The following is a 72089-nucleotide window of genomic DNA, read 5'->3' on the forward strand; positions in this document are numbered from 1 at the left end:
AACAAACAATTAAGGCCCCAACAACATAAAAGGTACAGTTGCATAAAGAAATCTCGTGCCAGTCTCGCTCAAGCCACAAGGTCTTGCTTAGGCGAGATTGTCATTACGGAACCCTACGAGGCCCGCGGATTCTCGCTTAAGCGAGCCGCTACTCGCCTGGGTGAGCATGTCCCTCGCCCAAAAGAAAGGCTTCCTCGCCTGAGCTACGCCTACAACATAAACATCAAACCCCCACTCGTCCTCGCTTAGGCGAGCCTCTCTGGCCTGAGCGAGATGGTGTCTCGCTCAAACGAAAGCTCTCCGCAGGAGCGAGAGCTCGAGCACGAGTCTGGGTCTGTCTCTGCAAGTCTCGCTTGGGCGAGGCCCGGTCGCCTGGGCGAGACAGACAGGTCTCGTCATTGATCACCCTGCATAGTCATCCAACCAAACCCCAAACAGCAGTATACATGCATTTAACATTTCACAAAGGCACCATACTCATACAAAACATAAAATAGTGACAACCCATACAAGAAACAGACTTGAACGAAAATCCCTAGCTTCCCTTAGCTGGAATGAGCTAGTTTTAAAACCTTGACACCGAACAGCGAAACACCACAACCTTAGGAGAAGATTACGGAGCTGTAAAAACGAACAAAGGGTGTTTAATATCGAAGCTATAACACTACACACGAAAACAGGACCAAAGATCGAACAATGTAGGTTGGGAGTACTTACGTGAGCCAAAACGGTCAAGTTGAACGTGAGACTAGGCACACTATGGAACCCTAGCAAAGACGGCAGCAGCAACTCAAAGAAAAGTGAGGGATCTATTTTTATGAAAAGTGAGCACAAGTTAGGGTTTGGGCACTTTAGGTCAGAAATCAAATTTGGTCAAACCCCCTTAGGCCCATAAGATTGGACAACCTATAAAATAATGGGGCAGAAACAATTGGGCCTTACAGTTTCTATATATTTTTAGTTTTTAGACAATGATAATTTTACTAATATTTCATTATCTTATTTTTTTTATTATATTATATTTCAATTATGAAGCTCAAAAAATTTATCAAAACAATTTAAAAAGATACTTTTTCTTTATTTTGAATTTAAAATACTTTGAAAATGCTTCTGTATTTTTTACTTTTTTCTCATTTTTTAATATAATTCTTGATAACGCTGTCGTTGACGCGATCAAATTAATACTACTTATCTTTAACAACTTCAGTATTGTTAAGAAAGTAGTCAACAAAATAGAAAGGGTAAAGTAACCCAAAGTCGTCTCCCAACGAACACGAAATTGATTTTTAACAAATTAGTTCTTATAAAACTATACAAAAGAGTTAGTTAAAAAATAAAAAATATAGGGGATTAAGATAAAAATATAAAATAAGATATAAACAATAGTAAAGTAAATAGATTGATTCCATTGCTTTTTCAAAATAGATTCATCATCGGTTATCTAAAGATTATTGCTCAATTAATTATTGTTGTAGATTTGCAAATTAATCAATGTAAAGTCTCAATTAATTTTTTGGCATTCTCACTTTTAACCAAAGTACAGTTTCAATTAAAAGTTAGAACTTTTAGATTATCCACAATAAATTCAACCAAAGTACAGTCTCAATCAAATTTACTATGCTTAATCATGTCTATTCTTTTATCTCCTCACCAAATAAAAAGCTTAATTAATCAAAGTAAAGTCTCAATTAATTATAGTTAGAGTAAATACCTTTAACCAAAGTAAAGTCTCAATTATTGGTAAAAACTCATTAAATCATATGAAAGTTTCTAAATAAAATCAAAGTAAAGTCTTAATTCAATTTAAAAACCCTTGACTCATATGATCAACATGCATATAGATTTAAAATCATTACTTTTTACGTTATTCAAAGATAAAAGACATAGATGAATTAAAACCTCAACAATAATAAAAAGAACAAAGAAATTAATTGATCTAACCTCAGAATCCAATTAAGAAATTACAATGGAATCAACCCAAGAAGTTTAGAAATCCATGGAATACAAAAGAAGAATAGAGAGAAGAAAAGAGAGAGAAAGAAATTAGGCCCCGCTAAGGGTTCCTAAACTCCGAAGTGTCGAACTTGTTCTTCTCTACTTCCCCCTTGGTCTCTTTATATAGAAATTGGACCGGGCTTTTCTTTGTTGCTAAAATCTCTCAAATATCTTTTAAAATAAAAATAAATATAAATATTCAAAGATATTTGGAGAGATATAGACTATTTAACAAATATAGTTGGTTAATAATTTATGATATAATTAAATAAATTAATTATTTAAAGATATCTTATAAATTATCACCAAATAATATTTGTATTAATTTTCTAAATAGCCAATTTTCAATTCTGTAGTCCAATTTTGTAGAGACATCCAAAAATATCAATATTTGCAGTTAAACCCCTCTCTTTTGACCAGTCTTTGACCAGAGTTGACTGTTTGACCAGCTTTGACCAACTTTGACCATTTCAGTGTTCATTGGGAGAATGACACGTGGCAGCTCCTTCTCTCTCCCAAATTAGGGTTTCTGAAGATGCAACGAAAGCTTGAGCTGCCGCAATGGCGGCTACCGTAATGGAAACGACGTTGCTCCGAACTGTGGTGGTGCGATGCAGCTGTTGTAATGGAGGCGCGCCAGTTTGCTTCGCGGAGGTGTGGCAGTTTGCTTCACGGAGGTGTGGCAGTTTCCATGGCTGCTGCTGCGGTATGAACGTGGTAAGGACAACGAACGATGGTTCTGCGTCAATGGTGGCAGCGTTCCGCAATGGTGGCCGGGACTGGTTGCAGGTGCGAACTGCTGCAATTGGTGCGTCGTTCACGGTGCAGGCGCTGCCATTGATGAACGTGGTGGCCGCGCCGCTTCTGGTGTAGTGAAGGCGTTGACGGCGTAGTGTAGGGACGGTGGTGGCGGAGCAGTGGCTGCCATGGTGGTCGTGAGTGTTGGCTGCTAGGGTTTGAGGGAAGAAGATGATGATGACGTGGCACTACTTAATTGGTTCACATGCATGTGCAAGGATTAATGCCACGTGGAATGTTTTAATTGGACAAATTTAAAAGTTGGGGATTGCCACATGGCCTGATCTGAGTGAGTTGGGTTTAAGTGGTAGGAGGGGTGCAACTTAGTAGAAACTGGGGTGCAAAACAGATTTTTGGTGAGACCCATTTAGAAAGAGGGGAGTGTATAAGTAAAAACTGGGGGTGCAAAAGTGATTTTTCCAGAACTTGTTAATTTCAACCTTATTTAAAAATGGTTTGTAATTTCAATCAATTTATTTTCCCACCTTGAATGAGCTTAATCTTAACTTTAGCTGCATCAACAAACGTTAAAATATCCAAAAATAATTTATGCAACTAAAAATCACTTTTTAGGACATTTTTATCACACAAGCTCAAACAGCCTAATTATCAGAATTATCAATTAAATCACTCTTTAAGCACATAAATTCAATTAAATACCCAGAATTAAACACTGAATGAGGGCAAAAATACACACTCATCATACCCACACACTTATCCTTTTGCACTCCTGGGCAAAATTAAGTAATTCCAAAACTTGTTCTGAGGTATTTTATTTCATATCAACACTGGATCAAAGGAATGAACATCATTGGAGATAAATCAATCTTCTAGAAATCAAATTATCATGTATATACAAACGGAAAGGTTCTATTTTTCACACATGAGTTAATCTTTCGAATTCACAAGACAATCAATTATGAAAGAAAGCACTCAAGTTAAATGTGTATTTTCTCACCAAAATTCACTCAAGTGTTTTTGGCTTGTGTTTTCACTCAAAATACTCATGCAAGTAAACACTCGTAATACTTAACAAGACTCTAATATTCACAAACTTTCAGAAAATATGCATTCAAAAATCATGAGGACTTTTCACAGGTTATAACAGGGCCAAGGTAAAGATAGGAAAATTTTGAGGACTCTTTGGGTTTTTGAAATAGTAATGTAGGAAGAATAATGTAGCATAATTTCAAAAACAACTCTTTTTCGTTTATTGCTTTGTTGCTCTCTCTTTTTTTTAGAAAACAATTATTTCAACACTTTTTCATCAACAATTTTTCCTTTTGCCATTTTTATTAATTTGTGGGTGAGGTACTCACCCACACACTTTATTCCTCAACCATTCTTGAACACAATCCATTAGCTCCTTCTTTCTTCCTAAGGTAGAATATGGTCTTTTTCTTTTCAAGATTATGAAATAGGCTTAAAACAAGAAAAAGAGGTTTAAAAGCTCAAAGGGGATACCAATGGATTAATATCAAGGTGGGTTTATTTGGCCAAGTAGCTAAAAACAAGAAGTGCCTCAGTCATATCAAATCATGCATATTCACCTAAGTTGCAAAACAAAAGAATCAAGCTAAATATTTGAGTATAAACAAACATGAGCAAGTCACTCAAGAAAAAATAGGAATGGCACATGGCGGTCCATCCTTTGCATTAAGGCTCAAGACTCACAAGGTCAAACTCTTTCACAAAAGATTTAATCAAGAAATTCTCAAATCAACTCAATTAGCAATTCATAGAAACAAACCACTCATATCAACATGACTTTTATTTTTCCAAAATTATGATCATCCCAATTATTGAATCAAATCCTAAAAATCCAATGTCAATATGTTTTATTGAAAGCAGGGAAATATTTTTGGTGGATTTCTTATGAGACATATTGTTTAAAAGTTTCACTTAGTAAAAAGTTAACTTTCACAATTTTCTCAAAAAGAAATCACAATTTTTTTTCTTTTTAAATGAAAACAAAAACAAAAAATTGAAAAACACAAAAAAGAAAAATCCTACCTACAGTTTGTCTCTCCTACACTTATTTCAAAAAATAAATGGCCTTGATGGACTTATTTTGGGGAGGAAACGAAAAAAAATTTCATTTCTGGCTCAATCTGGCCATATGTCAAAATTTATTTTCTTTAATTTTATAAAGTACAAGTCAGCTTGTACCATTTTTTTAATTTTTAGTTTTTGAAGTTTATGAAAACTAAAAACAAAAAAACATATTTTTGAAATTTTTTTATATTTTTTATTAAAATCAAAAACAAAAAACAAATATGCATGCAATTTAAATTTTTTATCAACAATGCTTTCAAAAGAATTTGAATCTAACCTGTTTTCTTGTTGCAGCAACCTTTCTTCTTTTTCTGCAGCCATGTCAACAAAGATAACCACTGAAAACTTATTTGCATCATTCACATCAACAAACTTGATGTGTGGAGTGTGTGGCTTCAACTCAACTTGAGCATCATCAGGTGCATTCAGAATGTTAACAGGATCATCAGTAATCCTCATAATCTCACCTTGTGAGCAAAAATCTGCACTTGAAGTAGTTGAATTTGCTGCTTCATCATTAACCAAGTCAGTTGCAATAGTAGATGCACTTGAAGTAGTTGAATTTGCTGCTTCATCTTTTTTCTCATTTTTTAATATAATTCTATTATAAGATTTTTAAATTTTCTATTTTTTTAATATTTCTCCCTTAAGATTTTTAGAAAACTTGATGTTATTAATATTTTTTCTTATCTTCTTTCTATATCACAAGATTTCAATTTAAACAATTTAAATTTTTATCCAATAAAATAAAAAAGCAACTTTTTTATTTTTATTTTTTAGTTTAAAATATTTATCTATTTTTAAATATTATTTAATTCTATTTTTTAAATTTTAGAAAATGATACTTTAGAAATATTTTATTAATTTTTTTTTCTATAGTTTAGAAAATGATACTTTAGAAATATTCTATACTTTAGAAAATGATACTTTAGAAAATGATACTCTATCATATTTTCTTAATTATCAATAAAATTACAAATTATTTTCAAGTAATAAAAAATAAAAATTTAAATGAAATTATACACCACTTTGTTCTTCTTTTTTAACAATTGAAAAGAATGTGTTATAATCTAACTTACCACAATTGAAGTACAATTAGGTTAAAAAATTATTGACGTAGCCTAATAATGAACAAATCAAATATAGCATTTTAAAAACTAATATATACGCTTAACCACCTCTACAGTAATTTCTTTTAAATAATTGGTCACTCATAAGTAATTAGGACTTTCTTGTAGTACAATATTTCAATTAGAAAACTTAAAATGTTATCAAATTTAATAAAAAATAATAACCTTTTCTATTTTTAATTTAAAATGCTTTTTTAAATATGTATTTATGGTTGAATATTTCTCAATGTTTCTATATATTTATATTTTTTATTTTTAGGCAATGATAATTTTACTAATATTTCATTATCTTATTTTTTTTATTATATTATATTTCAATTATGAAACTAAAAACATTTATCAAAACAATTAAAAAAGATACTTTTTCTTTATTTTGAATTTAAAATACTTTGAAAATGCTTCTGTATTTTTTAATTTTTTCTCATTTTTTAATATAATTCTATTATTAGATTTTTAAATTTTCTATTTTTTTAATATTTTTCCCTAAAGATTTTTATAAAACTTGATGTTATTAATATTTTTTCTTATCTTCTTTCTATATCACAAGATTTAAATTAAAACAATGTAAATTTTTATCAAATTGTGTTTTTAAGATAAAAGATTTTCTTTTTCTTTCAAGATATAACAAGTTATTCTTTTAAATATGTAAAAAGATAAAAGATATAACTAGAACATAAAATTCAATCAATGTAATGCAATAACGTCAAGTAATAAACATTGAAAAATTAAATTAAATGATACATCCAATTTGATATTTTTTATTTTATTTTATGAATAAGTTTTATATATTATTATTACCACAACCATTATTATAATAATATTTTATTCTATAATATTTTCTTAATTATCAATAAAATTACAAATTATTTTCAAGTAATAAAAAATAAAAATTTAAATGAAATGATACACCACTTTGTTCTTCTTTTTTAACAATTGAAAAGAATGTGTTATAATCTAACTTACCACAATTGAAGTACATTCTATTACATATTAATTCTATTACATATTAAGAAAAGAAGATACCACCAATTACTACATTACCCATTTTCTTTTATTGACAAGTGTCATAAAATTTAGTTTTTTCGTCATTTTAAAACTGTGTAAGAAAAGAATCCTGGTTCAAATCCTAAAAAACCAATTTGTTTTCTTTTTTCATTTATTTATGATTTCAAATATAAGTAATATTATTATTTGTAATATTTTTATAAGTATTATTATTTGTAAATTATTTATAATATTATTATTGTAAATATTAATTGTAGTGATAGTAATAAAATTATAACCAATATTAATATAATAATAATAATAATAATAATAATTATTATTATTATTATTATTATATGTTACTATTATATATTATTATTGGTATTATTAACATTATTATTATATATTATTATTAATAAAAAAGTAATTAGAAAAATTATTAACTATAATATACGAAAATTAATACTTAAATTAGTAGTGAAATTATTATTATTACTATTAGTATTATTATTATATTTTGTTATTATAAAAATTATTAACATTATTAGTAATAGTAAAATTATTGTTGTTATTATTATTATTGTTATTATTATTATTAGTATTATCAACAATATTAACATATAATATATTAATATTATGATTATATATGATTGTTGTTATTATTAAATTTATTGATAATATTAGTAGTAGTAAAAATATTAGCATAGTATTACTTATAATATCAATATATAATATATTAATCATTTTATATATTATGAAAAAAAACTAGAAAAATTTATTATTACTAATAATATTATTATTATGAGTTTTAATGATATTATTATTAATAAAATTATTATTATTATTATTACTATTATTATTATTACTTACGGTTATTAGTACTATACTTATCATAAATAATATCATTATTATTACTATTATTTCAATTTTGACACAAGATTATACTTTAATTACTTACATTTTTATTATTTGGATTGTAGTATTTAGATACACATTTTACTTTTATATACTACAAGATTATATTTTAATTACTTGCATTTTTATTTGCTTTGTTGTTGGTTTGTCTTTACATCTGACTAATTAGTTGAATCCAAAAAAGTAGTTACTAAAATTAGTAAAATAATAAAACTAAAATGTAGTTTTTTAATTATAAATAATCATTTAAATTTAAAAAATAATAATTAGTATTAGTATTAATATTAATATAATAATAATAATTATTATTATTATTTGTAATTTTATTTTAAATAATATTAGTGTTATTATGATTATATTAATATCAATCTTAGTGTTATTATTTGAATCGTAGTATTTAGATACACATTTTACTTTTATCTACTACGGATTATATATTAATTACTTGCATTTTTATTTGTTTTGTTGTTGATTTATCTTTACATCAGAGTAATAAACTGAATTAAAAAAAGTAATTACTAAAATTAGTAAAATAATAGAACTAAAGAGTAATTTTTAATTATCAATAATCATTTAAATGTAAAAAATAATAATTAAGAGGATATAATTGTAAAAACAAAATAGGAGACCTTTTATCTCTATATTTGTAGTTGTGTATTATTATTATTATTATTATTATTATTATTATTATTATCAATAGAGGATATTATTATAATTAGACACTCATTTTATTTATATTTACTACATGGTCATGTTCCAATTACTTGCACTTTTTTGTTTTTTTTTGTTATTGATTTATCATTACATCGGAATAATTAATTCAAAAAAATAGTTACTGTAACATCCCATTTAATAGTCTTTTCAGCTACTAAACAAAATATCATATTATGATAGAGCAAAGCAGATAGTCAGAAAAGCCATACAAGAGTTTAATATAGTCATCCCAAGTAACTTGATTTTAAACCTTTGTACTACTCCCAAAGGCAACTTAAAGAAAGATATAACTTATACATCCCAAAATGCTCTATTCTAAAAGCACGAGTCCAAAAACAAAATGAACACCAGGAGCCACAGATCAGATCTGGTTCGAGGGAGGAGTACCATCACCTGGATTCTTCTCTGCTCACACCAAGTCGTAGGTGGTCATCGCAAAAGAAGACATTCAAGGAAAAACATGCTAGGCAAGAAGGGTAAGCTAAAAATTCATACAATGAGAGGGAAGTCATGAATAAAATAGATAAACAATTTCACACACATCACAATTTAATTCAAGTCATCTCTACAAGACACATCAGTACCCGACGCTAACTCAATATTCGGATTATGTAAGCACATTGGATCTCTTGGTAGCTTGCACCTGTGAAGGTTCCTAAACTCTGCAGAGTTTAGGCTTAAGGGGTTATCACCCAACCACTCCCAAGGTAAGTCCCCTTCGCGTCTATGACTGATCGGGTCCATAGACTAGGACCTCCTGCTACTCCTCACGACATAACCCATCACACTCTACATGAGTCTTAATGGATTATTGGAGCGTCAGGATGCCAACCAAATCTGAGTCCTTAAATGCTTACACACACTAAGTACTTTTCCTAGGATTTCCCATGAAATCCTAGTTCATCTCATCCCTTACAGTGGGCAACTCGAACACCTGAGCGAGTTCTCGCTCAGGCTAGGCTGGTTCGCTTAGACGAGAAGATATCTCGCTCAGGCGACCCCAGCTCGCCTAGGCGAGACTTCTCGCAACAATCAGAGGAAAATCCCTGATACTTTCGCTTAGGCGAGAGCCACTCGCCTGGGCGAAATTATCAGGTTTTCCACACTGTTCTTCACATGCAGAGTTACGAAATTCATACCACAGGTAGTTCAAAAAGGAAATTAAGCTAAGAATCATCCCATCCAAACATACAAGGATCCTAATTACTCGAAAATTAAGTGAAGGTTAGCTTCCCTTACCTCTTTTGCTAAGATTTGAGCTTGGTGAAGTTGGAAATGGGTACCAAGGAGGCAAAGATCTCAAATTAACCTAGGAGTTCATCATCAAGACATAAAGAAGAGGAAAACTCATAATTAAACCCAGAATTCAGAGACAACCAGAGGGACTCTAGCTGGAATTGAACTACAACGGAAAGTGGAACCTACCGAGGAGGAAGGGAGCTAAGGGATGAAGCACCAGAGGATTCCGTTGAGTCTGATCTTCTAGAATCTGGTCACGGAATGCAAGGAATTTTGGTGAGGGAATTGATCAAATAAGAGAACCAGAACAGGAGAACTTGAGAGCAGATAGGGAGGGTGGAAGTTGTTGTGTTACTGGATGTTTATAGTGAGAGAGAAAAGATGGTTTAATTAAGGGGTTTCACAATTACTACTATTATTATATATATTATTATTATTATTATTATTATGAGTAAAGAAGTAATTAGAAAAAATAATAACTATAATATACGAAAATTAATACTTAAATTAGTAGTGAAATTATTAATATTACTATTATATTTTGTTATTATAAAAATTATTAACATTATTAGTAATAGTAAAATTATTGTTGTTATTATTATTGTTATTATTATTAGTAGTATTATTAACAATATTAAAATATAATATATTAATATTATGATTATATATGATTGTTGTTATTATTACCTTTTTGATAATATTAGTATTAGTAAAAATATTAGTATAGTATTACTTATAATATCAATATATAATTTATTAATCTTTTTATATATTATGAAAAAAAAAACTAGAAAAATTTATTATTACTAATAATATTATTATTATTAGTTTTAATGATATTATTATTAATAAAATTATTATTATTACTATTATTATTATTTACGGTTATTAGTATTATACTTATCATAAATAATATCAGTATTATTACTATTATTTCAATTTTGACACAAGATTATACTTTAATTACTTATAATTTTATTATTTGGATTGTAGTATTTAGATACACATTTAACTTTTATATACTACGAGATTATATTTTATTTACTTGCATTTTTATTTGCTTTATTGTTGGTTTGTCTTTACATCTGAGTAATTAGTTGAATCCAAAAAAGTAGTTACTAAAATTAGTAAAATAATAAAACTAAAATATAGTTTTTTTATTATAAATAATCATTTAAATTTAAAAATAATAATTAGTATTAGTATTAATATTAATATAATAATAATTATTATTATTATTTTTTGTATTTTTATTTTAAATAATATTAGTGTTATTATTATCATATTAATATCAATCTTAGTGTTATTATTTGAATTGTAGTATTTAGATACACATTTTACTTTTATCTAAGGAGGGTTTTGGCCAAGGAGGTTTTAACGAGGCACCCCCATTTGAATAAATAAAAATAATGGTTCCCTACTTTATGACTCTATCCCTCTAACTTGGTTAATTCGTTTAAGTTCCCCACCCTTACCCCAAGTAAGCGGCCTGGGTCGAACACCCTTTACTCTCGGTTAATTCGTTTAAGTTCCCCACCCTTACCCCAAGTAAGCGGCCTGGGTCGAACACCCTTTACTCTTGGTTAATTCGTTTAAGTTCCCCACCCTTACCCCAAGTAAGCGGCCTGGGTCGAACACCCTTTACTCTTGGTTAATTCGTTTTAAGTTCCCTACCCTTACCCCAAGTAAGTGGCCTGGGTCGAACACCTAACACATACATCAAAACACCCACTCATAATTATACCATACCGCTAACGCACCACTATCACACAAGTTATCGGCATCCAATAAAAAACATAGCATACACAAAGCATTGATCATATTAAAAGTAAAGTAAAAAAGTGTACGAATTATTACAGACATAGTGTACGGATTATTACAGACGTAGAATTCCAGTTTCAAATTATAAAAAAGAAAGGTCATACGTCGCCTTGTTATCATCACCCTCCACGGCAGCTTCCGCATCCTTCTCCTCCTCTGTCGCCTTCTCCCCCACCTCTTCCGCACCCTCTTCATCCTCCCTCATCAACTTCCCGCCAACTACATCTTTATCCACGTCAAATCTTGAATCCAAGGCATCCACATCCTGATAGAAGAAGGCCGCCTGCCGCAACCCCTTCTCGAAACCATTTATATGCTCTTGGATAACGTTGTTCTTCAAATCATCCAACTCCCCAACAGCCCCGTCGTACTTGTCCTTCAAATCCTCGTAATCTTCTTCCAGCTCCCCTATACGTTTGTTCAGTTTTTCCTCAGAGTCCAAACAACGCACTCTCCGTGATGCCAGCCTCTTCCTCTCCGCTTCCCACCCTTCTTTCTCCTTTTCTAGAGCCGCCTTCTCCTCCTCAAGCTTGTCCACCTTACCCTGCAACTCCCCCACCTCTTTCACTTCCCTTCTGTAAAGGGACCCTACACGTCGACCCAAGACTAAAGCCTTGCTTCCAAACTCCACCATTGTTCTCACGATATGATCAACCTCCATGTTATCAATAGAGTTAACAACAATGTCTGGAAGGTTGATCGAGATGTCCTTCCTCACGGATATCTCCGGCAACTCAATCAGCCCGGCCTCCGGCAACCTCTCTCCACTAGCCGATCCTGCCCTGCTAGCCGACCCAAGAATAGCCGCCCTTATTTTCTTCACGTCTTTACCCTTCCCAGGTCGAGGCGGGAGCTCGGCTTTCCTCTTCGTTCCGCCGTGTACATGTACTTCCACAACCGATTCCTGCAAATTAGGAACATCAGCTTTCCCAGCCGCCTTGGCCTTGGCGGCCATCTCCTTCCTCAGCGATTGAAAGAGCGCCAAATTCTTCTTACCAGATTACGCCATATGCCCTGCAATAACATATCACAACTCGGATCAAAACAACTTAGCATCATTAACACAACTTAAGTAATAAACATATACCTTCAATATCTATTATCGGATGCACCGAATTATAAACCCTAACTAGGCCCTTAGTGGGCAACTTATCCACAAATCTCAACAACATCCCCACCACCTCCTTGTCACCAGCCGACAACTCCTCCACTCCCATGTCTTTATAACGAGAAGGATTGTTGGTCCAGCTAAAGGGAAACTTGGTACTCCCATCCGCATTCAGAAAATGCGGCTCACCTCCCTCCTTCACTACGACCTTGAAGTACCCGTCTTTGAAGTGCTTGAAAGATTGGGAGAATGCATCCAACCTGCTGATGCTAGGACGGCTGATTAAAGAAAGCCAAGTAGCCGGCCTTCGGGGTCTGGTGTCATAAAAATACAAGAATGCATAGGGAGTAGGCTCCAAGTACAAAGACTCGCACAGAATGCGGAAGGCCTGTAAGTAAGCCCAGCTATTAGGATGTAGCTGAGTAGGCGCCACATTCAACGCCCGCAGCACACCCATAGTGAAGTCGTCAAAGGGTAGTCGTACGTGAAGCTGAGAAAAATGGCACATATACATGTAAAAGAATTTCTCAGTAGCCCCTTCCTGCCCGTGGCATACCCGGTCGATGGCACTCACCCTCTCCAGCGAAACGATATCTCCGTTGACACCCCTAGACATGACGGGTGTACAGTTTAGCCAAGAGTTTAACAGACGAGACCACCTAAATAATGATGATTGGTCACGAACGTCAGCAGCGACCCATCCATAGCCGACTTTGGCCGGCCAGTTACTCTCCTCCAACTCCTCAGGAGGATCCTCTCGAACTTCCCTCACCACCTCCATCGGCATCCCGCTTGTAACAACTCTGGAACTTGTACCCTTGATGAGTTCAAATTTTTGCCCTCATTTAATATTTAAATTTGGGGATTTAATTGAATTTTCTATGCTTCAAGATTGATTTAATTAGGATTTGTGATTATTGGATTTATTGAGTAAGTTTGGTAAAAGTGGCGTAAAAATTGATTTTAGTTGCATAAAATATTATTGGATATTCTAACGTTTGTTAATGCAGCTGGAATTTATTTTTGGTCAATTAATAGTGTGATTTTGAAATATTCAAAGTTACAAAATAAGTCCAAAATCAAGAAATTCTGAAAAAGAATAAATCAGGAGCTAAATGCACCCCCAGTTTTTATTTGCACACTCCTTGCTCAAGTGGACCACAAAAACCTGTTCTGCACCCCCAGTTTTCACTAAGTTGCACCCCTCCTACCACTTAAACTCCACTCAACCAGATCATGCCATGTGGCAATCCCCACCTTTTAAGATTAGCCAACCATAAGCCGCCACGTGTCATAATCCCCACCTCACCAAATTAACCAATCAGATTCTGCCACGTCATCATCTTCATCTCCCAAAACCCTAACCCTAATTTTCTCCTCTCCTTCCATCACCATGGCAGCCGCCGCCGCCACCCTAGCCACCAATCTCGCCGCCGGCCACCGCGACGCATCATCTGCAGCGCGCATCCACCACGACCACCACGCCGCTGCAACAGATCCGCCACTCGCCGCGCCACCACCATCTTCCTCCATTCGCGGCCGTCACAGAACCTCGCGCTCACCACGAATTGCGCAGCCACCTTCACCTGCAACAACGTCACGCCGCCACCGCAGACCTGCCACAACTTCGCAGCTCCGCAACGCCACCTCCATTCTTCATCGCAGATCTGAAACTCCGGCGAACTCGAGCCAACGAAGCTTCCTTGTGACGCACCTGCAACCATCCGTGAACCCAGATTCCGCGAGCAGCGCCGCCTCCATCTTCTCTGCGCAGCCGTGAGCGAGAACGGCCATAACAGTAGCGGAAACCACAACCATTGCGACGCAGCAGCGAACACATCCAGAAGCAACACCACGCTCGCCGGAGAAGAAGCCGGAGCAGCCGCCGTCAGCCGCGCAGCCAGGGAGAGGAGTGTGAGAGTGAAACCCTAATTCTGGAGAGAGAGTACTCTGCGCCACGTGTCAGCATCTGATAGGCAGTCAACTGGTCAAACTCTGGTCAATTCTGTAAAAATGCTTAAATGCGAGGGGCAGAATTGGAAATTGGACAGAAATTAAGTTGCTAATTAATTAAATAAAAATAAAAGATTTTAGCAACTGACAGATAAAGCCCAAAGTCCAGTTGAAGCCTATATAAAGAGACTTAAGGGAGCAGAGGAACTGACAATTTACAGATGACAGCTTAGACACTTAGAACTCTCTGGTTTTGGCAGATACCGTCTCCACCACATCTCTCATTCTTTCTTTTATTTTCTTTTCATCATATTATCATGTATTCCATCAAAGTCATGGAGGGCTAAGCTTTAAGGGTTGATTCCACTGTAATTTCTTAAATGGATTCTGAGGTTAGATGAATTTATATGTTTTGTTATTTTGATTATTGTTGTGGTTTTTGTTTATCTATGTCCTTTGCTTCTTAATCGAATAGAAAATAATGATTTTAAATCTACATACATGCTAATCATATGAGTTAAAAGGTTTTTAAATTAAATTGAGACTTTACTTTGATTTTGTTTAGAAACTTTCATTTGATTAAATAAGTTTTTGCCAATAATTGAGACTTTAATTTGATTAGAGGTAATTACTTTAACTAAAATTAGTCAAGACTTTACTTTGATTAATTAAGTTTTCTATTTGGTAAAGAAACAAAGGAATAGACATGATTAGGCATAGTAAAATTAATTGAGACTGTACTTTGATTGAATTTACTATGGATAATCTAAAAGTTCTCACTTTTAATTGAGACTGTACTTTGGTTAAAAGTGAGAACGCCAACAAATTAATTGAGTCTTTACATTGATTGATTTGTAAATCAACAACAATAATTAATTTAACAATAATCTCTAGATAACCAATGAAGAATCTTATTTAGAAAAAGCAGTGGAATTGACCTATTTACTATTACTGTGTTTACAATCTTTCGTGTCATTTTCTTTGCATATCAAAACCCCCCTATTTTTATAGTTGCTAGTTTTAAATTGCATTTTTGAGAATCAAATATTTGAGATCAATTCCGTATTCGTTGTGAGACGACTCAGGGTTATCTTAACCCTAACTATTTTCTTCACTACAAACTGGCAATACTGAAGTTGCTAAAGTAGTGGTAATTTGATCGCCTAACGACAGCGATATCAAATTTGGCGCCATTGCCGGGGAATACGGTTAGTAGTTCTTTTATTTTGATTCTGTTTTTATTTATTTATTTATTTATTTTATTTTTATTCTTATTTCATTTTTATTTTTATTTTTTTTATTTATTTTACGCATATACGTTTGATATAGTTTGTTATTTTGTAGTATCTAGTTTTCTGTTAATATATTCCAAGCAAAGTTCTATTTTTGTTTTGATTAAGAATTTCTTTTAAGAAATTTTTGAGAGTAGTTTGGAAAACTCTGTCTAGGAAAGACTTGGTATTTAAGTTGTCCATTGTGACGCACCTCTCTTTCCTGGGAGTAGACCCAACGACATCTTAACTCATTTCTTTCTTGAAATCTTTCTCCAAAACAAGAATAGGAAGAAAAAAAAGAACACACAGGGAAACACTTTCAGGTGGACTTGCATAGTGCATGACTCGGGCCAATCTGGGTCAATTTTATCAACTTGATTCAGAACTTGAAAGGAACTTGCGTAAATCACGTAGGAGACTTGAACTCAGGTGTTCTACTGAAGGAGCACCATCATCATCTGAACCTACCACTGAAAGTGTACCGCTAGAATCACCTCCGGTGATTAACATATCTTCTGATCCATCACCTGAACCAGAAATTCAAGAAGATAGAATGGAAGAAAGAACAATAAGAGAATTGGCTTCACCAGATGCAGCAATTACACAAAACATGTGCATCCAATATCCAGATGGAGAATGTGAGCTTAAGTCTGGGTTAATCCATCTTTTACCCAAATTCCATGGATTAGCAGGAGAAGACCCGTACCATCATCTGAAGGAATTTCATGTTGTTTGTTCATCCATGAGACCTACAACAGTGACAGAGGAACATATCAAGCTTAAGGCTTTTCCATTCTCATTGCAAGATGCCGCTAAGAATTGGTTATACTGCCTTCCGCCAGGATCCATCAATACTTGGGAGACTCTGAAAAGATTATTTCTGGAAAAGTTTTTTCCAGCATCTAGAGTTGCTGCTATTCGCAAAGATATTTATGGGATAAGGCAACAAGAAAGAGAAAGTCTTCACGAGTATTGGGAGAGATTCAAAAAGTTGTGTGCTTCCTGTCCTCATCACCAAATAAACGAGCATCTCCTCATTCAATACTTTTATGAGGGATTGAGTATCATGGATAGACAAATGATAGATGCTGCAAGTGGAGGGTCATTGGTGGACAAAACGCCAACAAATGCAAGACAATTGATTGAAACTATGGCATCGAACCATCAACAATTTTCCACAAGGAGTAATTCTATAACTCTATTGAAGGGAACCCATGGAGTAGAAGCTTCATATGTTGCAGATCACAAGAAATTAGAAGGGAAGTTGGATGACTTAGCAGCCATGGTGAGGACCTTGACAGACTTACAGAAAAAGCCTATCTCTTCTACTTTATGTGGAATATGTGCTTCTACTAATCATCCTACAGAGGCTTGTTCTATGTTAAAAGAGACAGGGACGTTAGATAATGAACAACCTCAGGCATATGCTGCAAACATCTATGGCAATAATAGACCACCTCGGCAGCAATACAACCATGATCTGTCCTCCAACAAGTACAACCCAGATTGGAAGGAATATCCCAGCCAGAAATGGGGAAATCAACAGCCTCAACACCAACAAGTCTATGTTCCACCTCAACAGAGGCAACAACCACAACCAGCGGCAACCTTTGGTGATTCAAACATGGAGGCAATGATGAAAATGATGGCTGACATGATGAAGGGACAAATCAATGAGTTGAAACAGACGATGGAAGCAACCAATCAAAATTTGCAAAATCAGATTGGACAAATGGCAAATGAGTTAAATCAGATGAAGTCTCAACAAGGCTCAAGCAATTTGCCTGCACAAACTGTAATCAACCCGAGAAATGTAAGTGCTATTACTTTAAGATCGGGTAAGCAAATACAAGGTCTTGGGGATGCCCAAGAAGATGAAGATAAGGACAATGAAGTTGTACCTAATGATGAAAGAGGAAGATCAGATGAAGCAACACAAGCAACATCTGAGATGCCTGCACCCAGTGATAACTCCAGGTTGGTATCCCCTAATACTTCCTCTGAAAATCCTTCTCCTTATTCTCCTCCTCCTCCCTATCCAAACCGTTTGAAACCAAAAACTAAAAAGATGGAGGAGTTAGACAAAGAAATCCTGAATACCTTCAAGAAAGTGGAGATAAACATTCCTTTGTTGGATGCTGTGAGACAAATTCCTAAATACGCCAAGTTTCTCAAAGAATTATGTACACATAAAAGGCGTATTATGGACAAAGAGGTAGTGAACATGGGAAGAAACGTCTCTAGCTTAATTAAGAAGCCTGCAGTCAGAATGCCGCAAAAGTGTAAGGATCCAGGTATGTTTTCTGTTCCCTGCATTATAGGTAGTACTAAGTTTGACAATGCTATGTTAGATTTAGGAGCTTCCATTAATGTAATGCCTTTATCTGTTTTTACTTCACTTCATCTTGGACCTCTTAAGTCTACTGGTGTGGTCATTCAATTGGCCAACCATAGCACAGTTAACCCTGCAGGTGTGCTAGAAGATGTGCTTGTCCGTTTGGACAAATTAATTTTTCCTGCAGATTTCTATATCTTGGATATGAAGGATGATGAAGGAATGAGTTCAACCACAATCATCTTGGGAAGACCATTCATGATGACAGCACGTACCAAGATAGACGTGCATGCAGGATCCTTGACTATGGAGATAGGAGATGAGAAGGTGCAGTTCAACGTGCTAGAAGCCATGAAGCACCCAATTGAAGACCATTCTTTGTTTTGTATTGATTTATTGAGTAATGTAGTGAACAATTATGCTTTTGGACGTTTTATCTGGTTTTTCTTCTTCTTTGAATTTTTCGTTTTCGAATATTTCGGGCTCAATTTTAGACGAAAGAGAAAATTTTAAAACAGGTGATGTTGAGGACGCGGTGTCACTATTTGATACCTCTGTGGCGTCCAAGTGTGATGCTGAGGTGGCTGAAATTACCTTAGGCAGTAAAATGTTGCCATCTGTGGAACAGCCACCCACTTTGGAGTTGAAACCTTTACCATCTCATTTGAAATATGTTTATCTTGAGAGGGATGGGAAACTCCCTGTTATTATATCTGCCTTGCTTACTGACGAGCAGGAACAAAAGCTATTGCAGGTTATCAAAGATCACAAGCGAGCAATAGGCTGGACTTTGGTAGATATTCCTGGTATTAGTCCTTCTTTCTGCATGCACAGAATACTCTTGGAGGAGGATGCTAAGCCAGTAAGGCAACCTCAGAGGAGACTGAATCCTCAGCTGATGGAGGTTGTGAAGAAAGAAGTCACCAAGTTGCTACAAGCAGGTATTATATATCCCATTTCTGACAGCACTTGGGTGAGTCCTGTACATGTGGTCCCCAAGAAATCTGGGATCACCGTGGTCAAGAATGAGAAGAACGTGTTGATTCCTACTCGTATTCAGAATAGCTGGAGGGTCTGTATTGATTATAGAAGACTAAACTAGGCCACCAGGAAGGACCACTTTCCTTTACCATTCATGGACCAGATGTTAGATCGATTGGCAGGTAAGTCTCATTATTGTTTTCTTGATGGATTCTCTGGGTATTTTCAGATTTGTATTGCCCCAGAGGATCAACATAAGACTACTTTTACTTGTCCATTCGGTACATATGCTTATAGGAAAATGCCATTTGGCCTTTGCAATGCTCCTGGAACATTTCAGCGATGTATGATGAGTATTTTTACAGATTTGTTGGAGCATTGTATTGAGGTTTTTATGGATGATTTTAGTGTATATGGTTCATCTTTTGATCATTGCTTGTCTAATCTTGCTAGAGTCTTGGAGAGATGTGAAGAAACTAACCTTGTTCTAAATTTTGAAAAATGTCATTTTATGGTGGAACAAGGTATAGTTTTAGGTCACGTTGTTTCCAAGAATGGTATATCTGTAGATCCTGCTAAAATTGATATTATTTTACAATTGCCTTACCCCTCTTCTGTGAAAGAGGTTCGATCTTTTCTTGGACATGCAGGATTTTACAGGAGGTTTATCAAAGACTTCAGCAAGATAGCCAACCCTCTCTCCAACCTGTTGCAAAAGGATGTAGTATTTGACTTTGGAGAGAGGTGCAAAGATGCATTTGATACATTGAAAAAGGCGCTTACCACCACTCCTATCATCCAGCCACCTGACTGGACATTACCGTTCGAGTTGATGTGTGATGCATCAAACTTTGCAGTAGGAGCGGTGCTTGCACAAAAAGATGGGAAGCTATCACATGTGATATATTATGCTTCCAGAACATTAGACACAGCGCAGGCTAACTACACCACGACTGAGAAGGAATTATTGGCTGTTGTGTTTGCCTTGGACAAATTCAGACCGTATATACTTGGTTCCAAGGTAATTGTTTATACTGATCATGCAGCATTAAAATTCCTTCTGAAGAAAGCAGATTCGAAACCAAGGTTGATCAGATGGATGCTACTGCTCCAAGAGTTTGACATTGAGATTCTAGACAAAAGTGGAGCACATAACTTAGTAGCCGATCATCTTAGCAGGATTGAAAATGGAAAAGATAACATTCCTATTAAGGATGACTTTCCTGATGAAGTCCTCCTAGCATTAACTGCTGTGAAAGGTATGTTTCCTGAACCTTGGTTTGCTGACATTGTTAATTATTTGGTTGTTTCTGCTATACCTCCTTCCTTCTCCAAATATGAAAGAATCAAGCTAAAAAGTGAGGCAAAGTACTATATCTGGGAAGACCCAATCTTATGGCGCATTGGTAGTGACCAAGTCATAAGGAGGTGTGTTCCAGATATCGAGATACCTCATGTGCTTGAGTTCTGTCATTCGTCTCCTTTTGGTGGACATTATGGCACACAAAGAACAGGTAGGAAGGTGATGGATTGTGGATTATATTGGCCTACTATTTTTAAAGATGCACAGAGGGTATATGAAAATTGTGAGCAGTGCCAAAGGGCAGCCAGATCCATTACAAGAAGGGATGAAATGCCTCAACAACCCATGCTATATTGTGAGGTATTTGATATTTGGGGTATTGATTTTATGGGTCCTTTTCCTCCTTCTTTTGGGTTTTCTTATATTTTGCTTGCTGTAGACTATGTCTGCAAATGGGTGGAAGTCATAGCTACAAGGACTAATGATTCTCGAGTTGTTATGAGTTTTGTCAGGTCTAACATTTTCTGCAGATTTGGGATACCACGAGCCATCATCAGTGACCAGGGGACTCATTTCTGTAATAGGCTACTTGAGAACATGTTGAAGAAGTATGGGGTGACACATCGCATTGCTACACCATATCACCCCCACACTAATAGGCAAGCAGAGATCTCTAACAGAGAGATTAAAAAGATACTAGAGAAAGTAGTGAAGCCTAGTCGAAAGGATTGGGCCACAAGATTGGATGAAGCACTTTGGGCACACAGGACAGCCTACAAAACACCTATAGGTATGTCACCTTTCAGGGTGGTTTTTGGAAAGGCTTGTCATCTACCTGTGGAGATTGAACATCGGGCCTATTGGGCCGTGAAAGCATGCAACTTGGATTTGGAAGAAGCAGGAAATGAGCGAAAGCTTCAGTTGCAAGAACTAGAGGAGATTAGGCTAGCAGCCTATGAAAATTCAAAGTTCTACAAAGAGAAAACCAAGAAGTTCCATGACCAAAAGCTTGTGGCTAGAAAGGATTTCAAGGTAGGCCAGAAGGTGTTACTATACAAATCCAAGCTTGGTCACATGAGTGGTAAGTTGCGTTCTACTTGGGAAGGACCATACATTGTTACAGAAGTCTTCCCTTATGGAGCAGTGGAGATCAAGGAAGAACCTTCAGCAAGAACTTTTAAAGTTAATGGGCATCGTCTTCGGATATTCAATGAAAATCAAGATATGCTGAATAAGACGATGGATGGGATGAACTTGACTTCTCCCTCATACCTTCCACCTTGAGGAGGTAAGTACACTTCATACTTTTTCTTTGCATTTTATACATATTGAATACATTGAGGACAATGCATGGATAAAGTGTGTTGGTGTGGGGAGATTTCCCCCTTTTTCTGTTTTTGTTTTCTATTTGTTTTGTTTTTTTTCTTTTCTAATTTTGTTTTTTGTTTGTTTTTATTATAAAAAAAAAGTTTCTGCTTTCAATAAAACATATTGACATTGGATTTTTGGATTTGATTTACTAATTGGAACGGTCATAATTCTGGGAAAATAAGAGTCATGTGCTATGAGTGGATTGTTTTCTGTGATTTACTTGATTGAGTTGATTTGAGAGTTTCTGGAATAAATCTTTTGTGAAAGAGTTTTTGACCTTGTGAGTTTTGAGCTTTATTGTAAGGATGAACTACCATGTGTCATTCCTATTTTTCTTGTGTGATTTGCTCATGTCTTGTTGGTACTCAAATGTTTAGCTTGATTCTGTTGTTTTGCATCTTAGGTGAACATGCATGATTTGATATGACTGAGGCATTTCTTGTTTTTAGCTACTTGGCCAAATAAGCTAACCATAACATTGATCCATTGGTAGCCCCTTGAGCTTAAACCTCTTTTTCTTGTTTTGAGCATATTACTAAACCTTAAAAAGAAAAAGACCATGTTTTTCCTTACCTTAGGGAGAAAGAAGGAGCTAGTGGATTATGTTGAGATTGGTTGAGGAATAAAGTGTGGGGGTGAGTATTTCCCCCACAAAGTTGTAAAAATGGCAAAAGGAAAATAATAGTTGATGACAGAGTGTTGAAATGAAAAATGATTGCTGTCTAAAAAAAAAAAGAGCAACAAAGGATAAAAAAGAAAAACAAAGAAAAAAAGGGATTGTTTTTGAAACTATGCTCCGTAACTCTTTCTTCCTTACTATTTCAAAAACACACAAATCCTAAAGTTTTTCCTACCTTTGCCTTGGCCTCATTATAACCTTGAAAAGTCCTCATGATTTTTGAATGCATGTTTTCTGAAAGCTGTGAATATTAGAGTCTTGCTAAGCATTGAGAGTGTTTACTTGCATGGGTATTTTGAGTGAAAACACAAGCCAGAACACTTGAGCGAATCTTGGTGAGAAAATATATATTTAACTTGAGTGTTTCTCTTTCATATTTGATTATCTTGTAAACTCAAAAGATTAACTCATGTGTGAAAAACAGAATTTTATCCATTTGTTTGTGCATGACAACATGATTTCTAGAAGTTTGATCTGTTTCCATTGGTATTCATTTCTTTAATCCACTGAAAATATGGAATAAAAGACCTCAGAAAAAAGTTTTGAAATTATTCAATTTTGCCCAGGAGTGCAAAAGGATAAGTGTGGGTGTGTGATGAGTTCAAATTTTTGCCCTCATTTAATATTTAAATTTGGGGATTTAATTGAATTTTCTGTGCTTAAAGATTGATTTAATTAGGATTTGTGATTATTGGATTTATTGAGTAAGTTTGGTAAAAGTGGCGTAAAAATTGATTTTAGTTGCATAAAATATTATTGGATATTCTAACGTTTGTTAATGCAGCTGGAATTTATTTTTGGTCAATTAATAGTGTGATTTTGAAATATTCAAAGTTACAAAATAAGTCCAAAATCAAGAAATTCTGAAAAAGAATAAATCAGGAGCTAAATGCACCCCCAGTTTTTATTTGCACACTCCTTGCTCAAGTGGACCACAAAAACCTGTTCTGCACCCCCAGTTTTCACTAAGTTGCACCCCTCCTACCACTTAAACTCCACTCAACCAGATCATGCCATGTGGCAATCCCCACCTTTTAAGATTAGCCAACCATAAGCCGCCACGTGTCATAATCCCCACCTCACCAAATTAACCAATCAGATTCTGCCACGTCATCATCTTCATCTCCCAAAACCCTAACCCTAATTTTCTCCTCTCCTTCCATCACCATGGCAGCCGCCACCGCCACCCTAGCCACCAATCTCGCCGCTGGCCACCGCGACGCATCACCTGCAGCGCGCATCCACCACGACCACCACGCCGCTGCAACAGATCCGCCACTCGCCGCGCCACCACCATCTTCCTCCATTCGCGGCCTCACAGAACCTCGCGCTCACCACGAATTGCGCAGCCACCTTCACCTGCAACAACGTCACGCCGCCACCGCAGACCTGCCACAACTTCGCAGCTCCGCAACGCCACCTCCATTCTTCATCGCAGATCTGAAACTCCGGCGAACTCGAGCCAACGAAGCTTCCCTGTGACGCACCTGCAACCATCCGTGAACCCAGATTCCGCGAGCAGCGCCGCCTCCATCTTCTCTGCGCAGCCGTGAGCGAGAACGGCCATAACAGTAGCGGAAACCACAACCATTGCGACGCAGCAGCGAACACATCCAGAAGCAACACCACGCTCGCCGAAGAAGAAGCCGGAGCAGCCGCCGTTAGCCGCGCAGCCAGGGAGAGGAGTGTGAGAGTGAAACCCTAATTCTAGAGAGAGAGTACTCTGCGCCACGTGTCAGCATCTGATAGGCAGTCAACTGGTCAAACTCTGGTCAAACTGGTCAAACTCTGGTCAAACTCTGGTCAATTCTGTAAAAATGCTTAAATGCGAGGGGCAGAATTGGAAATTGGACAGGAATTAAGTTGCTAATTAATTAAATAAAAATAAAAGATTTTAGCAACTGACAGATAAAGCCCAAAGTCCAGTTGAAGCCTATATAAAGAGACTTAAGGGAGCAGAGGAACTGACAATTTACAGATGACAGCTTAGACACTTAGAACTCTTTGGTTTTGGCAGATACCGTCTCCACCACATCTCTCATTCTTTCTTTTATTTTCTTTTCATCATATTATCATGTATTCCATCAAAGTCATGGAGGGCTAAGCTTTAAGGGTTGATTCCACTGTAATTTCTTAAATGGATTCTGAGGTTAGATGAATTTATATGTTTTGTTATTTTGATTATTGTTGTGGTTTTTGTTTATCTATGTCCTTTGCTTCTTAATCGAATAGAAAATAATGATTTTAAATCTACATACATGCTAATCATATGAGTTAAAAGGTTTTTAAATTAAATTGAGACTTTACTTTGATTTTGTTTAGAAACTTTCATTTGATTAAATAAGTTTTTGCCAATAATTGAGACTTTAATTTGATTAGAGGTAATTACTTTAACTAAAATTAGTCAAGACTTTACTTTGATTAATTAAGTTTTCTATTTGGTAAAGAAACAAAGGAATAGACATGATTAGGCATAGTAAAATTAATTGAGACTGTACTTTGATTGAATTTACTATGGATAATCTAAAAGTTCTCACTTTTAATTGAGACTGTACTTTGGTTAAAAGTGAGAATGCCAACAAATTAATTGAGTCTTTACATTGATTGATTTGTAAATCAACAACAATAATTAATTTAATAATAATCTCTAGATAACCAATGAAGAATCTTATTTAGAAAAAGCAGTGGAATTGACCTATTTACTATTACTGTGTTTACAATCTTTCGTGTCATTTTCTTTGCATATCAAAACCCCCCTATTTTTATAGTTGCTAGTTTTAAATTGCATTTTTGAGAATCAAATATTTGAGATCAATTCCGTATTCGTTGTGAGACGACTCAAGGTTATCTTAACCCTAACTATTTTCTTCACTACAAACTGGCAATACTGAAGTTGCTAAAGTAGTGGTAATTTGATCGCCTAACGACAGCGATATCAACCCTCTCCGCCAAGTCGTTCATCCTTACTCCTATCTGACTCAGTACTTTCACTACTACTAGACGTAGACACGCTACTACTACTGGACATACCTGATTTCGTTTTTTACAGGAAGATGTCGGTTGAAATAGAGGACAAGTCGGACACTTTTACGCGCACAAGGTCTTTAAATTCAGAAATCACAAATGAAACAGGTAACCTCCTATCAATTTGCAAACACACATTTATAGCCTGTGATCCCAAACGACGAACCTCTTCCCGCCAAAACCATGTCACAAATCAAGAGACACCATCATTATGAAAAACACCACTCCGAAATGACGGCGCCAAAACTTTTTTGATGTGACCAACTGACGCCCTTTCACCTACCTTCTGACAGTTGCAAATTATAAGCCTTAACACTGTTCATCACACTTAAAGGCTGGGGGACTGGTGTATCACACCTAACACATATTATCCTTGACCGACAACCCATATCGGACAAGGCTGGGGGACTGGTGTACCGTATCTAGCCAAAATCAACCAAGTAAAAATAATATATCACACCTAGCCGTTTCCGATAGCTTACCAACACATATCATCCTTGACCGACAACCCATATCGGACAAGGCTGGGGGACTGGTGTACCGTATCTAGCCAAAATCAACCAAGTAAAAATAGTGTATATCGAGACCACCTAATATTCGGACATCACCAATATAAGCCACCTAGCCAAGTAGTCGGTCAAGACCGACTACTCGAACACACCTGCTAAGTTCTCCAATAAACTAAAGCGACCCCCGCATTCAATAGGCCTCAAGGGCCTGGGTTGGGGCCCAGGCCCACTCATGGCCCAAACTAGAGCCCAGGTCAAGACCCAGCCCATGAAATGGTCAAACGTCATTAATGTTCTATAAATACACGTGGACCTCATCATTTAAAGGTACGCATTCATTAATCATTGATTTGACTCTCTGAGAGCTTTGACTTACTTGAGCTTCGGAGATTCTTCTGCAGGTAACCCCTCCCGGGTCCAAGCTGACATGTATCGATCGGGAAGAGGCCAACTGAGGAGATAGCGGACTACATGGTAAGGTGACGCTTGTGTCTAACCTCTTATTTGTTCTCTGCAGGAACATTTTGTTATTGATTTATCTTTACATCCGAGTAATAGTTGAATTAGAAAAAGTAGTTACTAAAATTAGTAAAATAATAGAACTAAAGACTAATTTTTTTTATTATCAATAATCATCTAAATGTAAAAAATAATAATTAAGAGAATATAATTGTAAAAACAAAATAGGAGACCATGTATCTCTATATATGTAGTTGTGTATTATTATTATTTTTATCAATACAGGATATTATTATTTTAGTTAGACACCCATTTTATTTATATTTACTACATAATCATGTTCCAACTACTTGCACTTTTTTGTTCCTTTTGTTGTTGATTTTTCATTACATCGGATTAATTAATTCAAAAAAATAGTTATTACTATTATTATATATTTATTATTATTATTATTATGAGTAAAGAAGTAATTAGAAAAATTATTAACTATAATATACGAAAATTAATACTTAAATTAGTAGTGAAATTATTAGTATTAGTACTATTATTATTATTATTTACGGTTATTAGTACTATACTTATCATAAATAATATTAGTATTATTAATATTATTTCCGTTTTGACACAAGATTATATTTTTATTATTTGGATTGTAGTATTTAGATACACATCTTATTTTATATACTACGAGATTATATTTTAATTACTTGCATTGTTATTTGCTTTGTTGTTGGTTTGTTTTACATTTGAGTAATTAGTTGAATCCAAAAAAGTAGTTACTAAAATTAGTAAAATAATAAAACTAAAATGTGATTTTTTTTATTATAAATAATCATTTAAATTTAAAAAATAATAATTATCATTAGTATTAATATTAATATGATAATAATAATAATTATTATTATTTGTATTTTTATTTTAAATAATATTAGTGTTATTATTATCATATTAATATCAATCTTAGTGTTATTATTTGAATTGTAGTATTTAGATACACATTTTTCTTTTATCTATTATGGATTATATATTAATTACTTGCATTTTTATTTATTTTGTTGTTGATTTATCTTTACATCCGAGTAATTAGCTGAATTAAAAAAAGTAGTTACTAAAATTAGTAAAATAATAGAACTAAAGACTAATTTTTTTTATTATCAATAATAATTGAATTTTAAAAAATAATAATTAAGAGAATATAATTGTAAAAACAAAATAGGAGACCATGTATCTTTATATATGTAGTTGTGTATTATTATTATTATTTTTATTTTTATCAATACGGGATATTATTATTATTATTATTATTATTATTATAGTTAGACACCCATTTTATTGATATTTACTACATGATCATGTTCCAATTACTTGCATTTTTTTTATTCCTTTTGTTGTTGATTTATCATTACATCGAAGTAATTAATTCAAAAAAATAGTTACTATTATTATTATTATTATTATTATTATTATTATTATTATTATTATTATTATTATTATTATTATTATGAGTAAAGAAGTAATTAGAAAAATTATTAACTATAATATACAAAAATTAATACTTAAATTAGGAGTGAAATTATTAGTATTACTATTAGTATTATTACTATTATATTTTGTTATCGTAAAAATTATTAAAATTAGTAGTAATAGTAAAATTATTACTATATTATTATTGTTATTATTATTATTAGTATTATTAAAAATATTAATATATAATATATTAATATTATGATTATATATGATTGTTTGTTATTATTAAATTTATTGATAATATTAGTAATAGTAAAAATATTAGTATAGTATTACTTTTAAATATTTATTTAATCAAAATTGATAATATTTATTTTTATTTTACTTAAATATTTCTATTACAATGATCATAACCTATAAATATTATTATTAACACTACAAAAAAAATATATATATAGCATGGGTCATTTTATGGAGGTTAAAAAGACCTCCACAAATAGATATCATATGAGCTGGTTATGATAGATTTTTTAAAAATTGATAACAGAGGAGGTTTATAACCTCCGCAAATTGCAATACATTTTTCTTCGAGCAAAGACACGTGTTCCTCCCAAATCAGAAAAATTAGAATGAAATTTTCCGACAACCTAAGTTCAGTGTCGCAGCCTCAACCAATCAAAAACCTAAGTTCAGTGTCGTAGCCTCAACCAATCGAAAACCTAAGCCAACCATCGCGTGCAGCGATCTTCGTCGCGCCATCCCATCTCCGTCACGCCATCACCGTAACGCCGTCGCGCCATCTCCATCACGCCGTCGCGCCATCTCCGTCGGCGTTGTCTTCTTCGCTTCATCTCAGTCGCGTTGTCTCTGTTTCCCCTTTCCGTCGTCGCGCCATCTCTAGAGGTTCCTTGTCCATATACCTTTTATGTTCCTGGTTAAGATTTTATGTTCACTGTGTGAGGTAGAAGTGTTGGATGTTATGTTTTGTTTTTTCTTTAACAGGCGATTCGGACATTGCTATCGAAGGGTGCTGCCTCTATTTCCTATCCTGGTAGTTATTCACTTCTCTAGTAGATAAACAATAAGGTTAATTTTCCTCTATTGGCTATTTTATGTGAATAAAAGAAGAAGATAAAGTGAATTGAACTTCTTCATTATGTTTAATGATGCTCACAATTTCTTTATTTGGTATTGAAAATAGCAAGTGCTCTGTTGAATTCAAAAATTCAGATGGTAGAAGAGTTGATAGCGTTGTTTATAAAAATGTCAAAATAAAAGACTAAGAGTAAAATACCAAAACGAAAACAAGCTGAAACACCGTGCAGGTTAAGTATCGTCCCCAGTATGAATCACTCAAAAATGCTTCGATCAATGAGAACATGTAAACAGTTCCTATCCACTTACTAACATTATTAGCAGCACTCACATTGTCTTGTCCAAGAACTCAGGTTAGGAACAGAACCAAGTTCACTCCCACTCCAAAGAAGGCTAGTGTAGCTAGTGCTTGATTCACCGACAACAAACCAAAAGTGCATTCAGTCACGGATTATCATATACAATGGATTTATTGACCCTTCTACTAACAACTGTAAAAGTTATATTTGAAACTATTTCTTGAAAATTGAAAAGTGAATTAATCGATCATTTGTTCAGTACCTAGCAAGAGGCTTGCAACTTTCGCTCCTCCTATTTTCTTTTCATCCGCTCTGCTACTTCTCTCCATGACAGATTCCTCTCTGTAGCTGCTATCTCCTTCTGTTACCTATTTCAAGTGCATGTACTTAGAATCAATGCATCGTACATACATATACAATCATTTATTTTTCACCATGTCTATTACAGATTTTGAAGTCAAAAGTGGATCTATGTGGACAGTGTAATTCAAAATTTATGGAATCAGCGTTGAATTATTTGACACGTTAGACACCCTGTACTTTTAGACGTGTTAAATATGAGTGAGAGCTGTTCAATACATGTGTAGAAATAATTGTATGAATATAATTGTAAGAGTTAAGGGTTTCACTTTCATATGTAGCGACTAAGGATCCACATTCAATTCATATCTTAGTAAATGATATTTCCTGTAAGATTCTATCTGATTTGTGTTCCTTTGTTCTTGCTTAATTCTTATAATTAAAAATTTTCATGACAAAAGGTGATTTGTATCTTTTTTTTTTCAAATATGGTTGTGATCAAAAACAAAAATGATGGAATGGGATTCTATATCCACATGAAATGTGGATTGAAATCACTTGTTCCAGAATTGACAATTATTTCATTCAGCCTACGATTTTTCTTCCTGCACCATATCATTTTACTTAATTCCAGTTTCATGCTTAACTCTTTGTCAGCTAGGGAAATAAGAAAAGAATGGTGATTCGTCCTTGGAGAAGGTTGGTTAGTGTTTGCTGCGGTTTGGCATTGTTAAGTTGTTGAAGGAGCGTTGTTGGTCTTTGAAGAAGGAGATACATCACTGCAGGTAATAACCAAGTATTAGGCCTTTACTAAATTATTAATAATAAAAAATTGAAATTACATAATTTTACGATAGTGTGACGACCTGCAAGCAATTCATCAACACCAAATTCGTCTTCTCTAATACTATATCAGTAGGCCTGGCAGCAACTCAACTATAACTAATATTCTGGAACTGAATGATGCTAGATAGAACGACGCTAAAACCAAAAGGATTGGACCGACAAGTATATCTGTCATCGAGCTATGTTAGTGTTTTCCTTTTTTTTATTCTTAATTTTGTTGTCATTTTTAAAACTATTTAAAAACACATGGGTAGGTACTGAAATGTAGTCCAAACTGTAATAATTGAAAAGGCATTAGTTTTCAACTGGTCCAATTGTAATGGATTTTGTTACTAATGAGTTGAATTTATCTAGACGTTGTATCATACAACACGAAGCCTTTTGCTATTTGATTGAACTATTTACTAAGCTTGAATATGCTGATAAAGTTTGGAAACACTTTTATCATCTTTTAACACTAATTAATTGATTAATAAATATTTATATATATATATATATATATATATATATATATATATATATATATATATATATATATATATATATATATAAAAGATATTTGATTCTATTTTATAACTCGAAAAAGTATTCTCAATTGCTCTGAACGACAAAGCGCTCTCATATATTCTTGTCTCGAATTTCACAACCTTTTTTTAATAAACAATTGTCAAAAGTTCTTGTTGAAATTCACAATGTTTCTTTAAAAGAAACTCCTCTTGATATAGAACCTTCTATCCTTTGCTTACACACATCAAATACTCATTTTTACCTAATTGTTTAGATCCCTTACAAGAAACTGATAGAGAGGTTAATATCATTGACTTTGGGAAAAACAATACTGTTGAAAACTTGACCAATCCAATAGCCTTTGATATTGTTGTGGTTGACCATAGGAGACATGCCTGAGAGGGTGTTTCAAACAGGCCAAATTCACTAGTCAACATGGCATAACCAATTGTAAATGATACTTATATAATATGCGTACAGGTCAGCAATACATATATAATATTATTAATATTCACTCATCATCATATCATTTACTAAATTAAAATCATTTTTGAAAATAATAGCCTTTGAGATTAAGCAGCATGATATAGTAATAATCATCCACCATATTATATATACTTACACATGCATCACTCCAATCATAAAAAAAAGTGTGTCGAACATTTCCTAACGAATTAATCGAATATAATTTACTTTTTTGAATAGTCTTTTTATAATACATTATGTGTATCTTTATTAGTATCTTTATTAGTATCTCCTTTCAATTTTAGAGCACATTAATTTACCATATTTCTTATTTAGTTATTAGTGAACCATATTTCTTATATTCTTCTATGTTTTATAAGTGTTTGTGTATTTTATAAAATACTCATTGTCATTTTGTTTAGGTATCTATTTCAATGGATAAATCTTGGATTGTTAAACCTCGGAATACAATTGAATACTCAATTGGTTTAAAAAAATTCTTAGATTTTGCTTTTGAAAATGGGGCTGTTGGAGATACAATTAAATGCCCATGTCCCAAATGTGGGTTTATGAAATGGCAAACTAGAGGCGTAGTTGAGGAGCACTTGATTTTAAAAGCATTTCCCAAAAATTATGTTATATGGAATCTTCATGGTGAGAAACAAATAGAAGATATTTCTAGTAATGAAGATGATATACAAGAGGCATTTCATTATGAAAATCTAATGGAAACAATGATCAATGAAGCATTTGGGCACTATAGGCAAGAAAGTACTAATCTAGGCAGAACACAACTGATGGACGTCCTTGGTGTAGGAGAGGAAGGAGATCCATGGAAGACACCAAAAAGAAGATGAAATGCAGCGGAAATGAAGATAAGAGCAAGAAGAGCTCTAGGCAATGGAGGTTTTTGGTGAAGATGAAGAGTAGAAGTGGAGCTATGGTATGGAAGGTGGCTAGAGGAGATGAAGGAGAAGGTTAGCCATGTGTGCTCTCAAAATAATAGAAGAGTGGAGTGATCTCAACACAAACATTCTATTAGAAATTTCAAGAGTTAAAATGTACAAATGGTCTACTTTTGGCTTTTATATGTGAGCCTAAAAGCTAGACTAATTCTTGGCCCTTAGATCAAGCTTGGAGGAGAAGCTTTAATCATCACCCTTGGATGGTGGCTTGGAGAAGGAGGCATCTTCCTAGCCTTTGGATGAAGACTTGGAAAAGAAGACACTCTCTTAGCCCTTGGATGAAGGAGGCACATGGGTGGAGTGTGGACTTGGCTCCATGGGATGCATGATCCATGAGGTGTAGGAAGGAATGTTGACTTCCACTTAGTCCACCTTTGACCTTTGGTAGCTCATGGCCAAATCTCCTATTGGGCTTAGTCAAGCCCAATTTCATCAATTTAACTACACATTATTTGACTTAGTATTCTAGAAAAACAAGGCCTAAACAATGGCCCAATTTAAATCTAAACTATGGTCTTCCATGCATTAACTCATATTTTGTAGATTTCTTTGGCCCATGTGAATAAAGTGAAAAGCCCATGATTGACTTGATCATCTTGTGAGAGGCCCATGTGGATCTTCTTTATCATGCTTCTAGTGATTGGGCCTCGAGGTGGGCTTGCGCTTGTTGATGCATTTGAGCTTAGGCTTATTGGGATCACATCAACAACCATTGGGTGTAGATGATGTTTTGAATGAAAGGCCAAAGGAGGATTATAATGAGTTTATTGAGTTTCTCAATGATGGAAATCAAACATTGTGTGACGGGAGCAAGTACACAAAATTAGAGTTTGTAATCAAATTATATCACATCAAGGTTTTGTGTGGATTAAGTGACAAGGCCATGACTATGATCCTAGATTTGTTAAAAGATGCATTTAATGAAGCAAACTTGCCTCATTCTTTTTATGAGGCTAAGAAAACCATCAACAAACTTGGTCTTAACTATACCAAAATAGATGCATGTCCGAATGATTGTATGTTATATTTAAGAGATGATGAAAAAGATTTGCAAACATGCAAACATTGCGGTACATCTAGATGGAACCCAAAGAAGAAGAAAAAGCAACCTGCAAAAGTTTTGCGTTACTTTCCATTGAAACCAAGATTGCAAAGATTGTTTATGTGTTCTAAGATTGCAGAGCATATGAGATGGCATTCTTTAGAGAACAAGGATGGGTTCATAAGGCATCCAAGGGATGGTGAGGCATGGAAAACACTTAGTTTATTGCATCCTGAGTTTGCTTCTGATCCTCGAAATGTTCGTTTAGGCCTTGCTAGTGATGGTTTTAATCCTTTTGGTACTATGAGTTCTACTTATAGTATTTGGTTAGTGTTTTTAATTCCATACAATCTTCCACCATGGATATGTATGAAGCACACTTCATTGATCCTATCCATGATCATTCCAGGCAAGCAAATGCCAGGAAATAATATTGATGTGTACTTACAACCCCTTGTGGATGAGTTACGTGAGCTATGGAACGATGGTGTGGAGACCTTTGATTCTTCATTGAATGAAACTTTTAGGATGCGAGTAGCTCTTATGTGGACAATTAGTGACTTTCCTGGCCTAGGCATTTTATCTGGTTGGAACACACACAGGTTTAGCTTGCCCTACTTGTAACTTTGATGCAAAACCTTGTCGTCTTCCTTATAGTAAGAAGTGGTGTTTTATGGGGCATCGTCGCTTTTTGAGTAGAAACCATAGATTTAGATTGAATCGTGTTCGCTTTGATGGAAGCACTAAAACAAGGAATCCACCACTAAAATTATCAGGATCTGACATTTTTAGGCAAGTTGAAAATATTAATGTTACATTTGGGAGATGAGTAATTTTGGATGGTAGAGGAAAAAGATCTAGAGAAGAAGTTAAACAATGGAAAAAAAGAAGCATTTTCTTTGAACTTCCGTATTGGGAGTCTAATTTGTTACGCCATAATTTAGATTTCATGCATATTGAAAAAAATGTATTTGACAATTTGGTGTATACTTTGTTAAATGAAAAGCCTAAATCCAAAGACAATGTAAATGCTAGGAAAGATTTAAAGGAAATAGGCATAAGAGAGGATCTTTGGCCAGATGATAATGGAAGATATCACCTTGCTTAGTTTTCACTAACTCGTGATACCAAAAAGTTGTTTCTCAAAACTTTGAAAAATGTTATAGTACCGGATGGTTACTCAAGTAACATTTCTAGATGTGTTGATGAGGTGCAACAAAAAATATTCGGGCTAAAAAGTCACGATTGCCATATTATTATGGAGCAATTACTACCGCTGGCAATACGTAATTTGTTACCAAACCATGTCACTGCAACCTTGGTGGAGTTTTGCTCATTTTTTAAAGTCCTCTGTAGTAAAAGTTTAAATCCACAAGAACTTGAAATGCTTTAAGATCGCATTGTGCTAACACTTTGCCACTTAGAGATGTTATTCCTACCATCATTCTTCACATTTATGGTTCATTTAACTGTTCATCTGGTGGAGGAAGCAAAACTTGGAGGTCCAGTTCATTATCGATATATGTATCCTATAGAAAGGTAATGCTTAGTACTTTTAGATTAAGGTATCATTATCATAAATATCCAAGTTGTTTACTCTAATTATTTCTCATTATTATAGGGAATTAGGTCATTTAAAGACCTTTGTACGAAACAAGGCAAAAACAGAAGGTTCTATAGCTGAGGGATACTTAGCTGAAGAGTCTCTTACCTTTTGTTCTAGATACATTGAAGATATAGAGACAAGGTTCAATAGACCAAGACGTGTTTGTGAAAAAACAGGTGATAATGAGCCTTTTCTGTCATCTATCTTCCCACAAGGTGGGAAGCCAGTAGAAGGTTCCTCGAATTTTACTTTAACTCAGATGAAAAAACTACAAGCCCATCGATATGTGCTTTTAAATTGTGCAATAGTCACACCATTTGTTGAGTGAGTAATCTACATTAAGTATGTGATTTGTATTTAAACTAATTAAATTATATTAGTCATGTTGTTTGATTATATATGTAGTGAATTTAGACAACTAATAAAAAGAAGTTCAAGGGGAAGGCGACCTTCAACCACTGAGATCGAAACTAGAGTGTTTAAAGAGTTTGTTGATTGGTTTCAAAGGCGGGTGGGTTATCAAATAGTACATTTTCTGTTATTTACTATGTTTTCTTTCAATTATGGCTAACATAACTTCTTTATTTAGATTATGAATCTAGAAACAACAAATACAATGTCTAATGACTTAAAGTTTCTAGCACGAGGTCCATTGGAAAATGCTAACAGATTTACTGCGTACAACATCAATGGGTTTAAATTTCGAACATTGACTCGAGATGAGGGATTGAGAATATAAAATATTTGTGTGTTTTTAACATCTAATACAGCTTGTGTATCAAGCAGTGTTGACAGGAACTTAAGGCAAGTAGACTTATCCTATTATGGAAAGTTGGAGGATATCATTGAGCTTAATTATTATGGTCAATTCAAAGTTGTTCTTTTCAAGTGTAAGTGGGCAGATACTACACGAGAAAGAGGATATAAAAAGGATCAATGGAATTTTAATTGTGTTAACTTTGATAGACTAATTCATATTGGAGATCGTGAAGAACATGAACCTTATATTTTGGCATCTCAAGCACAAATGGTATATTATGTAGATGATGTGGTCAATAAAGGATGGAGTGTTGTTGTGCATTTAAAGCCAAGAGATTTGTATGAAATGGGAGAAATAGTAGAAGAGGTATATGAAAATGAGCCATACCAAGATCAAGAGCTAGAGAAATTTTATAGTAATGACAATGAATATGTGCAATTGGCTACAAACCATTTAGATGGTGATATCCCTGACTCAAATGTATGAGTTGAAAAAATAATGAGTAATAAATTTTTTCTTAAAGGTAATGATTTTTTATATTCAAAGTTATTTTCAATGCATGTATACTTGACTCATGTTTGATTTTTTAATGTTGCTTCCTCTTATCAATTTCAGGTTAGGAAGGACATATATATAAAGAACCTATAATAAAAAGTGTACTCTTTATTCTCTGATTCTCTTTCTTCTCTAGTTCTCTTTCTTCTCTGGTTCTCTTCACAAGTTATAACTTATATACAGTTTCTTGCACTTCATTAGCTTCTAGAAAAGCATAACAAATCCTCATTATATACAATTAGATAATATGTCATTATAGAATTTTCTTTAGAATTTTCTGCTTCATATTCTTAGTTGACTTTTCTCAATAATTAAGATGTTAACCAATTTGTCCTTGTAGAGTTTATAAACCTCATCTTGTCAGAATCAATCCTGCAACAGAGAGCATATATTGAAGGCTCCACAGGTGGTTTCTTTTGTTTTCTGTCCTTCTTCTCTTGCTCTCACCCTAGATGGTTAGAACTATGAATCTCTTATTTTTTTTCTCTGCTACAAATTCTCTTCTATACTTTTTGTTTAGTTTTTTTCCTTTCTGTGGGGGGAGAATAAATGCATTCTGGGTACTTTGTAAAATGCTTGGAATAAATGCATTCTGGTTGTGAACTTTAACTATCTAAAGCATTTTTTTCTAATCTAAGAGCACTGTAAGTGAAATGGTTCACTCCTAAAGAAGTATTTATTAATTTCCTATAAATTGCAGTGCTTTTATGTTATCCATCATGAACTAAATCTAGTGAGCAAAAATCTTTTGGCAAGCATGTACCACTAATAAACAATGAAGACCTAATGGTTATAATTTCAGTATTCTCAGTATATGGAATTTTGTTATAATTTCCATTTATATACACCAAATCATTTGACACATAAAAGAAATCGTTGGATAGGAATTTGTACTTCACTTTCAATTTAGATTAAGTATGATTTATGTTATCGAATATATTGATAATTGTTTGTCATTTCCATAATTGGTTCTTTGTTTTCTTTGATGATGTAAAAAGTTTATGTATCTATCTTTTCCTTACTTTCTTGTGGATGTGCCTCCCTGCAGGTGCTATCAAAGAAGCAATCAATACATTAAGGAGCAATAATGTTAATGCATTTGTTTTGGACCTAAGAGATAATAGGTGATTAGGCAATGAACATTTCCCATTATGTACTTTCAATCACTAGTTTTCTGAAGCCTTTTATTTGTTGTAGTGGTGGTCTTTTCCCAGAAGGAATTGAGATTGCCAAAATTTGGTAAGATAGGATTATCAACTATTGGCAAATTTACACCTTGTATTATGTATCATTTTTCTTTGGTGGCACTTGAAAATATGCTTGATAGTACAACTTATAGTCATTCCATGTCTGCATAGGTCACTCCATCATTCTTATCTTTTATGTCAGAAGTGTTCAAACCATATTATCAAAAACACCTCGTAATATTTAAAATTATTTGCCTAACTAAAATAGGTTGTGAAATTCTTTCAACAATCAATAATCCAGTAGATCCAACAATATCATCTTTAAATTTTCTTTTACGTAACTATCTTGCATGTAGCTTTGAGTTCTAGTTAAATTAAGAAAGCTAAGTTCTAATGGATATTATCAACCAGGTTGGACAAAGGAGTAATTGTGTATATTTGTGATAGTCGTGGTGTTCGAGATATACTTGATACAGATGGAAGTAGTGCACTGGAAACATCAGAACCCTTGGCTGTACTGGTAAGTCTTGGTTTCCTCTGTTGCATCAACATCGAGTAAAGAGTAGGCTAAAATGCATACTAGAGAGATATGATAGTTCTTATGGTCTCGTAGGTTTTTGTGTGCAAGTTCCTTAAACATGATTTTACAGAATTGCAAGTTGTGTTTGGCATGAGAAGCATATTTCAAGAGTCAAGTGGCATTGAACAGAGATGCAGGGCTATTAATTAGTTGGGGGTGTTTGAGAATTCCATTGACTCATTATATCACAGTTAAAATACTCTCTCATGTCAAATTATCTCCATATACTGAGAATACTGAAATTATAATTATCACAGTACAGAAATAAGATAGTTTTATCTAAGTGGGTATGAGAGAGTCTCAAACATAACTGATGGAAATAAGAAAACAATCATCTATGCAATTCTATGGGTCTTCGTGACTTCTGAATTATGAATCTATGGAACTAATAATGTCAATGTATATATAGTTTCAATTAAAATTAGAGACCAAAGATCCATGCATTTTACAAACAAAGCCTGCTTCAAATTAATTGCAAGACACTGGTTGTAGAATTCTGCTACATGTCAGATCTATGCATCTTAGTAGGAACCTAAAAGATTGAAAACATAGATTTAATTCCTAAAATCATCTCCCTTGCTAGTATTTACCATTAGTAATCAGAAAACCTCAATCCTCAAACATGGTTGTAAAAGGAGAGGAAAATAATGTCATATGAACTAGTTATTATTACCTTTGCTCTGCTTTTGCCAGAGCCAAATGCACCTGAAATATTTCCACACAAAAAACTTAGGCAACTAAAATAAACAGTAATATTAAAAATGCCAGATTCAGTACTCCCTGTTGGCAAGTTATGGCTTGTTAGTTGCTTACCTTATTCAACTTTGTTTCTGCAGAAGCATGGAGCATTCTTTTTTTCAGCTTTTCTTTCATCAGGTTCATGGCAGATTTGTCCAATTCCTTCTCAGTTCTTTTTTCCTCCTTTTCACATTTTGCACTGAAATTCTCCTAAGCATATTTGCTTCTTTGAAACAGCTCCCCAAGTGAAGTCCTGTGTTCTTTCTTTGCTACAGCAGTTGTTTCAGACAGTTCAATAGCTGTTCCAAAGAGATATCCCTAGAGTGGACAATTGTAGCACCATTTCCATTTGGTTCTGCACCTTTTATTGGCTTTCCACTGAGTGTTATTATCTGGAATTTATCGAGTATCTCATTGAAAGGTGCCATACCTTGCTGTATTGGCCGTCTCTTACAGTTGCAAATTTTGTAAGTCAGTGTAACCTAAACCTTTCTGGCATAATGATATTAATAACTTTATGATTCATTTTTTCCTCCCTGTCTTGCTTTCTGCATCTCTCCTCAACTGTGCTAACTGTTCTCTATATTCTGTTTCTATTCTATCCAAAGCAGAATTTTGTTTATATTATACCTTGTAACATGCAGACTAATTATTCGCACTCATGGATTACAGTAGGGTGATAATTATTCGCACGCATTCTGTTTCTATTATATTCGTACTTTTGTAATGACAAATTCATTGCATGTAAATAGGTTTGAGGGTACTCACCCTTAGATTTCACTTGGTTTTCCTGTTGTGCTCCCCCATGCTGAAAGTGATCAAGCTGCAGGCAAGTCTCACCCTTGGATTTGATTTTTCTAAATACTATCTAATTTCCTTGATTTAGAACTACATACATATTAAAGAATTATGGTCACTGTTTTGTATGATAATCCCCATGCATTCTTTATATCTAGTTTTCATTGTTGTGATTCACTTTTGGTTTCTCATAAATATATGTAGCCATGCCAAAGGTGAAGCGTTTCCGAAATCCACAAAAATCATCACTTCAGCCTCCAACTAATTCTTTACCATCAACAAATCCTGCACCAACAAATGAAACCTCATCACACACTTCAATGAGCACAACACCACCAATAGATTCCTCATTACCCACTGAGAACTCACAGCAACCTGAAACATCTACAAAACATGCTCGACGTGAATCTTCATCATATTAGACTGTTCATGCAATAGGTATATGTCATATTTATTTTTACATGATCATAATTTTTAAAATTTTACTTATGGTTAAGTAAGTTGTTTTATGGTTAAAGACTTAGAAGGAGTTATCAAGAAAATTAAGGTGAAGGTCAGAGAAGTAAATAACTTACCTCGTGGGGAACGCATCATTGTGGACTTTGATGAGTTAGTCATGGCAATTGGTGAAGGACAAGGCGTGCTTGCAGGATATTGTGGTTCATTGGCAATTGATTGTAATTTGTTTCCAATTAATTTTGAAAGATGGTCTGGGAAAACAGGCATGCCTGACACTTACTTTTTCGAATGCTTTAAGGAAATATTACAGGTATATCTTTATGCATGTATGACCTTATATCTTTTGTAAATGTTACATTTACTCAAATGTTTACACACTAACTATGTCTTCTTTTTTCAAAAGCCTCGGTTTTGTTTTAAGACTGGTGAAGCTAGTGCACAACGGTATTGCAAACTAACTCTTGGTAGGAAGTGGGCTGCACATAGGCAGAATTTATGGAATGAGTTCTATGATCTAACAAAAAGCAAAAATGTGATGAAGGATTGACCCCAACCAAGGATGAAGGCACATGCTTAAGAAGACTAAGCATGTTTAGAAAGGAAGTTCACTAATCCTTCATCCCTTTTCATTTGTGTTTATTATTTTTGATTTCCAAAGTTGACTTAGTTGAATCAACTTTAGTTGATTTGTTGACCTTTGACTAGGTTTGACTTATTGACTATAGTTGACTTGACTTAAGCCAACATGCTAATCTATGTTTATTTGCTTTGTATGTTAATTAGGAGTAAGAAAGCAATGCTAGGTGGCGCATGGTGATTGGGGAGCATAAATGATGTGGAGGAGAGAGTAAAGCAAAGGCATAAAGCATAAAGTAAAAGCCATGAAGCAAGTGTACATATGTACCTTTGGTCTCCTTTGTTTTTAGCACACTTTGGCAACTTTTTAGAGACATATGAGACACATTTTTTGTCTCCTTTTGTGCTAGAACGAAATTAGCCTTGCACACACCATAGCTAGCTCTTTTGTCTCTCATTTTTTGTAACCTTATTTGACCTAGTTTCTAGAAGCTAGGATTAGGTTTTTGTAGAGACATCCTTAGGTATCTTTTATTTGCTTAGAGGCCCCTAAACTCTTCTATATAAGGGGTGCTCCTAGACATGTAAAAGGGTTGAACATTTTGAAGTAAAAACACTCTTGTGTCTCAACCATTTGTGAGAGTTTCCTCCCTTGGGACTGAATACTTTTAAGCCTTATCTTGCATAGCAAGTGGCAGCACACATCCACTCATCTTCAAGGTTGTCATGGCTTCTAGCCTAGCCTTGTAGTGGCGTGCTTCTCACATTTTTTACCATTTCTTTCCTTTCCATTTTATGTTTTCTTCTTCCTTTAATTGTTCTTGGTTTTCTATGGTTTATGTGCTTTCCATTTCCTTTTTGTTTGAATCAATCCATCATCTTCTTCTCTTGAGCTTTGTGAAAGGAACCTTCACATCTAGATAGCATGCTATCTTAATGTCCAGTGGGGATTTCACTTAGCTTTCTTAATCAACTCACACCATATTCAATAATCTTAAAAAGGAACAAGATAATCCTTCATCATTTGGTATCTAGAGCTTTGGTTTTCCTTGAATATGGTGTTTTCATGTTCTAACCTTGTCTTGTTGTAGCTATCTTGGTATGGTTCAACTCCACTTCCATGACACACAAAAACAGTGCTGGCAGAAAACTTGACGATTTTAAAACATTAAACTGCACCAGCTCAGCGGTCCAAAAATTACGTTTTTGGTGTCAAAAGAAAGCTCTATGAGTCTAGTTTCCAGCAAAAAAAGAACCAACGCATTTGGAGTTCTTTGGAGAAAGTTATGATCAAATTAGTGAGCAAAGATCAGATCTGCCAAGAATACGTGAATCAGCGTTTTCAGGTTTTGTTGTGGCAGTTTGGCTACGGTTTTTGCACCTCTTTAAGCTCCTAAATGTGGTTGGATAACATGTCTTTGGATGCTTAGTCTTTGAGCCTCAAATCCATGAGTTTAAATGCATGATAGCTACATGTTTGTGTCTTTGTGTATGTCATGTTGAGTCTTTAAATGTGTCTAACTTTTGCTTGAGTCATATGTCATATGTTAGCTTGAAGTTTTCTTATTCTTGTTTTTCCAAGTATTTGAATCTTGCTTTCACTTTATGTCTTGCTTGATGTATGCTCCATGAAATTGATTTTGGCCTAAAACTTGAGGAACTAAGTGTTCAAGCCACCTAAAACTCTTTCTCACCATTTTATGAAACTAGTTGTGAAAAGAAGAAAATTTTTGCACCAAATATTGTCTAAAAACCGAGAGCAATCTTGCTCATTGGTGAACTAAAAGTGTGTTTTTCACTAAGTATTATGCAACCAGTTTCATGCTTGAGAAGTGGGTGATATTGGCAAATTAGTTCCATGCTTTAACTTGGTTATGATCTTTCTTGGTGTATGCATGATTTAAGACTTGAAGATGCTTGTCAAGTGCTTTCCATAGAGTCTTTAAAATGTGCTTTTCTTGTTTTAGTCTTGTTAAAAGTTTTGTCTCAAACTTTTCTTCTTTAGAGTTTAGCTTTCCTTGTTTTTGTGCTTTTCTTGCTTGTCACTAGGTGTTCTTTGTTTTGTCTTAGTAGTTTTCTTTTCTTGAAACTCTTGGGATGTTGTGGCCGAATCACTTGTCTTGCATTTGAAAGGTTTTGAACAAGTTTTTAAAAGTGTTTGCTTCACTCCTTTGGTGGATTTTGAGTGCTAACCTTGCCTTGTTACTTTGGGAGAGTGATCTAAACACTTGGGTTACATTTTGGGTTGGATTTGGTCTCTGTTTTCATGTTGTCTAACCTCTAATCCATTTATTTTGTCTCGGATTTGAGTGTTTTTGTTGTAGGAATCATGGCAAGTTCATCAAATGCACCTACACTAAACAAAAACAATACATTGATGAGATTGCTTCAGGATTTGGAGTTGTCTAGGAAGGAGGCCTTTGAACAATTAAGAAAAGACAAGGAGCAAAGTGACCTAAGAATCCAAGAGCACATTCAAAGGCTTGAAGCTAAAGAGCAAGAAAGAGAGGCTAGGAAAAGAGGGCATTCTAGGCGCAACCCATCACAAGAGAAGCAAACTCCAAAGATTCCTAAGTTCTATGGAGGAAGTGATCCCAAAGTCTTCCTTGATTAGGAAGCTAAAGTTGATCAAATTTTCAATGAAAATCATGTAAAGGATCAAACACAAGTTGATCTAGTAGTTTTAGGATTTTTGGAGTATGCCAATACTTGGTGGCATAAAGTTTGTGAGAATTATAACCAAGGGCCACCCGCGGCTTCTTGGATGGACATTAAAACTCTTATGCGCGCTAGATTTGTTCCTCCCTCCTATAGGAAGGAACTTCTTTTGAAGCTCCAAAGGCTTCACCAAGGTTCTATGAGTGTGAGTGAGTACTTTAAAGAATTAGAGTCTCAAATGCGTAGGGTTGAAATAAAAGAGACTAACAAAGAGAAAATAAAAAGATTTGTGAGTGGTCTTAGGAGAGACATACGAGACCAAGTAGAGTTGTATGAGTACTCCACTCTTGAAAATGTTTTCACACTTGCCCTTGGGATTGAAATTCAATTGAAAAGAAAAAGAAGGGCAAGGAAGAGTTACTCACCCAACCACTACTTTAGTCACTCATGGAAGGGAAAGGATAAAAAGAAACATGATAAGTTCCCTTCTAACTCTCATCAAGAACCACCAAGTAAAAGTAAGTCACCAAGTGATCACATTCACCATTCCACTTGTTAAAGATCAAGTTCCATTAAATGTTTTAAATGTTTGGGTTATAATCACATTGCTTTAAATTGCCCAACCAAAAGGACCATGATCTTAAAGAAGAGTAATGATGTTGAAAGTGAACACTCATCTCCCCATTCTCTTTCAAAAGAATCTTCTTCCTCTAGTAAAACTAAAATTTTTGAGAAAGACCCTATGTTATTAAGGCGCATGATAGGTCAAGATCAAAGTGAGCTTGAGCCAACTCAAAGAGAAAACATTTTTCAATCTAGGTGCAAAATTAACAAATGGGTTTGCTCTCTAATTATATGGAGGAAGTAGTACAAATGTAGCTAGCACAAGGTTGGTGGAAAAGCTTAGCTTAGAGACCATTCCTCATGCTAAGCCCTACAAGCTTGCTTGGATAAGTAAAGAGGGAGAAATAGATGTCAATAAACAAGTCCTAATTAACTTCTCTATAGGAAGCTACAAAGATGAGGTGCTATGTGATGTTGTTCCCATGGAAGTCACACATATCTTACTAGGTAGGCCATGGCAATTTGATAAACAAACTTTACATGATGGCTATACCAACCAATACATTTTCTTCAAAAATGGGAAAAAGACAACTTTACTACCTCTATCACCTCAAGAAGTTAATAAGGATAGAAATATAATAAGAAAAGATAAAGAAGAAAAAGAAAAGGGGCAAGCTTTCACCAAGGTTTTACTTGCCTACAAAAAAATTCTTCCAAAGCAAGATGTGCATCACTCTTCCTTCTTTTCCCAAGCCAAAAAGGAAGGCCCAAAGCATAAGCAAGAGAGGAAGAGTAGGGGTAATACCCTTAGAAAGGATGGAACAAAAGCTCATAAAAGGGAGGCGCAAATCCTCCCCCAAATCAAGTCAAGTTCCATCCACAAAGGCTTCAAGAATTTGTGGTCAAATTCTCTCCAAGAAGGGGAGGATGATGAAGGATTGACCCCAACCAAGGATGAAGGCACATGCTTAAGAAGACTAAGCATGTTTAGAAAGGAAGTTCACTAATCCTTCATCCCTTTTCATTTGTGTTTATTATTTTTGATTCCCAAAGTTGACTTAGTTGAATCAACTTTAGTTGACTTGTTGACCTTTGACTAGGTTTGACTTATTGACTATAGTTGACTTGACTTAAGCCAACATGCTAATCTATGTTTATTTGCTTTGTAGGTTAATTAGGAGTAAGAAAGCAATGCTAGGTGGCGCATGGTGATTGGGGAGCATAAATGATGTGGAGGAGAGAGTAAAGCAAAGGCATAAAGCATCAAGTAAAAGCCATGAAGCAAGTGTACCTATGTACCTTTGGTCTCCTTTGTTTTTAGCACACTTTGGCCACTTTTTAGAGACATATGAGACACATTCTTTTTCTCCTTTTGTGCTAGAACGAAATTAGCCTTGCACACACCATAGCTAGCTCTTTTGTCTCTCATTTTTTGTAACCTTATTTGACCTAGTTTCTAGAAGCTAGGGTTAGGTTTTTGTAGAGACATCCTTAGGTATTTTTTATTTGCTTAGAGGCCCCTAAACTCTTCTATATAAGGGGTGCTCCTAGACATGTAAAAGGCTTGAACATTTTGAAGTAAAAACACTCTTGTGTCTCAACCATTTGTGAGAGTTTCCTCCCTTGGGAGTGAATACTTTTAAGCCTTATCTTGCATAGCAAGTGGCGGCACACATCCACTCATCTTCAAGGTTGTCATGGCTTCTAGCCTAGCCTTGTAGTGGCGTGCTTCTCACATTTTTTACCATTTCTTTCCTTTCCATTTTATGTTTTCTTCTTCCTTTAATTGTTCTTGGTTTTCTATGGTTTATGTGCTTTCCATTTCCTTTTTGTTTGAATCAATCCATCATCTTCTTCTCTTGAGCTTTGTGAAATGAACCTTCACATCTAGATAGCATGCTATCTTAATGTCCAGTGGGGATTTCACTTAGCTTTCTTAATCAACTCACACCATATTCAATAATCTTAAAAAGGAACAAGATAATCCTTCATCAAAATGAAATCATAAGTAATGTGCCAAATGGTATAGACAGAACTCAGTGGGCTCATTTTGTTACTTATCGTCTAAAACCGGAAACATTGGTACAAGTTACATTATTTTGAATGGTGTGAATTGTTTGTGTAGATATTTTTTTATTGTTGTGTGAACTTACAATTTTGTTTGTTCATAGGAGAATTGTAAAAAAAATAGAGAAAATCGCAAAAAGCAAGTAATTCCTCATACTGGTGGTTCTAAACCTATGTCAAGAAGAAGACATGAGATGGTAATGATAGTAGTTAACATGATACTATACTATTTTTTAATTTTTACTATTTAACTTAACTTCTCTTTTTATTTAGTTTTTGGAAACTGGACAACTGCCTAGTCGGGGAAAGTTATACATTGATACTCCTAAAAGAAAGGATGTATCATTTGTAAATGATGCGGCAAAGGCTATATCGGTTAGTTGTACCATAATATGATATTTTCGTGCATTTTCCTTCAATTTTTAGCGTTTTCACTACATATTGTTGTATGTCTATAGGAACAAATTGAAGTGGGTTTGACTCAAAGCACTAATGATGAATCAGAGGTTTCTCCTAATGATGTTGTTGGTAGAGTGTTAGGCGCAGAGCATTCTGGGAGGGTTCGATGCATGGGTTTAGGAGTAGCTCCTACTAACTCATTTAGAAATACAAGATTTCAACTTTCGAATTTAAGCATTGCTTCATCTAGTGCTGCCACATCATCAACATCTTCTGATCAATGGCAACAGAAGTACACTAATTTAGAATCCCAAATTCAAACCACCTTGGGTGCACTAAAAGCCTACATGATAATGAAGGAAAGAAAGATCCCTGATGAATTAACTGCCTTCTTTGATCCTCAATCACAAGTCAGTTATGTCCAGCCTTTGCAACATTTAGGGTGTTGATGATGTTTTTTAGGATGAAACTATTTTAGTGTGTTATGAACTTTGAGTAAGTATGGATTAAGTTGTAATTGTTTCAATTTAAATTGCTTTTATGTTAATATGTTGATTTTGAGAATCAAAAGTTCTAATGATATATATTTGAGCACTTTGGTTGAAGTATTTGATTGAAGTTTACAAAAAATATTGTTGATGTAAAAATATAAGTACCTCAAATGATGACATACATTGTCAAGTATAATACGAAATTCTAATTACAAACAAAATATTACTTTTTTTATGAGATTTGAATAATGTAAGAAAAATACAGTATTAAATCTACAAATTAAATAATACAAACGAAACAAGTTAAAATTTTTACAGTATAATCCTCAAATTGAGGAGGGTATTAACTCCCACAAAAAAAATGAAAAATAGGAATTTTGGAATCAAATAGGTTTTTGGAAATAAAAGAGGTTTTAAACCCCTACAAAATATTAGTCATGAATAGGAGAGGTTATAACCCTCCATTAAAAAACTTCCACAATATAAACATGATACCAGAGGTTATAGAAAATCTCCACAAATAACTTGTGGGGAACCTAACTGTGGAGGTTTGAAAAATCTCTGCAAATTATTTTGTGGAGGGTAAAAAACCCCACTAAAAGAAATTAAAACCTCCACAATTTAATAAAACTATAATATCATATTTTTATGAGATAATTTTATATTATATTTAAATAAAAAAAGGAACGTATAGGTTACTATTAAAAAATGTGTATTTTTTATTCTTTTCTTTTAAAAATTTTTATTTAAAAATTAATTACACATTTTCTATAAATAATAAATATAATATCAATTATATTATTTAAAACAAAAAACAAAAAAAAGACCCGTGCATGTGCACGGATCAGAGACTAGTTAGATTAAAAAATTATTGACATAGCCTAACAATGAACAAATCAAATATAGCATTTCAAAGACTAATATATACGCTTAACCACCTCTACAATAATTTCTTTTAAATAATTGGTCAGTCATAAGTAATTAGGACTTTCTTGTAGTACAATATTTCAATTAGAAAACTTAAAATGTTATCAAATTTAATAAAAAATAATAATCTTTTCTATTTTTAATTTAAAATGCTTTTTTAAATATGTATTTATGGTTGAATATTTCTCAATGTTTCTATATATTTATATTTTTTATTTTTTAGACAATGATAATTTTACTAATATTTCATTATCTTAATTTTTTTTATTATATTATATTTCAATTATGAAACTAAAAAAATTTATCAAAACAAAAAAAAAGATACTTTTTCTTTATTTTGAATTTAAAATACTTTGAAAATGCTTATGTATTTTAAATTTTTCACATTTTTTAATATAATTCTATCATAAGATTTTTAAATTTTCTATTTTTTTAATATTTCTCCCTTAAGATTTTTAGAAAACTTGATGTTATTAATATTTTTTCTTATCTTCTATCTATATCACAAGATTTCAATTAAAACAATTAAAATCTTTATCCAATAAAATAAAAAAGTAACTTTTTTATTTTTATTCTTTAGTTTAAAATATTTTTAAAATATTTATCTATTTTTAAATATTTCTCATTTTTTAAATATAATTATGCTATAAGCTTTTTAGTTAATTGTAATTTTTAAATTTTAGAAAATGATACTTTAGTAATATTTTATTAACTTTTTTTTCTATAGCACAAGATTTCAATTAAAAATCATTTAAAACTTATCAAATTGTGTTTTTAAGATAAGATTTTCTTTTTCTTTCAAGATATAACAAGTTTTTCTTTTAAAGATGTAAAAAGATAAAAAATATAACTAGAACATAAAATTCAACCAATGTAATTAGGGATGGCAACGGGGCAGGGTGGGGACGGGTTTCACTATCCCATACCCATCCCCGTAAAAAAACATTCATCCCCATCCCCATACCCAAACTCAACGGGTATCAAACTTTTGTCCCATCCCCATCCCCACCGGGTAACGGGTATAATCTCGTACCCATACCCGTACCCGTTTACTTACTACTTTAATATTAATTTTAACTAATTTTTATAAAATAATAAAAATTACGGTAAAGGAAACATAATATTATCACATATTCAATATTAGGAGTATGGTTGTTTCTTTGATATCAAATACTTTTAAATAAATTATAATTGTTTACATTTTAGATTAGAATACCAAATAAAATTTAATGAGAACCAAAACATTTATTAAATTTGCAAACATTAATGAAACCTAGTTGATAAACTTTAAAAATATTTTTTAAAAATTATAAAAGGAAAAAATATTTTTAAAAAAATATAAAAGGAAAAAATATTTAAATTAAAATATATTTTAAATGTTTGTTTACTTCAATTTTTAAAATTATAATGAATCTATATTTTATACACTAATAAAAGTTATAATACATCACTTGATCAAAATGATGCAAAGAACAAATAATAAACATAATAATAAAATTTTAACATAGATCTTGTATCTTTTGAACCACAATATATGTTGGATGGTGGTAAAAAAATATTCATGGCAATTACATTAAATTTTTATATTATAGTAAATGAAAATTATTTATACAATTATATTGAAAAAATTAAAGTAGGATTGTAATGAGTTAAAAAATAAAAAATAATTAGATAAAATTTATCAAAATAGTATTCTACATGATGAAAATAAACAAAAAATAAAAATATTAAGAAATTATCACATGTGTGTCTTATAAACAATTTGGAGACTATTGGAAGGAATCACACAAAAAGAAACAAATATATAATGAAGGGTATGATAAGATGAAAAATATCTTAGAGATCTAAGAAAACTTTTCAAATATCAACATATATACTCAATGGTTGATAAAGAAATGACGCAAAAAACAAATAATAAACATAATAAAATTTTATCATAGATCTTGTATCTTTTAAACTCCAATATATGTTGGATGGTGATAAAAAATATTCATGACAATTACATTAAATTTTTATATTGTAGTAAATAAAAATTATTTATACAATTATAGTGAAAAACTTAAAGTATGATTCTAATGAGTTAGAAAATAAAAAAATAATTAGATAAAATTTATCGAAATAGTATTCTATATGATGAAAATAAACAAAAAAAATATTAAAAAATTAACAAATGTGTGTCTTATAAACAATTTGGAGACTACTGGAAGGAATCACACAAAAGAAAACAAATATATAATTAAGGGTATGATAAGATGAAAAATATCTTAAAGATCTAAGAAAACTTTTCAAATATCAACATATATACTCAATGGTTGATAAAAAAAATGACGCAAAGAACAAATAATAAACATAATAAAATTTTATCATAGATATTGTATCTTTTAAACTCCAATATATGTTGGATGGTGATAAAAAAATATTCATGACAATTACATTAAATTTTTATATTGTAGTAAATAAAAATTATTTATACAATTATGGTGAAAAAATTAAAGTATGATTGTAATGAGTTAGAAAATAAAAAATAATTAGATAAAAATTATCGAAATAGTATTCTACATGATGAAAATAAACAAAAATAAAAATATTAGAAAATTAACAAATGTGTGTCTTATAAACAATTTGGAGACTATTGGAAAGAATTGCACAAAGAAAAACAAATGTATAATTAAGGGTATGATAAGACGAAAAATATCTTAGAGATCTAAGAAAACTTTTCAAATATCAACATATATACTCAATGGTTGAGAAATAACAAAAATTGTTCTAGCGAAATAAAAGAGTTCTTGAAATGAAATAAAAATTAATAATAATAAGTAAAGATTTTTTTTTATATTACCAAGTAAATGAAATGTTTATGCTATTAAACACTTAAATTAAGAGTATTAAACATTCTCATGTGAAAGGAAAATATACAATAAATAAAAATATTAAAAAATAATATAAATATTCAAATGTTAGACATAATTTTTTTTTAATTGACATACATCATTTTAACATAATTACATAAAGATTATGATAAGATAAAAAATATATTGGAGATGCGAATGAGTTTCATGACAAACCAAATATTTAGAAGAAATAAAAAATAAAAAGAATATATAGGGTTACTTAATTAATTGTGAATATTTTAATAAATTAAACAAGGATGAAAATATGGCGGGGACAGATATTATGGCGGGGATATATTCATCCCCATCCCCATCCCCATACCCAATTGAAAAAATCGGGGATTCCCCATACCCATACCCATACCCAGTCAATGCGAGGATTCCCCGTCAAAACGGGGACGAGTTCGGACAATACCCACGGGGACGGGTTTATTTGCCATCTCTAAATGTAATGCAATAACGTCAAGTAATAAACATTAAAAAATTAAATTAAATGATACATCCAATTTGGCATTTTTTATTATATTTTATGAATAAGTTTTATATATTATGAATACCACAACCATTATTATAATAATATTTTATTGTATAATATTTTCTTAATTATCAATAAAATTACAAATTATTTTCAAGTAATAAAAAATAAAAATTTAAATGAAACGATACATCACTTTGTTCTTCTTTTTTAAAAATTGAAAAGGATGTGTTATAATCTAACTTAGCACAATTGAAGTAGAATTAGGTTAAAAAATTATTGACGTAGCCTAATAATGAACAAATCAAATATAGCATTTTAAAATTAATTTAAATACTTAACCACCTCTACAGTAATTTCTTTTAAATAATTGGTTAGTCATAAGTAATTAGGTCTTTCTTGTAGTACAATATTTCAATTAGAAAACTTAAAATGTTATCAAATTTAATAAAAAGTAATAAGCTTTTCTATTTTTAATTTAAAATGTTTTTTTAAATATGTATTTATGGTTGAATATTTCTCAATGTTTCTATATATTTATATTTTTTATTTTTTAGACAATGATAATTTTACTATTATTTCATTATCTTAATTTTTTTTATTATATTATATTTCAATTATGAAACTAAAAATTTTTATCAAAACAATTAAAAATGATACTTTTTCTTTATTTTGAATTTAAAATACTTAGAAAATGCTTCTGTATTCTTTAATTTTTTTCTCATTTTTTAATATAATTCTATTACAAGATTTTTAAATTTTTTATTTTTTTATTATTTCTCCCTTAAAGATTTTTAGAAAACTTGATGCTATTAATATTTTTTCTTATCTTCTTTCTATATCACAAGATTTCAATTAAAACAATTTAAATTTTTATCCTATAAAATAAAAAAGTAACTTTTTTATTTTTATTTTTTAGTTTAAAATATTTTAAAAATATTTATCTATTTTTAAATATTTCTCGTTTTTGAAATATAATTATACTATAAGCTTTGTAGTTAATTCTATTTTTTAAATTTTAGAAAATGATACTTTAGTAATATTTTATTAACTTTTTTTTTTCTATAGCACAAGATTTCAATTAAAAATCATTTAAAACTTATCAAATTATGTTTTTAAGATAAAAGATTTTCTTTTTCTTTCAAGGTATAACAAGTTATTCTTTTAAAGATGTAAAAAGATAAAAGATATAACTAGAACATTAAATTCAATCAATGTAATGCAATAACGTCAAGTAATAAACATTGAAAAATTAAATTAAATGATACATCCAATTTGGTATTTTTTTATTTTATTTTATGAATAAGTTTTATATATTATGATTACCACAACCATTATTATAATAATATTTTATTGTATAATATTTTCTTAATTATCAATAAAATTACAAATTATTTTCAAGTAATAAAAAATAAAAATTTAACTGAAATGATACACTACTTTGTTCTTCTTTTTTAAAAATTGAAAAGAATGTGTTATAATCTAACTGACCACAATGGAAGTACAATTAGGTTAAAAAAATTATTGACGTAGCCTAACAATGAACAAATCAAATATAGCATTTTAAAAATTAATTTATATGCTTAACCACCTCTACAGTAGAGAAAAATATGATGGAGAGTTTATTTGTCAATGTTTTTTCTTCTACATTTTGTGATGTCATTTTACAGGAACAAAAGGATAAACATGTGAATGAAGCACACCAACTTCCTTGTTTGAAAGGGAAGCTTGTTCATAGTGCTTTATTATGCATTTGGTCAATTGATGAGAAACAAATTCGTCAAACACAACACATGAAATTATTTCTTGTTACATTTCAAGGTGGGGTAGGGTTGGCAAGAAAAGTTGATGAAGGATTGATCCCAACCAAGGATGGAGGCACATTTCTTAAGAAGACTAAGCATGTTTAGAAATGAAGTTCACTAATCCTTCATCCTTTTCATTTGTGTTTGTTATTTTTTATTCCCCAAGTTGACTTAGTTGAATCAACTTTAGTTGACTTGTTGACCTTTGACTAGGTTTGACTTGTTGACTATAGTTGACTTGACTTAAGCCAACATCCTAATCTATGTTTATTTGCTTTGTAGGTTAATTAGGAGTAAGAATCAATGCTTGGTGGCGCATGGTGATTGGGGAGCATAAATGATGTGGAGGAGAGAGTAAAGCAAAGGCATAAAGCATAAAGAAAAAGGCATAAAGCAAATGTACCTATGTACCTTTGGTCTCCTTTGTTTTTAGCACACTATGGCCAGTTTTTGGAGACATATGAGACACATTCTTTGTCTCCTTTTGTGCTAGAACGAAATTAGCCTTGCACACACCATAGTTAGCTCTTTTGTCTCTCATTTTTGTAACCTTATTTGACCTAGTTTCTAGAAGCTAGGGTTAGGTTTTTGTAGAGACATCCTTAGGTATCTTTTATTTGCTTAGAGGGCCCTAAACTCTTCTATATAAGGGGTGCTCCTAGACATGTAAAAGGGTTGAACATTTTGAAGTAAAAACACTCTTGTGTCTCAACCATTTGTGAGAGTTTCCTCCCTTAGGAGTGAATACTTTTAAGCCTTATCTTGCATAGCAAGTGGCGGCACACCTCCACTCATCTTCAAGGTTGCCATGGCTTCTAGCCTAGCCTTGTAGTGGCGTGCTTCTCATATTTTTACCATTTCTTTCCTTTCCATTTTATGTTTTCTTCTTCCTTTAATTGTTCTTGGTTTTCTATGGTTTATGTGCTTTCCATTTCCTTTTTGTTTTGAATCAATCCATCATCTTCTTCTCTTGAGCTTTGTGAAAGGAACCTTCACATCTAGATAGCTTGCTATCTTAATGTCCAGTGGGGATTTCACTTAGCTTTCTTAATCAACTCACACCATATTCAATAATCTTAAAAGAAAACAACATAATCCTTCATTATAAGCATGGACATAAAATGAAGTTGAAATTTATGACACCAAGAGAAGTCAATAAGGATCAATGTAGGCTGAATGAGAAAATGGAAAAAGAAAGAATAGTAAAGGAAGAAAAAAAAACTACAAGAGGAAGGAAAATGAAGAAAAGGAAATGGAAGTAGAGAAAAATATGATGGAGAGTTTTTTTGTCAATGTTTTTTCTTCTACAGTTTGTGATGTCATTTTACAAGAACAAAAGGATAACCATGTGAATGAAACACACCAATTTCGATGTTTGAAATGGAAGCTTGTTCATAGTGCTTTATTATACATTTGGTCTGTTGATGAAAAGCAAATTTGTCAAACACAACGCATGAAATTATTTATTGTTACAAATCAAGCTGGGGTAGGGTTGGCAAGAAAAGTGCTCCACGAATTGTAACCATTGGAAAGGAACAAAGATGAATATAATCAAGTTGAATTTCATCCTGGAGGAAGAGAATTAGTTTCAAGTCATGGAAAAATAAAGTCCTTCATAAGATCACAAGATCGAAGGAGGGTATGATGTGAATTGCGTATGCGCCAAATGGAGGATGACTAATGCGTCATGTTGATACAATTTCTTTTATTTAAATAAGGGCCCAATGCTTTGTTAAATTGCCTGACCAAATTGTGTTAGGCTTAACGAATTAATGGGCTTCAGTTTTGCTTTATTTTCATATTGTAATAAGGATCCATATGCCAACTTAAGAACCAACCTTTGGAAGATCAAAAGGACCTTTGCTGAAAGTTTTTGGATGACTTTTTGTAGCCTTAATTTCAGTTACAATCAATCATTAAGTAGTGGATCATTATTAGCTTGAGTGGATCATTAATAGCTTAGTGGGTTGTAATTGAAATTTATATGTCTTTTGTAACTCTGATGGTTAAAGCTCCTAAATAAGTTGAACCATTTTCATCAATGAAGGCAAGTTGAGTTTTATTCAGAAAATATAAGATTTTTATCTCTTCTATCTTAGTGAGAGTGATTCTCCTATGTTCTTGAGTGATTCAAGAATCCCTGAGTTTTATCAATGGTCCTTTCTCCCTTTGTGTGTTTAAACTCTTAGGCCTATCTTCCATTCTTGGATGTGTGATGTCCATCAATTTTTGCTCGATCTTCTTATATGTTTCCATTTTCGAGTTTTAAATAACTTCTCAAATTTCTTGCTTATTAGCATTCCAACCTTGATAGATCAGTAAAACGAATCCAATCCTCTGGATTCACATCATTTGGTATTCAGAGCCTGGCTATCTATATTTGGAATAGGAACGAAAGTTTATTATATGTTCCAACCACACCTAAGTATACGGCCCTTAGCAACCCTCTAGGCCGTATACCATGCACTAGATGTCCTCCCCTGTAGTATGCGGCCACGAATAACCCTTTAGGCCGCATACCCTGTACAAGGTAACCTCCCCTGCAGTATGCGGCCACTAGCAACCCTTTGGGCTGAATACCCTGCACTTGATGTCCTCCCTTACAGTATGCAGCCACTAGCAACCACCTGGGCCTCACACGTTGTACTAGATATCCTCCCTTGTAGTATGCGGCCATCAGCAACGCTCTAGGCCGCACTCTCTAAACTAGATGTCCTCCCATGCAGTATGCGGCCATCAACAACACTTTGGGCCGCAAACCCTGCACTAGATGTCCTCCCCTACAGTATGTGGCCACCAACAACCCTCTAGCCACATACCCTGTACTAGGTATCCTCCCCTGTAGTATGTGGCCATCAGCAACCCTCTAGGCCACACACCCTGTACTAGGTATCCTCCCCTATAATATGCAGCCACCAGCAACCCTCTGGGTCATATACCCTGCAATAGATGTACTCCCCACAGTATGCGGCCACCAGCAACCCTCTAGGCCGCATACCCCGTACTAGGTATCCTCCCCTACAGTATGCGACCATCAACAACCCTCTAGGACGCATACTCTATACTAGATGTCCTCCCTTGCAGTATGTGGACACAACTAACCCTCTAGGCCGCATACCTTGTACTAGGTATCCTCCCTTGTAGTATGCGGCCACCAGCAACCCTCTAGGCCGCAAACCCTGTACTAGGTATCCTCCCCTATAGTATGCGGCCACTAGCAACCCTTTGGGCCGCATACCCTGCACTAGATGTCCTCCCCCGCATTATGCGACCACCAGCAACCCTCTGGGCCGCATACCATGTACTAGGTATCCTCCGCTGCAGTATGCGACCATCAGCAAACCTTTGGGCCGCATACTCTATACTAGATGTCCTCCCATGCAGTATGTGGCCACCGACAACCCTCTAGGTCGCATACCCTGTACTAGGTATCCTCCCTTGCCGTATGCGGCCACCAGTAACCCCTTGGGCTGCATATCTTGTACTAGATATCCTCGCCTGTAGTATGTGGCCACTAGCAACCCCCTAGGCCGCATGCCCTGTACTAGAGATCTTGCCCTGTAGTATGCGGCCACTAATAACCCCCTGGTCCGCATACCCTGTACTAGATATCCTCCTCTGCACTATGCAGCCACCAGTTACCCTTTAGGCTACATACCTTGTACTAGATATCCTTGCCTGTAGTATGTGGCCACTAGCAACCCCCTAGGGCACATTCCCTGTACTAGATATCCTGCCCTGCAGTATGCGACCCCCCTAGGCCGCATACCCTGTACTAGATATCCTCCCCTGCACTCTGCGGCCACCAGCAACCCCCTGGGCCGCATACCCTGTATTAGATATCCTGCCCTGTAGTTTGTGACCATCAGCAACCCTCTTAACCGCATACCTTATACTAGATGTCCTCCTCTGAAGTATATGCCTACCAACAATTCTCTAAGCCGCATACTCTGCACTAAGTACCCCTCTCTAGACTATTTATTCTACACCAAAGTCCAAAAGACGAGCAGCTTGAGTCCAACTACCACTTAGATGGTCAAGACAAACAAGAAGTACCCTCCCATGAAGATCCTCATGGCTGAATACCGAATACCGCCAAGCCTCAAAGGACCTCCTGGTAATTTCTCTCCATACCATTAGATCCAGAAATGGGCAAAAAGGGAATATTGGTCCAGAAAGCGCATTTCAGGTAGGATCCACAGGTAAAAAGGTTTAAATAGCACACTATTTTATGCATTGATGACACATTAAAATATTCTTTGAAATCTTGATATCACCAATGCTGACTTAGGCATCAGAGTGTCTTTTGCAAGTCCCCCTGCGCTGTCCTCGGAGTCCCTCCGGAGGTGAGAAGATTCGCCAGAGATCAAACATTTGAACCCTTCAACAAATTTGTGGATTACAGTTTGGTTCCATAAGAACAATTGGCGCCCACTGTGGGGCCGAAAAGTACTTCGCAAATCCAGACTTCGACTCCAGAGATAATGGTATCCACGAGAAGTAGAGCAGCAGAGGTTCTAATTGTGGAATATCGCGCATTTTGGAAGCTCAAGCCATAATGCAGCAAGAGTTTACAAAAAACAAGAAAAGAAACGCAAACAAAATAAAAACATTTAGGGAAGAGAACTCCCGCCTCAGGCGGAAGATCGAAGCGGATAGGGTGGCTGGGGAACCCTGCCCCACGCATTCGAGAGTAGATATCCCTCCTACCGAGGACGAAAGTGAATATAAATCCATCGGGCCCACGACAGGTGGTAACTACAACTCATTTGCTTCATAAAGGAACCGCCGACACCCTTTCATAAAGGGAATCACGGAAACCCCCTACCCCATAAGTGGAAGGCGCCCACCATCAGGTATGACGGCACAATGGACCCAGACGAATTTATGTCCATTTACACCAATCAAGTGGGACTGTACTCCACAAATGACGTCGTGCTGTGTAAGTCGTTCTCAGTAGCTCTCAGGGGGTCAACCTTGGAATGGTTCATGAGCTTACCACCCTACACCATCGAATCCCTTACCACACTAACCACTACCTTCACGACACAAGCTGCCGCCATGACCTCACAATGATTGCCCTCCTCAACCTCAGGCAAGAAGAGGGAGAAGCCCTGAGAACTTTCATAGATAGGTTCAAGGTGATCGCCATGAAAATTAAAGACCTCACCCCCAACCTCATCTTAACATACATGATGACCTCCCTTGGGCCAGGACCATTCGCCGACGAGCTGGCCATGCGCCCACCCTTGGGAATGCAAGAGCTTAGGAAAAGAGCACCTATGTTCATCAGGGTTGAAGGCATGCGACGATATCAAAACAACGCCCAATCTGCCCCAGCGTGAGCAAAAATGAAGAGGGCCAACAAATAACCTACCACACATGACCAGAACCGTCCACAGAACGGAGGCCAGCCAAAGGTCGTATTCATAATTGTGGAACTCAAAAACTTCGCAGTGAAGAAAGTGCTAATCAACCAAGGAAGCTCGATGGATATCCTATACTGGAAAACCTTCCAGCAATTGCAAATTCTCGTAGAAGACCTGACTTCCTGTGATGATCCCATATATGGCTTTTCTAGAGAAAGGGTCCCAACATGAGGGTATGTAGACATCTGATGAGTGCGTATTTTTGCCCTCATTTAATGTTTAATTCTGGGTATTTAATTGAATTTGTGTGCTTAAAGAGTGATTTAATTGATAATTCTGATAATTAGGTTGTTTGAGCTTGTGTGATAAAAATTTCTTAAAAAGTGATTTTTAGCTGCATAAATTATTTTTGGATATTTTAACGTTTGTTGATGCAGCTAAAGTTAAGTTTTAAGCTCATTTAGAGGTGTGGAAATAAATTGATTAAAGCTTCATGACACCTTAAAGATAAATCAAAGAATAAGAAATTATCAAAAGCACAAAAAAATTCAGGCCAAGCATTGCATGAAGACGACAAGAAAAACTTGAAAAAGTGAAGAAGTTTGGATAAACCAAGAAGAGAGGAACAACAAAATTGGACCTTGCGGTTTTCTTTATCTTTAGATAGAAGATAATTTGGGAAAATATATCTTTAGATATTTTATTTGATATTTTTAAATAATTATGTTATTTAATTATATCATAAAATATTAAAAGATAATAACTACCAAATCTTTTTAAATATGACAAGATCTTCTTGAATCTTTTTAGTTCCACAACAAACAAATATATCTTGAAGATATTGGATTATTTAGAAGATAATTTAAGGAGATTGCAAAGGGTTAATTTTGAAAATTAATACAAATACTAATTGGTGATAATTTATCATATATCTTTAAGTAATTAATTAATTTAATTATATTAGATATTGATATTATCAACCAACTATATTTGTCAAATAGTATATATCTCTCTAAATATTTTTAAATATTTATATTTATCTTTATTTTAAAAGATATTTGAGAGATTTTAGCAACATAAAAGCCCAGTCCAATTCCTATATAAAGAGACCAAGGGAGAAGCAGAAACAACAAGCTCGGGACTTCGGAGTTTTGGAACCCTTAGGGGTGCCTAATTTCGTTTCCTTTCTCTCTCTTTTCTTCTCTCTATTCTTCTTTTTGTTTTGTATTCCATGAATTACTAAACTTCTTGGGTTGATTCCATTGTAATTTCATTATGGATTTTGAGGTTAGAATGAATTAATTTCTTTGTTCTTTTTATTATTGTTGAGGTTTTAATTTATCTATGTCTTTTATCTTTGAATCGCGTAAAAAGTAATGATTTTAAATCTATATGCATGTTGATCATATGAGTTCAAGAGTTTTTAAATTTAATTGAGACTTTACTTTGATTTTATTTAGAAACTTTCATGTGATTGAATGAGTTTTTACCAATAATTGAGACTTTACTTTGGTTAAAGGTATTTACTCTAACGAAAATTAATTGAGACTTTACTTTGATTAATTAAGCTTTTTATTTGGTGAGAAGATAAAAGAATAGACATGATTAGGCATAGTAACTTTGATTGAGACTGTACTTTGGTTGAATTTACTGTGGATAATCTAAAAGTTCTCACTTTTAATTGAGACTGTACTTTGGTTAAAAGTGAGAACGCCAACAAATTCATTGAGACTTTACATTGATTAATTTGTAAATCTACAACAATAATTAATTGAGCAATAATCTTTAGATAACCAATGATGAATCTATTTTGAAAAAGCAATGGAATCAATCTATTTTCTTTACTATTGTTTTTATTTCTTTTTATCTTTTAAATTTTATTTCTATCTTTGTTTATCTTAAACCCCTATGTTTTTTATTTTATTTGACTAATCGCTTTGTATAGTTTTATAAGAACTAATTTGTTAAAAATCAATTACGTGTTCGTTGGGAGACGACTTTGGGTTACTTTACCCTTTCTATTTTGTTGACTACTTTCTTAACAATACTGAAGTTGTTATAGATAAGTAGTATTAATTTGAACTTGTCAACGACAGCGTTATCAAATTTGGCGCCGTTGCTGGGGAACACGGTTAGAATTTTTATCATTTTAGTTCTTATTTTTATTCTTTTGATTTTGATTTTTGATTTTGATTTTGATTTTGATTTTGATTTTGTTTTATCACTAACATTTTTTTTTCTCTCAATTTTTGTACTAACATTTTTTTTCTTTAGTTATTTTATTTTATTTTATTTAGTTATTTTTTTAAGCATAGTTTTTGTTTGAGGAATTTTGTTGGGAAATTTGTGAAACTAGTTGGGAAAAACTTTGGCTAAGGAAAGACAAGGTACTTAAGTTGTCCATTGAGACGCACATCTCTTTCCTGGAAGTCTACTCAACAAGCTTTCAACTTATTTCTTTTCAGGAAACCTCTTTCAAAAATGCAAAATAGTTTTTCATATGAAAATAATCGACAGTGTGATTTTCAAGTGAATTATGATTACTATCCATAGCAACCACATGATTCATATGATTATCAGCAACAAATTGTCACACCTACTTCTGCACCTGATATAAGTGGGTTAACTTTACGACAATTTAATGATCTATATCCTAGATCATCTTTTTTGGGATATGAGCAACAACCATATTCTGAGTGTCCACCTCAGCAACCATATATTCCAAATAGTTTTCATCAACAATATGTACCACCACAGCAAGTTGAAGCAACCAATGGACCATCCTACAGGGAAGTTATGATATTAATGGGTGAAGTTATAGAGAAATTAGAGTCCATGGATGAAAGGTTGCGAGTTGATCAACGATGCAGAGATATTGAGCAAGAGTGGTATGAAAATAAGCAAATATTGTCTGATATGTTGAGGGATGCAAGTAAGAACAACTTCATAGAATTACTTGTAACTGTTAATACCACCCCTCAACCCCATCAGAGATTTTCTGAAAATCCAGATTTTAATGCACTTCGTCATGAAATCAAAGATGTGCTTCTGAAGTTGGCGATCAGAGCTGAACAAATGTCTGAAGATTTGAGTCAGCTAATGAATGATGCAGTGAGAAAGGTCACTTTGGAAGATATGATGAAAATGATGACTGAAATGATGAAGATGAATCAGACAGACCAGAAAGAGATGATGAATGCCGCCACACAAAGCTTGCAGAATCAGTCTGAAAAACCAATAGCGGAATCACATCACATTGATATATCTACTGATGGATATAATGATTGTCATAGTAATATGTCTACTGATGGACATATTAAGTATGTTGCTGAAGTTGATGAAGAAATTGAAGGTTCTCACACAAACATATCTACTGATGGATATGTTGATGATGCTCAATGTGAATATAAAGTTGTACCCGTCGATGAGGATATGAGTACAAATGATCATTTTCAAGAGCAAAGTTGTGAGAACAATACAATGGAGGAACCAAGTGCAGTTGAAGAGCCAACAATATTCGAAGATGCAGCTGAAGCATCTACTATTGCAACTGACTTGGTTAATGATGAAGCAGCAAATTCAACTACTTCAAGTGCAGATTTTTGCTCACAAGGTGAGATTATGAGGATTACTGATGATCCTGTTAGCAATCTGAATGCACTTGATGATGCTCAAGTTGAGTTGAAGCCACACAATCCACACATCAAGTTTGTTGATATGAATGATGCAAATAAGTTTTTAGTGGTTATCTTTGTTGACATGGCTGTAGAAAAAGAAGAAAGGTTGCTGCAACAGGTAAAAAGCTTAGATTCATATTCTTTTGAAAACATTGTTGATAAAAAAGTTAATTTGCATGCATGTTTGTTTTTTGTTTCTGTTTTTAATTTTAAAAATATTAAAAAAATTTCAAAATTACGTGTTTTTGTTTTCTTTAATAAAATTGTACAAGCTGACTTGTACTTTATAAAATTAAAGAAAATAAATTTTGACATATGGCCAGATTGAGCCAATAGTCAAAAGATTTTTCGTTTCCTCCCCAAAATAAGTCCATCAAGGACATTTTTTTCTGAAATAAGTGTGGGGGAGACAAACTGTAGGTAGGATTTTCCTTTTGATGTTTTTTGTTTTTTGTTTTTTGTTTTTGTTTTTTGTGTTTTTTTCATTTAAAAAAATTGTGATTTCGTTTTGAGAAAATTGTGAAAGTATTAACTTTTTACTAAGTGAAACTTTTAAACAATATGTCTCATAAGAAATCCACCAAAAATATTTCCCTGCTTTCAATAAAACATATTGACATTGGATTTTGGGATTTGATTCACTAATTGGGATGATCATAATTCTGGAAAAATAAAAGTCATGTTGATATGGGTGGATTGTTTCTATGATTTGCTAATTGAGTTGATTTGAGAATTTCTTGATTAAATCTTTTGTGAAAGAATTTGACCTTGTGAGTCTTGAGCCTTAATGTAAAGGATGAACTGCCATATGTCATTCCTATTTTTTTTCTTGAGTGACTTGCTCATGTTTGTTTATACTCAAATGTTTAGCTTGACTCTTTTGTTTTGCATCTTAGGTGAATATGCATGATTTGATATGACTGAGGCATTTCTTGTTTTTAGCTACTTGGCCAAATAAGCCCACCTTGATATTAATCCATTGGTAGCCCCTTTGAGCTTTTAAACCTCTTTTTCTTGTTTTAAGCCTATTGCATAACCTTGAAAAGAAAAAGACCATATTCTACCTTAGGAAGAAAGAAGGAGCTAATGGATTGTGTTCAGGAATGGTTGAGGAATAAAGTGTGTGGGTGAGTACCTCACCCACAAATTAATAAAAATGGCAAAAGGAAAAATTGTTGATGAAAAAGTGTTGAAATAATTGCTTTCTAAAAGAAAAAGAGAGAGCAACAAGCAATAAATGAAAAAGAGTTGTTTTTGAAATTATGCTCCATTATTCTTTCTATATTTTAATTTCAAAAACCCAAAAATCCTAAAATTTTTCCTACCTTTGCCTTGGCCCCGTTATAACCTATGAAAAGTCCTCATGATCTTTGATTGCATATTTTCTGAAAGTTTGTGAATATTAGAGTCTTGTTAAGTATTATGAGAGTTTACTTACATGAGTATTTTGAGTGAAAACACAAGCCAAAACACTTGAGAGAATTTTGGTGAGAAAATACACATTTAACTTGAGTGCTTTCTTTCATAATATATTGTCTTGTGAATTCAAAAGATTAACTCATGTGTGAAAAATAGAACCTTTCTGTTTGTATATACATGATAATTTGATCTCTAGAGTATTGATTTGTCTCCAGTGATGTTCATTCCTTTGATCCAGTGTTGATGTGAACTAAAATACCTCAGATTAAGTTTTGAAATTGTTGGATTTTACCCAGGAGTGCAAAAGGATAAGTGTGTGGGTATGATGAGTGCGTATTTTTGCCCTCATTTAATGTTTAATTCTGGGTATTTAATTGAATTTGTGTGCTTAAAGAGTGATTTAATTGATAATTCTGATAATTAGGTTGTTTGAGCTTGTGTGATAAAAATGTCTTAAAAAGTGATTTTTAGCTGCATAAATCATTTTTGGATATTTTAAAGTTTGTTGATGCAGCTAAAGTTAAGTTTTAAGCTCATTTAGAGGTGTGGAAATAAATTGATTAAAGCTTCATGACACCTTAAAGATAAATCAAAGAATAAGAAATTATCAAAAGCACAAAAAAATTCAGGCCAAGCATTGCATGAAGACGACAAGAAAAACTTGAAAAAGTGAAGAAGTTTGGCTAAACCAAGAAGAGAGGAACAACAAAATTGGACCTTGCGGTTTTCTTTATCTTTATGATAGAAGATAATTTGGGAAAATATATCTTTAGATATTTTATTTGATATTTTTAAATAATTATCTTATTTAATTATATCATAAAATATTAAAAGATAATAACTACCAAATCTTTTTAAATATGACAAGATCTTCTTGAATCTTTTTAGTTCCACAACAAACCAATATCTTCAAGATATATTTGTTTGTTGTGGAACTAAAAAGATTCAAGAAGATCTTGTCATATTTAAAAAGATTTGGTAGTTATTATCTTTTAATATTTTATGATATAATTAAATAAGATAATTATTTAAAAATATCAAATAAAATATCTAAAGATATATTTTCCCAAATTATCTTCTATCATAAAGATAAAGAAAACCGCAAGGTCCAATTTTGTTGTTCCTCTCTTCTTGGTTTAGCCAAACTTCTTCACTTTTTCAAGTTTTTCTTGTCGTCTTCATGCAATGCTTGGCCTGAATTTTTTTGTGCTTTTGATAATTTCTTATTCTTTGATTTATCTTTAAGGTGTCATGAAGCTTTAATCAATTTATTTCCACACCTCTAAATGAGCTTAAAACTTAACTTTAGCTGCATCAACAAACGTTAAAATATCCAAAAATAATTTATGCAGCTAAAAATCACTTTTTAAGACATTTTTATCACACAAGCTCAAACAACCTAATTATCAGAATTATCAATTAAATCACTCTTTAAGCACACAAATTCAATTAAATACCCAGAATTAAACATTAAATGAGGGCAAAAATACGCACTCATCAACATCCACACCACATTCGGTGAAGGAAGGCAGATCAAGACAATCTCGATTCGCTACCTTGTGGTAGATGCTAGCACTCCTACAACATGCACTGTGGGCGCCCATCCTTCAACTCCCTTGGAGCAATAGTTTCCACCCCACACCTTGCTCTGAAGTTCCCATCGTCATTAGGAGAAATCCTCACCATACACGGTGATCAGAAAACGGCCAAAGAATGTTACATGGCGAGCCTCAGACTCCCATATCCCCCCTTATGACAAACAACGTAGAGAAAGCACGTGAAAACATAGTACCTGGACCCAACACCTGAAATGTCCTACATTTGAAAGTCTACTTCAGTTAAATTGTAAAATCATTTTCTATTTTAACCACAAGATGTACTCTTTCCTAACTTGACATTTTTCCCTAAGGAGGGTTTTAGCCAGGCAGGCTTTAATGACACGTCCGTTTTCACTAATGAACACCAAGGTTTCACCCAAGCGAATACCTTTATTCTCCATATGTAATAAGTTCCTAGCCTCTAATCTAAGAGTTGTTGGTCAAATATAAGTGACAGTTCCCAGCCTCTAATCTAAGAGTCGTTGGTCGAATACAAGTAACAAAGTTCCCAGCCTTTAATCTAAGAGCAACCGGTCGAAATATAAGTAACAGTTCCCAACCTCTAATCTAAGAGTCATTGGTTGAATGCAAGTAACAAAGTTCCCAGCCTCTAATCTAAGAGCAGCTGGTCGAATATAAGTAACAGTACCCCGCCTCTAATCTAACAGTCGCTGGTCGAATATAAGTAACAAAGTTTCCAACCTCTAATCTAAGACTCGATGGTCGAATATAAGTAACAAAGTTCCCAGCCTCGAATCTAAGAGTCACTGGTCGAATACAAGTAATAGTTCCCAACCTCTAATCTAAGAGTCGTTGGTCAAATACAAGTAACAAAGTTCCCAGCCTCTAATCTAAGAGCAATCGGTCGAAATATAAGTAACAGTTCCCAGCCTCTAATCTAAGAGCCGCTGGTCGAATACAAGTAACAAAGTTCCTAACCTCTAATCTAAGAGCCGTTGGTCGAATACAAGTAACAAAGTTCCCATCCTTTAATCTAAGAGCCGCTAGTCGAATACAAGTAACAAAGTTTCCAACCTCTAATCTAAGAGCCGATGGTCGAATATAAGTAACAAAGTTCCCAACCTCTAATCTAAGAGTCGCTGGTTGATGAAGGATTAGCTTATTCCTTTTTAAGATTATTGACTATGGTGTGAGTTGATTAAGAAAGCTAAGCGAAATCCCCATTGGACATTAAAATAACAAGCTATCTAGATGTGAAGGTTCCTTTCACAAAGCTCAAGAGAAGAAGATGATGGATTGATTAAAACAAAAAGGAAATAGAAAGCACATAAACCATAGAAAACCAAAAACAATTAAAGGAAGAAGAAAACATAAAATGGAAAGGAAAGAATTGGTAAAAATGTGTAAAGCACACCACCACAAGGCTAGGCTAGAAGCCATGGCAACCTTGAAGATGAATGGATGTGTGCCACCACTTGCTATGCAAGATAAGGCTTAAAAGTATTCACTCCCAAGGGAGGAAACTCTCACAAATGGTTGAGACACAAGAGTGTTTTTACTTCAAAATCTTCAACCCTTTTACATGTCTAGGAACACCCTTTATATAGAAGAGTTTAGGGTCCTCTATGCAAATAAAAGATACCTAAGGATGTCTTTACAAAAACCTAACCCTAGCTTCTAGAAACTGGGTCAAATAAGGTTACAAAAATGAGAGACAAAAAAGCTAACTATGGTGTGTGCAAGGCTAATTTCGTTATAGCACAAAAGGAGACCAAGAATGTGTCTCATATGTCTATAAAAAGTGGCCATAGTGTGCTAATAACAAAGGAGACCAAAGGTACTGTTCTTTGGGGACCAAGTTATACTTCACAAGTCTCGTGGACGGTCTTGATGTTGGGATGTCGGGTGAGTCTTCTAGCTCCGAGGGACTCTGGTCACGGCACAGGTGTGCCTGCAATAGATACTCCGATGCCAAAGTCAGTGATGGTGATGTCAGTGGTTTCAGAGAATATTTAATGCGTAATCAATGCATAGAACAATGTGCTATTTATACCTTTTTCCCCTGTGGGTCCTACCTGACTTGGGCTTTCTGGCCCAATATTCCTTTATTGGTCATTTTCAGATCCAGTTGTGAGGAGGAAATTTACCAAAAGGTCCTTTTGGGTTGGTGGTATTCGGTATTTGGTCATGAAGGTCTTCGTGGGTGGGAACTTCTTGCCGGTCTTGATTGTCTGGATGGTGATTTGGCTCGGACTGCTTGTCTTTGGTCTTTAGTGTATATCGAACAATCTGGAGAAAGGGACTTGGTGCAGGATAGGCGACTTAGGGAGTTGTTGCCGCAAACCCACTTGTTTGCAATTGGGGACGTCTGGAAAAGAACGCAGCCTCAAAGGGTCGTTTGTGGCCGCCTGCTTGGGGGGGGCATCCCTCAGTACAAGGTATGCGGCCCAGAGTGCATTTGGTAGCTGCGTACTATAGAAGGGGATGTCTAGTGGGGGGTGTGCGACCCAGATGTTTGTTGAGGGCCGCATGTTGTAGAGGGGGTAGCCGGCACAGGGTGTGTGGTGATTGGGTTTGCTGAGGTCGTATACTTAGAGGTGCCGAGGCCGTGTACTTTAGGTATGGTTGGGAAATCAGCCTCCCAGTCTTGAGGAGAGAAATGATGCGTTGACTTAGAGGTGCCGAGGCCGTGTACTTTGGGTATGCTTGGGACATCAGCCTCCCAGTCTTGAGGAGCGCAGTGACATAACAGACTTGAGATGTTTTACTTTTTTGCAATTTTCATTTGTGGGACTTGGCCGTATACTCTATGGTTATACTAACCTCCCAGTCTAGAGGAGCTTGGTGACGTAATAGACTTAAGATGTTACTTGTTATTGTGTTGGAGCAGGGTTGTTACCTTGATGCGTTTGGGCTGCTACGTGTTGAGTTTTTGTTGGCCGCTATCTTTGCGTGTTTGGGCTGCTATGTTTGAGCTTTCTTTGGTGTAAATTGTCAGGATGTCAAGTTTATTGGAACGTCGCAAATGTCAGTTAATGGGGTGTTAGTGAAAAGACGTGACTGTTGGGTGCACTGTGGTGTTAGGGTGCGTTTTTCGAAGCGTTTTCCTGGTGGTTGGGCCTTAGGCTTCCAGGGTTTTGTATGAGGATGAAGGGGTATGAGTGTGGCCTTTATATATGGTGTTTGTTTATTTGCTTCTGGATTGTGGTTTTGGTTTCTAGGGTTTTACTATGATTGTCTCTGAGTGTAGTTATCTTGCTTCAGTTGTTGTCGCGTGCCGAGGTATGTTGACTTCTTCTAGTGGTTCTAATCTGGTGATTCTGGAGCTAGTTTTGGGGGCCTTAGGCTAGAATTCTTAAGCATGTCATCCGAGTCTTTGCATATTGAGGTGGAGAGGGAAGTGTGTGAAGATCTGGCTAGTGAACATGCCGAGTCTCTTTGGCCGAAGAGGGAGGGTTATGACTGGGTGGCTGAGGGCGTCAGGGAGTGTTGCTCTAAATATCGGTGGTCGAGGCTTCTTAGGTCGTGGTTAAATAGTGTTTATTTGTTTGAGAGGGGGGCCGATACGAATGTTGTTTCCATTGATGTTTATGCTTGTATGTTTATGAAGCTACATGTACGGTTACCTTTTGATGACTTTACTATGGGTGTTTTGCGGAAGCTGAACGTGGCGCCTACGCAACTCCATCCGAATAGTTGGGGGAGTCTCCAGGCTTTCAAGCTTATTTTTAAAGCGTTGTATTTGACGTCCGATCTCATGGCTTTCCCTGATTAATCATCCTAAGATTGGTTTATTGGACGACTTTACTCAGTCATTTAAGAAATTTAAGGATGGTTTTTTCCGTGTGCGGATTCTGACGGCAGGGCGGTTGTTGTACTGTGATGAGAATGGGTTTCCGAAATTTTTGTTTTACTGGACTGAAGCGCCTGCTCGTTTGGATGCGGTTTCGAAGGATGGACTGGATGCCAATAGTAGGCGGGTAGTGGATGTGCTTGAGAGATTACCGACTAGGGTGCCCGGGAAATGGGTTATGTGCTGTTATCTCTGACGGATAAGCCCGCCAAGGATTTATGTGGTATTTGTGTTTCGTCTTCGGTTCTTGCTAGTATTGGACTAATCTAAAAAAATTTGTTTTATGTAGTTGTGATGGCTCATCATGCGAGGATTCGTGACAAGATGGGGAACACGGCCAAGGCGGAAGGTCAATCGCATGCGCCTAACTTGGTTGGTCCGGTTGTGGACGTGTATCGTCCTCCTACTGCAAAGAGGTCGGCTCCGTCCAAAATGAAAGGCATGAGGAAGGATAGAAAAAGGCTGCGTGCTTTGGCAAAAACTGGAGGTGTGGGGTCGAGTGGGTCAAGCAATCTAGATTTGGGGGGGTTCGAGAAGAGTAAAATCCAGATGAGGAAAGGGGTTGAGATTAAGTTAAGTGATCCGGAGGTTGGCGTAGTAGAGGCGGCTGATCCCGGGTTGGTGATGAGGGCTTTGAACGAGTATATGGCTCAGGGACTTGTGCTGAGTAGGAGGGTGACGACCATGCTGCAGGAGGAGTTGAGCGCTGGGGATAAGAAGAAGCTTGCGGAGGAGGTTGCTTCATTGAAAAAGTTGAGGGACAGCGATCAACAGTCTTGGGCTGAAGAGAAAAAGAAACTAGAGGCAGAGGTTAAGAAGTTGAAGCTGAGTCTCACTGATGTTGAGAAAAAATTGAAGGTGAAGCAGGAGGAAATGGATGAGGTTATTGCTGCTAAGGAGGTTGCTGCAGAGGAGGCGGCGAGTGAGATATTTGGTTTGCAGCAGGCGGTGTATACGGAACATGTGAACGGGTTTCAGAAGGCCTTGAGGTAGGCCGATTTTCTGTACAGGGAGGTTTCTGTGTTCGATTGCTGCTTTAATGTAAACTTAGACGTGTATGACAACCGTATGCTCGATGTGGCGGAAATCAGTCGCTTAAGGGCCGAGCAGGAGGTGATGGCGGTAGGGAATGAGGAGGCGGTTGCCTTGCTTTATACCTTTTTCTTTATGCTTTATGACTTTGCTTTACTCACTCCTCCACATCATTTATGCTCCCCAATCACCATGCGCCACCTAGCATTGCTTTCTTACTCTTAATTAACCTACAACGCAAATAAACATAGATTAGCATGTTGGCTTAAGTCAAGTCAACTATAGTCAACAAGTCAAACCTAGTCAAAGGTCAACAAGTTAACTAAAGTTGATTCAACTAAGTCAACTTAGGGAATCAAAAATAACAAATACAAATGAAAGGGATGAAGGATTAGTGAACTTCCTTTCTAAACATGCTTAGTCTTCTTAAGCATATGCCTCCATCCTTGGTTTGGGTCAATCCTTCATCACTCTAGGCTGCATACCCTGTACTAGGTATCCTCCCCTGCAGTATGCGGCCATCAACAACCCTCTAGGCTGCATAGTCTATACAAGATGTCCTCCCCTGTAGTGTGTGGCCACCAGCAACCCTCTAGGCCGCACACCCTGTACTAGGTATCCTCCCCTACAGTATGCGGCGATCAGCAACCCTCTAGGTCGCATACCGTGCACTAGATGTCCTCTCCGTGTAGTATGCGGCCACCAGCAACCCCTTGGGCTGCATACCTTGTAATAAATATCCTCCCCTATAGTATGTGGTCACTAGCAACCCCCTGGGCCGCATGCCCTGTACTAGATATCTTCCGCTGCAGTATGCAGCCATCAGTAACCCTTGGGCCGCATACCCTGTACTAGATATCCTCCCTGATGAAGGATTGACCCCAACCAAGGATGAAGGCACATGCTTAAGAAGACTAAACATGTTTAGAAAGGAAGTTCACTAATCCTTTATCGCTTTCATTTGTGTTTGTTATTTTTGATTTCCTAAGTTGACTTAGTTGAATCAACTTTAGTTGACTTGTTGACCTTTGACTAGGTTTGACTTGTTGACTATAGTTGACTTGACTTAAGCCAACATGCTAATCTATGTTTATTTGCTTTGTAGGTTAATTAGGAGTAAGAAAGCAATGCTAGGTGGCGCATGGTGATTGGGGAGCATAAATGATGTGGATGAGAGAGTAAAGCAAAGGCATAAAGCATAAAGTAAAAGACATAAAACAAGTATACCTATGTACCTTTGGTCTCCTTTGTTTTTAGCACACTTTGGCCACTTTTTGGATACATATGAGACACATTCTTTGTCTCCTTTTGTGCTAGAACGAAATTAGCCTTACACACACCATAGTTGGCTCTTTTGTCTCTCATTTTTGTAACCTTATTTGACCTAGTTTCTAGAAGCTAGGGTTAGGTTTTTGTAGAGACATCCTTAGGTATCTTTTATTTTCTTAGAGGCCCCTAAACTCTTCTATATAAGGGGTTCTCCTAGATATGTAAAAGGGTTGAAGATTTTGAAGTAAAAACACTCTTGTGTCTCAACCATTTGTGAGAGTTTCCTCCCTAGGGAGTGAATACTTTTAAGCCTTATCTTGCATAGCAAGTGGCGGCACACATCCACTCATCTTCATGGTTGTCATGGCTTCTAGCCTAGCCTTGTAGTGGCGTGCTTCTCACATTTTTACCATTTCTTTCCTTTCCATTTTATGTTTTCTTCTTCCTTTAATTGTTCTTGGTTTTCTTTGGTTTATGTGCTTTTCATTTCCTTTTCATTTTGAATCAATCCATCATCTTCTTCTCTTGAGCTTTGAGAAAGGAACCATCACATCTAGATAGCTTGCTATCTTAATGTCCAGTGGGGATTTCACTTAGCTTTCTTAATCAACTCACACCATATTCAATAATCTTAAAAAGGAACAAGATAATCCTTCATCACTCCCCTGCAGTATGCGGCCACCAGCAACCCCCTGGGCCGCACACCCTGTATTAGATATCCTGCCCTGTAGTATGTGACCAT

At 34.5% G+C, this 72089-nt stretch overlaps 2 protein-coding genes and 2 long non-coding RNA genes across 5 annotated transcripts; all 4 read left to right on the top strand.

Moving 5' to 3' along the window:
- Positions 1-28664: 28664 nt before the first annotated feature.
- LOC114163302 lies at positions 28665-39891 on the top strand. Of its 2 annotated transcripts, none has more exons than XR_003599398.1 (9): positions 28665-29017; positions 29117-29165; positions 30466-30593; positions 36895-37009; positions 37603-37678; positions 37752-37793; positions 38153-38261; positions 39158-39526; positions 39812-39891. It is a non-coding gene; the product is annotated as an uncharacterized LOC114163302 (long non-coding RNA). The 2 variants fall into 2 exon arrangements; XR_003599397.1 differs by having other exon boundaries at positions 28667-29017; positions 36895-36960.
- On the top strand, positions 35044-36749 carry LOC114163301. Its single transcript, XM_028047529.1, has 4 exons — positions 35044-35172; positions 35255-35563; positions 35645-35750; positions 36615-36749. Exons 1-4 carry the CDS (start codon positions 35060-35062, stop codon positions 36645-36647), a joined length of 561 nt encoding a protein of 186 aa, XP_027903330.1. The 5' UTR covers positions 35044-35059; the 3' UTR covers positions 36648-36749.
- A 170-nt stretch (positions 39892-40061) lies between the features above and the next one.
- On the top strand, positions 40062-40849 carry LOC114163304. The gene is made up of 3 exons (XR_003599399.1): positions 40062-40295; positions 40376-40626; positions 40720-40849. It is a non-coding gene; the product is annotated as an uncharacterized LOC114163304 (long non-coding RNA).
- A 5265-nt stretch (positions 40850-46114) lies between these two features.
- Positions 46115-47039, top strand: LOC114195941. The gene is made up of 3 exons (XM_028086392.1): positions 46115-46378; positions 46455-46556; positions 46640-47039. The coding sequence occupies exons 1-3, from the start codon at positions 46355-46357 to the stop codon at positions 47027-47029; spliced, it is 516 nt and encodes a 171-aa protein (XP_027942193.1). The 5' UTR covers positions 46115-46354; the 3' UTR covers positions 47030-47039.
- Positions 47040-72089: the final 25050 nt, after the last annotated feature.

Source organism: Vigna unguiculata, chromosome 9 (genome assembly GCF_004118075.2).
Source record: "Vigna unguiculata cultivar IT97K-499-35 chromosome 9, ASM411807v1, whole genome shotgun sequence".
Taxonomy (NCBI): Eukaryota; Viridiplantae; Streptophyta; class Magnoliopsida; order Fabales; family Fabaceae; genus Vigna; species Vigna unguiculata.

Excerpts from the sequence above, each read along its gene's own strand:
- LOC114195941 (XM_028086392.1), top strand. The coding sequence starts at position 46,355 with ATGTCAAGAAGAAGACATGAGATG. Across the intron at positions 46,379-46,454 it reads CAAGAAGAAGACATGAGATG|TTTTTGGAAACTGGACAACT; the intron begins GTAATGATAGTA and ends CTTTTTATTTAG. Across the intron at positions 46,557-46,639 it reads ATGCGGCAAAGGCTATATCG|GAACAAATTGAAGTGGGTTT; the intron begins GTTAGTTGTACC and ends GTATGTCTATAG.
- LOC114163301 (XM_028047529.1), top strand. The coding sequence starts at position 35,060 with ATGTTATTCCTACCATCATTCTTCACATTTATGGTTCATTTAACTGTT. Across the intron at positions 35,173-35,254 it reads TATATGTATCCTATAGAAAG|GGAATTAGGTCATTTAAAGA; the intron begins GTAATGCTTAGT and ends TCATTATTATAG. Across the intron at positions 35,751-36,614 it reads TTGATTGGTTTCAAAGGCGG|GTTAGGAAGGACATATATAT; the intron begins GTGGGTTATCAA and ends TATCAATTTCAG.